The 70543-nt window shown below is 43.2% G+C and overlaps 4 protein-coding genes across 7 annotated transcripts; 1 reads left to right on the top strand and 3 right to left on the bottom strand.

The window, feature by feature from the left end:
* Nucleotides 1-16835: 16835 nt before the first annotated feature.
* Nucleotides 16836-20399, bottom strand: LOC139386796 (uncharacterized). Its single transcript, XM_071132602.1, has 4 exons — nucleotides 20387-20399; nucleotides 18374-18529; nucleotides 17116-18279; nucleotides 16836-17014 (listed from the first exon to the last, which is right to left on the bottom strand). Exons 1-4 carry the CDS (start codon nucleotides 20397-20399, stop codon nucleotides 16836-16838), a joined length of 1512 nt encoding a protein of 503 aa, XP_070988703.1.
* Nucleotides 20400-21868: 1469 nt separating this feature from the next.
* LOC139387418 (myosin heavy chain, fast skeletal muscle-like) lies at nucleotides 21869-40220 on the bottom strand. Of its 2 annotated transcripts, none has more exons than XM_071133570.1 (41): nucleotides 40099-40220; nucleotides 39580-39625; nucleotides 39220-39447; nucleotides 38716-38862; nucleotides 38358-38514; nucleotides 37946-37973; nucleotides 36563-36671; nucleotides 36344-36436; nucleotides 36133-36193; nucleotides 35936-36034; nucleotides 35025-35128; nucleotides 34514-34652; nucleotides 34147-34265; nucleotides 33825-33974; nucleotides 33560-33730; nucleotides 33055-33358; nucleotides 32504-32568; nucleotides 32322-32409; nucleotides 32093-32210; nucleotides 31753-31876; nucleotides 31189-31325; nucleotides 30653-30908; nucleotides 30190-30432; nucleotides 29683-29859; nucleotides 29443-29588; nucleotides 29177-29267; nucleotides 28518-28907; nucleotides 28269-28395; nucleotides 27940-28058; nucleotides 27600-27796; nucleotides 27320-27503; nucleotides 27017-27182; nucleotides 26242-26366; nucleotides 25762-26070; nucleotides 25336-25539; nucleotides 25097-25222; nucleotides 24785-24955; nucleotides 24410-24514; nucleotides 24111-24206; nucleotides 22280-22411; nucleotides 21869-22006 (listed from the first exon to the last, which is right to left on the bottom strand). In XM_071133570.1, the coding sequence occupies exons 3-41, from the start codon at nucleotides 39433-39435 to the stop codon at nucleotides 21986-21988; spliced, it is 5814 nt and encodes a 1937-aa protein (XP_070989671.1). In that variant the 5' UTR covers nucleotides 39436-39447; nucleotides 39580-39625; nucleotides 40099-40220; the 3' UTR covers nucleotides 21869-21985. The 2 variants fall into 2 exon arrangements, with proteins under 2 accessions (XP_070989671.1, XP_070989672.1); XM_071133571.1 differs by having other exon boundaries at nucleotides 40049-40125.
* A 9306-nt stretch (nucleotides 40221-49526) lies between these two features.
* LOC139386656 (eukaryotic translation initiation factor 2B, subunit 5 epsilon) lies at nucleotides 49527-65286 on the top strand. 2 transcript variants are annotated; one of them, XR_011629089.1, is made up of 17 exons: nucleotides 49568-49794; nucleotides 51591-51715; nucleotides 51829-52014; nucleotides 54159-54336; nucleotides 54937-55017; nucleotides 55414-55491; nucleotides 55644-55956; nucleotides 57328-57473; nucleotides 57789-57933; nucleotides 59349-59447; nucleotides 59561-59665; nucleotides 59758-59848; nucleotides 61510-61633; nucleotides 61865-61990; nucleotides 64322-64432; nucleotides 64598-64728; nucleotides 64760-64894. XR_011629089.1 is itself a non-coding variant. In XM_071132422.1 (16 exons), exons 1-16 carry the CDS (start codon nucleotides 49657-49659, stop codon nucleotides 64658-64660), a joined length of 2109 nt encoding a protein of 702 aa, XP_070988523.1. In that variant the 5' UTR covers nucleotides 49527-49656; the 3' UTR covers nucleotides 64661-65286. The 2 variants fall into 2 exon arrangements, 1 of the variants encoding a protein (XP_070988523.1); XM_071132422.1 differs by having other exon boundaries at nucleotides 49527-49794; nucleotides 64598-65286.
* A 3-nt stretch (nucleotides 65287-65289) lies between these two features.
* LOC139386655 (mitochondrial E3 ubiquitin protein ligase 3) lies at nucleotides 65290-69728 on the bottom strand. 2 transcript variants are annotated; one of them, XM_071132419.1, is made up of 5 exons: nucleotides 69612-69728; nucleotides 68209-68337; nucleotides 68025-68112; nucleotides 67801-67921; nucleotides 65290-66543 (listed from the first exon to the last, which is right to left on the bottom strand). In XM_071132419.1, exons 2-5 carry the CDS (start codon nucleotides 68326-68328, stop codon nucleotides 66048-66050), a joined length of 825 nt encoding a protein of 274 aa, XP_070988520.1. In that variant the 5' UTR covers nucleotides 68329-68337; nucleotides 69612-69728; the 3' UTR covers nucleotides 65290-66047. The 2 variants fall into 2 exon arrangements, with proteins under 2 accessions (XP_070988520.1, XP_070988522.1); XM_071132421.1 differs by having other exon boundaries at nucleotides 68209-69288; nucleotides 69612-69711.
* Nucleotides 69729-70543: the final 815 nt, after the last annotated feature.

The following is a 70543-nucleotide window of genomic DNA, read 5'->3' as shown; positions in this document are numbered from 1 at the left end:
CAAGTAAAAGTAGAGATACCTTACTAGACTCAAGTAAAAGTAGAGATACCTTACTAGACTCAAGTAAAAGTAGAGATACCTTACTAGACTCAAGTAAAAGTAGAGATACCTTACTAGACTCAAGTAAAAGTGAAAGTCACCCAGTTAAATACTACTTGAGTAAATGTCTAAAAGTATTTGGTTTTAAATATACTTAAATATCAAAAGTAAAAGTACAAATATGAATCATTAAAAATGCCTTGTATTATTCAAGCCAGACAGCACAATTTCTTTTTTTTTGTTGTAATTTACAGAGGCACACTACAACACTCTGACATTAATTTAAAAACAACGCATTTGTTTTTAGTGAGTCCTCCAGATCAGAGGCTAGAAGGGATGACCAGGGATGTTCTCTGTTTAGTGAGTCCTCCAGATCAGAGGCTAGAAGGGATGACCAGGGATGTTCTCTGTTTAGTGAGTCCTCCAGATCAGAGGCTAGAAGGGATGACCGGGGATGTTCTCTTGATAAGAGTGTGAATTGGACCATTTTTCTGTCAAAATGTAACAAGTACTTTTTGGTGTCAGAGAAAATGTATGGAGTAGAAAGTACATTATTTTATTTAGGTATGTAGTAAAGTAAAAGTTGTCATAAATATAAATAGTAAAGTACAGATACCCCAAAAAACTACTTAAGTAGTACTTTAAAGTATTTTTACATCACTGATATTAGGCATGATGTCTCATCATTATTTCTCACCTTTGTCTCTTGAGTGTTCATGCTGATAACTATTTTGGTTATGCTGGCCTATTGTAAATGATCAAATAAATTCTGAACATATTGTCATTCATTATGTTAATGCAGCGACACCAATCAATTCTCCAGTAGACTTATTGTATGCTGTTTACATGTACAGTCCCTTACGTCTAAGCTTCAAAAGTGACTTGGGCGTTACTAATTATTGTGAAGAAGAAGTGTATCAGCAAACTGTATTCTGTAATTATACTGAACAAAAATATAAACACAACATGTAACAAGTGTTGGTCCCAAGCTTCATGATATTAAATAAAATATCCCCAAAATGTCCAAAAACCTTATTTCACTCAAATGTTGTGCACACATTTGTTTACATCCCTGTTAGTAAGCATTTCTCCTTTGCCAAGATAGTCCATCTGACAGGTGTGGCATATCAAGAAGCTGATTAAACAGCATGATCATTACACAGGTGCACCTTGTGCTGTGGACAATGAAGGCCACTCTAAAATGTGCAGTTTTTTCACACAACACAATGCCACGGATGTCTGAAGTTTTGATGGAGCATGCAATTGGCATGCTGACTGCAGGATTTTCCACCAGAGCCGTTGCCAGATAACTGCATGTTCATTTCTCTACCATAAGCCGCCTCCAACGTAATTTTAGAGAATTTGACAGTACTTGCAACTGGCCTCAACCGTGTGTCGTGTGGGTGAGCGGTTTGCTGACGTCAACGTTGTGAACAGATTGCCCCATGGTGGCGGTGGGCTTATGGTATGGGCAGGCATAAGCTACGGACAACAAACACAATTGCATTTTATCGATGGCAATTTGAATGCAGAGATTCATCTGCCACCATTACCTCATGTTTCAGCATGATAATGCGCGCCCCCATGTCGTATTGATCTGTACACAATTCCTGGAAGCTGAAAATGTCCCAGTTCTTCCATGGCCTGCATACCTACAAGATATTTCACCCATTGTTTGGGATGCTCTGGATTGACATGTACGACAGCGGGTTCCAGTTCCAACCAAAATATCCAGCAACTTCACACAGCCATTGAAGAGGAGTGAGACAACATTCCACAGGCCACAAGCAACAGACCAATCAACTCTATGCGAAGGAGATGTGTCGCGCTGCATGAGGCAATTGGTGGTCACACCAGATACTGACTAGTTTTCTGATCCACGCCCCTAATTTTAAAAAAAAGGTATCTGTGACCATCCCAGTCGTGATATCCATAGATTAGGGCCTAATGAATTAATTTAAATCAACTGATTTCCTTATGAACTGTAACTCAGTAAACTCTTTGAAATGGTTGCATGTTGCGTTTATGTTTTTGTTCAGTATAGTTACAAAACAATAGAAAATTAAGTTTTGTATTGCTGCTGTTTGTCTGATATCCAACAGTTCATGATCAACTCTGTTGACCATGAGAGCATTTTGCAGACAAAATTGGCTCGAGGCATAATATTTAGGCTCAGAATAACATGTGGCCCATTGTTTACCTTGTCATCAATGACAAGTGGCCAATTGTTTACTTTGTTACCTGGCAAAGGCCACACAGCATATTCTTTCAAGCTTTCTGATAGATAGAGATGAGAGAAAAAGGTACCATTTCTTAAACTCTGAGCATTTTACATGAATAGCGTAAAAATATTATGAGTCATTCATTGGTCATTCAAAGGCTATTTTTACTTAGGAAATAGGATGACTGTGTGGGACCGTTAAGTAATGTCTTACTGACTACACTTCTAATTCATAATAGTAATGTCTTACTGACTACACTTCTAATTCATATTAGACCAATTCCTTTTCAACATGACTTTTTTATTTTTTTAACCATTTAACTAGGCAAGTAAGTTAAGAACAAATTCTTATTTACAATGACGGCCTAGGAACAGTGAGTTAACTGCCTTGTTCAGGGGCAGAACAATAGATTTTATACCTTGTCAGCTTGGGGATTCGATCTAGCAACCTTTCGGTTACTGGTCCCTTAATCAGAACCTTCTCAAATCCTCTGATCTCCAGGATCATTATTTGTGGAGTTTACAGGTGTATCTAAGAACCCGTTTTTTATTTTACCTTTATTTAACTAGGCAAGTCAGTTAAGAACAAATTCTTATTTTCAATGACGGCTTAGCAACAGTGGGTTAACTGCCTGTTCAGGGGGCAGAACGACAGATTTGTACCTTGTCAGCTCGGGGGTTTGAACTCGCAACCTTTCGGTTACTAGCCCAACGCTCTAACCACTAGGCTACCCTGCCGCCCCTGAGAACCATTGTTCTCACACAAACAATCTAAACTAACTAACTAAATTAACTATAAAACAACAACCTTCAAACACCATAGCTGTGTTATTTAAATGTAACTGTCTGCTTGGCCTTGAAGCCAACCTTTTCCCGCCAAACTGGATTCTATGTTTAGCTGTCCCATAAATGCCTGAGGCCTGCACTATGTATGTGGCATGATAGATATAGTGGAGATCTAAGATCAGACAATTTTGATGTAATACCTGCTTACAAAGATCTACAAGACTCGGCTTATTGCAACTTGAAGCCCCTGGTATGTGGATAAGTGTAACATTACTGAATACCTAACTTGCTTTTATCTTGGTCTTAAACAGGTTGGTTCAGCTTGGTTCAAGTAAACCCTGACAGCATTAACCATCATTTTATCATTTACAATATCGAGGAGAGTGGAAGGAAAGTTGATGAATACATTTGATGGGATAATTGAGAGTAAGATTTATTGTACTATCACAAACCAATTGTGTTGATACTAGATTGCACTGGTCATGCTGTTCCTAAAGAGTGCATCCACGCAGGCACATTCTCTCTCCCACAGCCAGGCACACACACTGGTAGACCAAGAATGTAAAGTATCAGGCAAAGCCATGCCAGCATGCTGACTACTTCAGTGATCCCTTGTTTCCTAAAGAGCGCACACACACTCTGGCTGAAAAAGATGCTGGCAGGTCTGGTAAAGGAGCCACCTGGGACTCTGTCTAAAATGTTTGCTTGGGCCTCAGGTCCAGGCCAAGCATGCCTGTGAGGGAAGCAAGCAATGTTGGGACCTGTTCCGGCCTTGGCGTGTGAAGAGATGCATCGGTTTTGGTGGCAGCGCTGGCTCCAACTCTGCTGGCTTTTGTGCGGGCTGGCGCTCTAGGGGGGCAGATTAAGTACTCTATTATTAAGTGCTTGTTAAATTGTGAATGAGAGACTGATGAAGTGTGTGCAGCCTGCCCAAGATAGCATAGTGCATGCCTTTCATGCAACTTTTTTCATATCATCATTAGAGACACATCATGTAGCCTTTGTAAGGATCGACACTGGAGACAAGAAGCAGGTACAGGGAGTGAACATTTAATGAAACACAGACATTAAACAGAACAGGAACAGCGTCTGGACAGGGGAAAATTAAGGAAATTAATGCTGACACAGGGAACAAAGTGAGGAGCAGACAGAAATGGGGAAGTCAATCAACAAAGTGAGTCCAGGTGAGTCCCATATTGAGTCCAGGTGAGTCCCATATTGCACAGCTGCACATAATGATGGTGACAGGTATGCTTAATAAAGGGTAGCCTGGCGCCCTCGCGTGCCAGAGAGCGGGAACAGATGTGACAGCCTTAGAATGTATTAGAAATCAGAACACAGTGCCTTCAGATAGTATTCAGAACACCTGGACGTTTTCCACATGTTACGTTACAGCCTTACTCTAAAAGGGATCAAATTGTTATTTTCCTCATCAATCTACATACAATACCCCATAATGACAAGACAAAAATAGGTTTTTAGAAATGTTTGCAAATGTTTAAAAATTAAAATAAACGGAAATATCACATTTACATAAGTATTCAGACTCTTTACTTTGTACTTTGTTGAAGAACCTTAAGCAGCGATTACAGCCTTCAGTCTTCTTGGGTATGACGCTACAAGCTCGGCACACCTGTGTTTGGGGAGTTTCTCCCATTCTTCTCTGCAGATCCTCTCAAGCTCTGTCAGGTTGGATGGGGAGCGTCGCTGCACAGCTATTTTCAGGTCTGTCCAGAGATGTTCGATTGTGTTCAAGTCCGGGCTCTGCCTGGGCCACTCAAGGTCAGTCAGAGACTTGTCCCGAAGCCATTCCTGCGTTGTCTTGGCTGTGTGCTTAGGGTCGTTGTCCTGTTGGAAGGTGAACTTTAGCCCCAGTCTGAGGTTCTGAGCGCTCTGGAGCAGGCTTTCATCAAGGATCTCTCTGTACTTTGCTCTGCTCATCTTTCCCTCAATCCTGACTAGTCTTCCAGTCCCTGCCACTGAAAAACATCCCCACAGCATGATGCTGCCACCACCAGGCTTCACCGTAGGGATGGTGCCAGGTTTCCTCCAAACGTGACGCTTGGCATTCAGGCCATAGAGTTCAATCTTGGTTTCATCAGACCAGAGAATCTTGTTTTCTCATGGTCTGAGAGTCTTTTTGGTGCCTCTTGGCAAACTCCAAGTGGACTTTCATGTGCTTTTTACTTAGAAGTTGCTTCCATCTGGCCACTCTACCATAAAGGCCTGATTGGTGGACTGCTTCAGAGATTACCAAAATCTGGAATTTTCTCCCATCTCTGGAGGTCTGCCAGTGACCATCGGGTTCTTGGTCACCTCCCTGACCAAGGCCCTTACTCTAGGAAGAGTCTTGGTGGTTCCAAACTTCTATTTTTTAGAATGATGGAGACCACTGTATTCTTGTGGACCTCCAATGCTACAGATATTTTTTGGTAACCTTCTCTTCACTTGTGCCTCGACACAATCCTGTCTCAGAGCTCTAGGGACAATTCCTTCGACCTCATGGCTTAGATTTTGCTCTGACATGCACTGTCAACTGTGGGACCTAATATAGACAGGTATGTCCCTTTCCAAATCATGTCAAATCAATTTAATTTACAACAGGTGGACTCCAATCAAGTTGTAGAAACGTCTCAAGAATGATCAATGGAAACAGGATGCACCTGAGCTCAATTTCAAGTCTCATAGCAAAGGGACTGATTACTTATGTAAATAATGTTGTTGCTGTTTTTTATGTTTAATAAATTGTATTGTGATGTCATTATGGGGTATTGTGATGTCATTGTGGGGTATTGTGTGTAAATTGATGAGGAAAATGTTTTATTTCATCCATTTTAGAATAAGGCGTTAACTTAACAAAATGTGGAAAAGGGGAAGGGGTCGGAATACTTTCCGAATGCACTGTATAGCCTAAGATTTGTATCACAACTAAAGTTGCATAAATAACTCTAAATTAAGCATATAGGATATGTTTCAATCATCACTTTGCTAACCCCTCCACACAGAATAGCGAACTCCATTGGAAATCATTTGGGGAAAATGATCCTTTCTATTTTATTCAGTTTTATTGTTTTTTATTCTTCTTCTTACTATAAAATAATATAAAATAATGGCAAATATAAGCAAATCTTCTCTGCTAAATGATCTAGTTTAGCCACAGCCATAAGCATTAGACGATCAGGGCCTGACTTAAGGACGACTCTTTAATACCTTGTAAGTGAATTTGTCAAAATACTTATGAGTTTTACACATCTAATAACAGTGGCATCAGTGCCAGAATAAGGCTGTTTGGAAAATGTTGGCAGATATACCAAACAATAAACCTTGGCTGCCTTGAACACGAGAGCAACAGTCCAAGAAATGCAAAGGCCTCGATGGGGTCCTTCCAGATGGTCAGCCCAGCATCCTTCCAGATGGTCAGCCCAGCATCCTTCCAGATGGTCAGCCCAGCATCCTTCCAGATGGTCAGCCCAGCATCCTTCCAGATGGTCAGCCCAGCCTCCTTCCAGATGGTCAGCCCAGCATCCTTCCAGATGGTCAGCCCAGCATCCTTCCAGATGGTCAGCCCAGCCTCCTTCCAGATGGTCAGCCCAGCATCCTTCCAGATGGTCAGCCCAGCCTCCTTCCAGATGGTCAGCCCAGCCTCCTTCCAGATGGTCAGCCCAGCATCCTTCCAGATGGTCAGCCCAGCCTCCTTCCAGATGGTCAGCCCAGCCTCCTGCTCAACTAGTGCATCCAGCAGTAACTCCTGCATTCAATTACATGCGTCAATATTTCAACAAATGTCTCTACTGATGGTGGCTCCTACACAAGTTGCTAGAGCTGTCTTTTAGAAAGACATAACACCTGTAATGTAAAGGATTAAATGACATGTAATGTAAAGGGAAATGTACTTGTATTGTAACTATTCACTATTAATTTTATATTTTTTAAGCCAGCTCAGCTGAAAAGCGATTTACTTCAGAGTGTAATAAACAGCTATATCGAGGTAAGCAATATAGAACGGCAGGTAGGCTAGTGTTTTAGAGCGTTGGGCCAGTAACCAAAAGGTTGCTGGATCGAATCCCCGAGCTAACTAGGTAAAAATCTGTCGTTCTGCCCCTGAACAAGGCAGTTAACCCATTGCTACGCTCTCTCAGAGAAAGTGGCCGTCGTCCAGAACAACAGCATAGGTGTTAACCGTTAGTATCTCCACCAAGCAATCTGTCTTAGCCTTACTTCTGATTCTGTGTGTTGTTGCGGTAGTGGTGCTGATTGTGGACAAACAGAGCATCTAGTAGCAGAAGGATTCTGATGAGGACTAGGCAGCATCTATCTCCCTGTGGTGAGGTGTTGGTGGGGGTCAGACCTCACTATGATCTCAGACAGGCTATAACAGAGACGTGGTTGGGATACCTCAGGGAATGTACACCCTAACTACACTGGGTGCAGGTGAAGTTTATTATTGGGAAACATGGCTGTTACATTCCAGAGAGGATCCCTAATCATGTTCCCTCCTGAACCTCACAGACCCACATCCCGCAGCTCAGTTGCTGTGAACGCTACTATCTGTCCTGGGATCCTGCCAGATTCCATGTAAAGAGAGAGACACGGAAACTCAGCTAGCCGAGCTGGGTCGGCAGTCTCAAATGGAGGTCGCTATTGAACGTTTTCAATGCTGCAGGAGCTGTGTATATTTTGCACTATTCCGGGGACAATGTGGACCGCCCGGACTTTCAATGTAGCAACTGTTTGCTTGCAGAGGACGACATGGGTGAAGCGGCTACTCTTAGCAAACAAGTGGCGAACCTACACAAGCTACTGGGGAATCCACGGCCACCTACTTTTTCATTTTCTTCTACCCCAGTAGTCGGACGCCACTCTGGTCTGTTGGAAGTGTTTTGCCGCCGTGTCAGCTCACCACAGCCAACTGGCCGGCACTCTGCAGGGATTCTTCCCCGAAGGGATCTCCCCCTTCCCTGGAGAAACGGAGCTAGTAGGATGCTCCTGGATGACTTAGGGGATGCTCCTGTTCTCGACCCAACCAACCAGCCATGGAGATATGACATTCGCCGTGGAAGTCAAAGAAAGCGTCCTCTGGCAACGTGGACCTCCTTGGGGTCGTTAAGCCCGGATCGGACACAGAACGGCTTTGCCGCCCTGGATCCAGAAATTCTGGCGCCTTCTTCCCTAGGGGCTTCCGATTCGAGATCGGATCCGGAGTACATTACAAAGCTGCTTCTGACTGTTCTACGACAGCTGCCGGTAGCTGACACTGTCGTAGTCCATGTGGGGTCAAACGACATCAGGAGGGTTAGCTCGGAACTTCTGAAAATGTATTTTAAAGAACTGATTCTATCACTGAAAGATTACAAAAAAAATTGGCCAATGATTTCAGGTCCGGTACCATCGTTGGGCCGCGGATGTGAAAGATTCAGCTACTATAGCTCTGTTGGAATCACTTTTATAGATAACTTGGCAATCTTCTGGAAACAGACGATACCCTACAGGAATGATGGAGTCCATCCAAATCATCTTGGCTCCTGCATTTCAAGGCTGCGTTGAGACAATGACTTATCAAGGACCCAAGATCAGTTAATCCCTACCATTATGTCACTGAGTTGTCATAATACTGAATCAAATGTACATTATCCCCGGGGCGTTGGCAGACACAATGTAAGTCACTTAATTTATGTCTCCCTAACTGCCCTGAAAACCTCTGTTGATCCTGCAGCTATTCTATGCAGTCATCATGTGCCTATGAACCAGTGTTACACTGTGCCCTAGTTGGAAGTTGGAATGCCACTGTGTGCAGCTCAACATGCACTATTAGCTCCAATATAAATAACATGAAAATCAAATCAAATTTTATTTGTCACATACACATGGTTAGCAGATGTTAATGCGAGTGTAGCGAAATGCTTGTGCTTCTAGTTCCGACAATGCAGTAATAACAAGTAATCTAACTAACAATTCCAAAACTACTGTCTTGTACACAGTGTAAGGGGATAAAGAATATGTACATAAGGATATATGAATGAGTGATGGTACAGAGCAGCATAGGCAAGATACAGTAGATGGTATCGAGTACAGTATATACATATGAGATGAGTATGTAAACAAAGTGGCATAGTTAAAGTGGCTAGTGATACATGTATTACATAAGAATACAGTCGATGATATAGAGTACAGTATATACGTATGCATATGAGATGAATAATGTAGGGTAAGTAACATTATATAAGGTAGCATTGTTTAAAGTGGCTAGTGATATATTTACATCATTTCCCATCAATTCCCATTATTAAAGTGGCTGGAGTTGAGTCAGTGTCAGTGTGTTGGCAGCAGCCACTCAATGTTAGTGGTGGCTGTTTAACAGTCTGATGGCCTTGAGATAGAAGCTGTTTTTCAGTCTCTCGGTCCCAGCTTTGATGCACCTGTACTGACCTCGCCTTCTGGATGATAGCGGGGTGAACAGGCAGTGGGTCGGGTGGTTGATGTCCTTGATGATCTTTATGGCCTTCCTGTGACATCGGGTGGTGTAGGTGTCCTGGAGGGCAGGTAGTTTGCCCCCGGTGATGCGTTGTGCAGACCTCACTACCCTCTGGAGAGCCTTACGGTTGAGGGCGGAGCAGTTGCCGTACCAGGCGGTGATACAGCCCGACAGGATGCTCTCGATTGTGCATCTGTAGAAGTTTGTGAGTGCTTTTAGTGACAAGCCAAATTTCTTCAGCCTCCTGAGGTTGAAGAGGCGCTGCTGCGCCTTCTTCACAATGCTGTCTGTGTGAGTGGACCAATTCAGTTTGTCTGTGATGTGTATGCCGAGGAACTTAAAACTTGCTACCCTCTCCACTACTGTTCCATCGATGTGGATAGGGGGGTGTTCCCTCTGCTGTTTCCTGAAGTCCACAATCATCTCCTTAGTTTTGTTGACGTTGAGTGTGAGGTTATTTTCCTGACACCACACTCCGAGGGCCCTCACCTCCTCCCTGTAGGCCGTCTCGTCGTTGTTGGTAATCAAGCCTACCACTGTTGTGTCGTCCGCAAACTTGATGATTGAGTTGGAGGCGTGCGTGGCCACGCAGTCGTGGGTGAACAGGGAGTACAGGAGAGGGCTCAGAACGCACCCTTGTGGGGCCCCAGTGTTGAGGATCAGCGGGGAGGAGATGTTGTTGCCTACCGTCACCACCTGGGGGCGGCCCGTCAGGAAGTCCAGTACCCAGTTGCACAGGGCGGGGTCGAGACCCAGGGTCTCGAGCTTGATGACGAGCTTGGAGGGTACTATGGTGTTGAATGCCGAGCTGTAGTCGATGAATAGCATTCTCACATAGGTATTCCTCTTGTCCAGATGGGTTAGGGCAGTGTGCAGTGTGGTTGAGATTGCATCGTCTGTGGACCTATTTGGGCGGTAAGCAAATTGGAGTGGGTCTAGGGTGTCAGGTAAGGTGGAGGTGATATGGTCCTTGACTAGTCTCTCAAAGCACTTCATGATGACGGAAGTGAGTGCTACGGGGCGGTAGTCGTTTAGCTCAGTTACCTTAGCTTTCTTGGGAACAGGAACAATGGTGGCCCTCTTGAAGCATGTGGGAACAGCAGACTGGTATAGGGATTGATTGAATATGTCCGTAAACACACCGGCCAGCTGGTCTGCGCATGCTCTGAGGGCGCGGCTGGGGATGCCGTCTGGGCCTGCAGCCTTGCGAGGGTTAACACGTTTAAATGTCTTACTCACCTCGGCTGCAGTGAAGGAGAGACCGCATGTTTTTGTTGCAGGCCGTGTCAGTGGCACTGTATTGTCCTCAAAGCGGGCAAAAAAGTTATTTAGTCTGCCTGGGAGCAGGACATCCTGGTCCGTGACTGGGCTGGATTTCTTCCTGTAGTCCGTGATTGACTGTAGACCCTGCCACATGCCTCTTGTGTCTGAGCCGTTGAATTGAGATTCTACTTTGTCTCTGTACTGACGCTTAGCTTGTTTGATAGCCTTGCGGAGGGAATAGCTGCACTGTTTGTACACCTTGCCCTGATTAAAAGCAGTGGTTCGCGCTTTCAGTTTCACACGAATGCTGCCATCAATCCACGGTTTCTGGTTAGGGAATGTTTTAATCGTTGCTATGGGAACGACATCTTCAACGCACGTTCTAATGAACTCGCACACCGAATCAGCGTATTCGTCAATGTTGTTGTCTGACGCAATACGAAACATGTCTCAGTCCACGTGATGGAAGCAGTCTTGGAGTGTGGAGTCAGCTTGGTCGGACCAGCGTTGGACAGACCTCAGCGTGGGAGCCTCTTGTTTTAGTTTCTGTCTGTAGGCAGGGATCAACAAAATGGAATCGTGGTCAGCTTTTCCGAAAGGGGGGCGGGGCAGGGCCTTATATGCGTCGCGGAAGTTAGAGTAACAATGATCCAAGGTCTTTCCACCCCTGGTTGCGCAATCGATATGCTGATAAAATTTAGGGAGTCTTGTTTTCAGATTAGCTTTGTTAAAATCACCAGCTACAATGAATGCAGCCTCCGGATAAATGGTTTCCAGTTTGCAAAGAGTCAAATAAAGTTCATTCAGAGCCATCCGTCTGCTTGGGGGGGATATATACGGCTGTGATTATAATCGAAGAGAATTCTCTTGGTAGATAATGCGGTCTACATTTGATTGTGAGGAATTCTAAATCAGGTGAACAGAAGGATTTGAGTTCCTGTATGTTTCTTTCATCACACCATGTCACGTTAGCCATAAGGCATACGCCCCCGCCCCTCTTCTTACCAGAAAGATGTTTGTTTCTGTCTGCGCGATGCGTGGAGAAACCCGTTGGCTGCACCGCCTCGGATAGCGTCTCTCCAGTGAGCCACGTTTCCGTGAAGCAAAGAACGTTACAGTCTCTGATGTCCCTCTGGAATGCTACCCTTGCTCGGATTTCATCAACCTTGTTGTCAAGAGACTGGACATTGGCAAGAAGAATGCTAGGGAGTGGTGCACGGTGTGCCCGTCTCCGGAGTCTGACCAGAAGACCGCCTCGTTTCCCTCTTTTTCGGAGTCGTTTTTTTGGTTCGCTACATGGGATCCGCTCCGTTGTTCTGTTTGTAAGGCAGAACACAGGATCCGCATCGCGAAAAACATATTCTTGGTCGTACTGATGGTGAGTTGACGCTGATCTTATATTCAGTAGTTCTTCTCGACTGTATGTAATGAAACCTAAGATGACCTGGGGTACTAATGTAAGAAATAACACGTAAAAAAACAAAAAACTGCATAGTTTCCTAGGAACGCGTTTCCTAGGAACGCGAAGCGAGGCGGCCATCTCTGTGAGCAAGTCTACTTATGATAAGCTTCCCAGTAAAGCATTAAAAACAATTAAGCATCCCAGAAAAGTACTAAAAATAACCCATGTTAACATATGTAGCCTAAGAATCAATGTTCATGAAGTCAATAACTTCCATTCATATGCTGACTATCTTGTGGGGGCTGTTTTGTTAGACTTCAATGCGTCTTTTGAAATTATCGATCATAGTCTGCTGCTGGTAAAATGTATGTGTTATGGATTTCCACCTGCTGCTATATTGTGGATGAAAAGTTACACGTGGGGGTATTCTTTAATGGAAGTCTCTCCAACATAATCCAGGTAGAATCAGGAATTCCCCAGGGCAGTTGTTTAGGCCCCTGTCTTTATCAATCTTTACTAATGACATGCCACTTGCTTTGACTAAAGCCAGTGTGTCTATGTATGCGGATGACTCAACACTATACAGTCAGCTACTACAACAACTGAAATTCTGCAACGCTTAACAAAGAGCTTCAGAATGGGTGGCAAGGAACAAGTTAGTCATAAATATTTCAACATTTTTAAATCATTGTTTTTGGGACACATCATTCACCAAACCCTAAACCTCAACTAAATTTTGTAATGAATAATGTGGAAATTGAGCACGTTGAGGTGACTAAACTGCTTGGAGTAACCCTGGATCGTAAATTGCCATGGTCAAAACATATTGGAATGGGGATGGGGAGAAGTCTTTACATAATAAAGTGTAGCTCTGCCTTCTTAACAACACTATCAGCAAGGCAGGTCCAACAGACCCTAGTTTTGTTGCACCTGGACTACCGTTCAATCATGTGGTCAGGTGCCACAAAGAGGGACTTTGGGCAGCACGGCTGGCTTAGGTAACATTAATGATATGCATGTCAATCTCTTATGGCTCAATGTGGAACAGAGATTGACTATCATCACTACTTGTTTTTGTTAGAAGTGTTGACATGCTGAATGTGCCAAGCTGTCTGTTTGAACTACAAGCACACAGCTAGGACACCCATGCATACCCCACAAGACATGCCACCAGAGGTCTTTTCACAAACCGCAAGTCCAGAACAAACCATGGGAGGCGCACAGTACTACATAGAGCCATGACTACATGGAACTCTATTCCACAGGACTGCATAGAGCCATGACTACATGGAACTCTATTCCACAGTACTACATAGAGCCATGACTACATGGAACTCTATTCCACAGGACTACATAGAGCCATGACTACATGGAACTCTATTCCACAGGACTACATGGAACTCTATAGAGCCATGACTACATGGAACTCTATTCCACAGTACTACATAGAGCCATCCACAGTACTACTACATGGAACTCTATTCCACAGTACCACATAGAGCCATGACTACATGGATCTCTATTCCACAGTACTACATAGAGCCATGACTACATGGAACTCTATTCCACAGTACTACATAGATCCATGACTACATGGAACTCTATTCCACAGTACTACATAGAGCCATGACTACATGGAACTCTATTCCACAGTACTACATAGAGCCATGACTACATGGAACTCTATTCCACAGTACTACATAGAGCCATGACTACATGGAACTCTATTCCACAGTACTACATAGAGCCATGACTACATGGAACTCTATTCCACAGTACCACATAGAGCCATGACTACATGGAACTCTATTCCACAGTACTACATAGAGCCATGACTACATGGAACTCTATTCCACAGTACTACATAGAGCCATGACTACATGGAACTATATTCCACATCAGTAGAATCAGATTTTTAAAAAGCAGGTAAAAATACACCTTATGGAACAATGGGGACTGTGAAGAGACGCACACAAAGGTACATACACACGCATATGCACACAATTGCTAGCACTCTACACACACCTACATTGTAATAGTGTTGTACTGTGGTGTTAGAAATGTTGTATTGTAGAAATGTAGTGGTGTAATAATGTTATATGATGTACTGTTTTATATTTTGTTTTATATGTAATGTAAGTGCCTTAATGTATTTGGACCCCAGAATGAGTAGCTGCTGCCTTGGCAGGAATAAATGGGAATCCATAATAAACCCCAGGAAGAGTAGCTGCTGCCTTGGCAGGAACTAATGAGGATCCATAATAAACACCAGGAAGAGTAGCTGCTGCCTTGGCAGGAACTAATGGGGATCCATAATAAACCCCAGGAAGAGTAGCTGCTGCCTTGGCTGGAAAGGAAAGAATGAATGGGGCCATGTATCGTGAGATTTTGAGTGAAAACCTCCTTCCATCAGCAAGGGCATTGAATGGCTGGGTCTTTCAGCATGACAATGATCCCAAACACACCGCCCGGGCAACGAAGGAGTGGCTTCGTAAGAAGCATTTCAAGGTCCTGGAGTGGCCTAGCCAGTCTCCAGATCTCAACCCCATAGAAAATCTTTGGAGGGAGTTGAAAGTCCGTGTTTCCCAGCAACAGCCCCAAAACATCACTGCTCTAGAGGAGATCTGCATGGAGGAATGGGCCAAAAAAACAGCAACAGTGTGTGAAAACCTTGTGAAGACTTACAGAAAACGTTTGACCTCTGTCATTGCCAACAAAGGGTATATAACAAAGTATTGAGATAAACTTTTGTTATTGACCAAATACTTATTTTCCACCATAATTTGCAAATAAATTCATTAAAAATCCTAACATGTGATTTTCTGGATTTCTTTCTTCTAATTTTGTCTGTCATAGTTGAAGTGTACCTATGATGAAAATTACAGGCCTCTCTCATCTATTTAAGTGGGAGAACTTGCACAATTGGTGGCTGACTAAATACTTTTTTGCCCCACTGTATATTCTGAAGTAAAATCACAATGATCATACTTTACAAACATACCATTTTTGTTCTGCAGGTCTCAAAATATGTAAATAGTACACAAAGCAGTTTAAAATGTATAGGTTTACCAAACTGTTAAGTGATTATCAATTAAGAGAAGTAGGATTAAGTAATAGTAAATATGTATTTTAACAAATCAGATGACAATCACATCAAAAGTAAAGTGAACATTGCAGTGTGAAACATGTATTTCTAGATTAAACACCGATTAAGTACGGTGAAAAGGTGACTGTGTGATTATGTGTGAGTCAATTGAAAATGTGCTTAGAGTTTTGAAACAACAGCCTTTTTTGATGATCTGTTTTGAGTTTTGTACTAAGAGTTGTGAAAATATACCACAGACTTGTGAAAATTACACCAAAGCCTTGAAAAAAAACGGTAACTTTAAATATTAACCACTCTACAACGCAGGTCTTCTGCTCTACGGATTGAATCGAGCCCTTAGTCTGTGCTCGCAGAGAAGTTTTATCACCACAGACAAGAGTTTGCCTGAGACACCCCAACCCCTTGGCTCTCGTCAGCATTTTTTTTTTTTTTAACATGATTCAATCCATTAAAATGTCACAGGTATGTAAAAATCTAAATCTGGATGTGAAATGTCACATGCTGTGGCATGGATCCACAAAACAACTGAGCTGGTTGTTTTTTACCCCCTGACAGTGACCTTCTCCGCAGCCAATGGCCATGTTCTGAAACTGAGTGTCAGAAATACATGCAGCCTAAAGTTGTTTAGGATTGTTCTGTGACCCTCCGTCATAGAGATGGTATCAAACCACAGCTGCTGAGCTGTTCTTCAAACTCCATTTTGATCCCATACAGTCGATGGCAGAGATACAGGAAGTACACCAAAGCAAAAGATCATTTACAAGCGCAATATGGCCATGTGTCAGAAATACATCCAGCTTCCACAGCAATTTATATCGAAAGTCATTTGGCGTTGCTTTATTGTCATTTGAGCCGTGCACCAGAAGATATGACCATATACAAAGCAGACTTATACTTGACATGGCCATTATACGGACCAGTCAAATACCTGCTTCTTTTTGGACAGATTTTATTTTTAGATGCTCAAATGTCAAGACAAGACAGATTGTAGGAAGACACAGTCAAGGACAAGAAAAGTAAAGTCCATAACTAAGAACATCAATAAAACTGGGAATCCCACACCCTCCTTTCAGCTGCAGCTGTTGGAAGAAAAGCGTCTGGTGGGAGCAGGGGGACTCATCCTAGCCAAGATTTTGGAAGAGCCAAGACAAGTGGCAGCCCAATCCACTAGATGGCCCAACCAATGATCAATGTTAAGAGGTGTAACACATCACATCCAGTTACACTATTGAAAGACATTTAAATCATGGGGGAAATGTTGAATAGAAAGTGTTAACAATGACTCAATAACCCATGCCTTCTGGGAATGTTATACAGTCTAAAAGTTACAAGTGGTGTTATAGAAAGCTGGTTGTCAGAAGTATTACAATGTAAACATACTTTGAATCTGTGTCTGCATATTTCAAGACATGTCATATGAGGTGCAGTGAGAAACCTGATGGGTTGGAAGATACTTTTCTCATCAATCATCTTGAAAAAACATATACTTAACTGGAAATCTACCAATTCTCCATCGTTAACATGGAAAGGTCAAACTCTTTATTATCTAAATTTTGAAAGTGCGCTGGAGGTGGGATGGGGGCGCTGGAGATGGGATGGGGGCGCTGGTGATGGGATGGGGAACTGGAGATGGGATGGGGGCGCTGGAGATGTGGATGGGGGCGCTGAAGATGTGGATAGGGCTGCTGGAGATGGGATGGGGCTGCTGGAGATGGGATGGGGGAGCTGGAGATGGGATGGGGGAACTGGAGATAGGATGGGGGAGCTGGAGATGGGATGGGGGAACTGGAGATAGGATTGGGGTGGTGGAGATGGGATGGGGGAACTGGAGATGGGATGGGGGAACTGGAGATGGGATGGGGGAGCTGGAGATGGGATGGGGGTGGTGGAGATGTGGATGGGGTGGTGGAGATGTGGATGGGGGCGCTGGAGATGGGATGGAGGCGCTGGAGATGGGATGGGGGAACTGGAGATGGGATGGGGGAACTGGAGATGGGATGGGGGAACTGGAGATAGGATGGGGGGGCTGGAGATGGGATGGGGTTTCTGGAGATGGAAGGGGGGAACTGGAGATGGGATGGGGGTGGTGGAGATGTGGATGGGGGCGCTGGAGATGGGATGGGGGAACTGGAGATGGGATGGGGTTTCTGGAGATGGGATGGGGCTGCTGGAGATGGGATGGGGGCGCTGGAGATGGGATGGGGGAACTGGAGATGGGATGGGGGCGCTGGAGATGGGATGGGGGCACTGGAGATGGGATGGGGGAACTGGAGATGGGATGGGGGAGCTGGAGATAGGATGGGGGAACTGGAGATGGGATGGGGGAACTGGAGATGGGATGGGGGCGCTGGAGATGGGATGGGGGAACTGGAGATAGGATGCTGGAGATGGGATGGGGGAACTGGAGATGGGATGGGGGCGCTGGAGATGGGATGGGGGAACTGGAGATAGGATGGGGGAACTGGAGATATGATGGGGGTGGTGGAGATGGGATGGGGCTGCTAGAGATGGGATGGTGGAGATGGGATGGGGGAGCTGGAGATGGGATGGGGGAACTGGAGATAGGATGGGGGAGCTGGAGATGGGATGGGGGAACTGGAGATGGGATGGAGGCGCTGGAGATGGGATGGGGGAACTGGAGATGGGGGCGCTGGAGATGGGATGGGGCTGCTGGAGATGGGATGGGGGCGCTGGAGATGGGATGGGGGCGCTGGAGATGGGATGGGGGAACTGGAGATGGGATGGGGGCGCTGGAGATGGGATGGGAGAACTGGAGATGGGATGGGGGAACTGGAGATGGGATGGGGGAGCTGGAGATGGGATTGAGGCGCTGGAAATGGGATGGGGGAACTGGAGATAGGATGGGGGAACTGGAGATGGGAAGGGGGCGCTGGAGATGGGATGGGGGAACTGGAGATGGGATGAGGGCGCTGGAGATGGGATGGGGGAACTGGAGATAGGAGGGGGGTGGTGGAGATGGGATGGGGGAACTGGAGATGGGATGGGGGAACTGGAGATAGGATTGTTAATTAGGGCGTGGCCCACACTGCCTTGTTGTGTATTTCAAGGGGTCCATCTCTTTACTCAGTGCTGGTCGGCGTGCCTTAGGAGCAGTGGTGGATTTAGGTATAGGCGACATGGGCAGCCGCCCTCCGACGAGGTCAATTAACCGCGTCGGAGTGGGCGCCCTGATTCTAGTCTGTGAGGGGGTCGGGGGTAGGTTGACCTCAGGTCTCACAACTGGAAGCCCGAGGTAGTGGGAGCAGGAGAATCTATCAAATATCACACCTCTAACTTTGTACAGTACTAATGAATTGGTCAATTCAGTCACACTACGAAATGCTACCAAATGAACCGCAATTCATTCATAATACTGTAAATAAATAGTTTCAGACATATTGTTGCATTTTTTTTCTGCTTTGTTTGTAATCATTAAGAATAATATAAAACCAGTCTGCCCACCACCAAGGTGAACTGGTTTAGTCTCGACTCTTGGGTAATGTAGTCTCGACTCTTGGTTGACAGTGTTGGGGGATGGGTAATGTAGTCTTGACTCTTGGTTGACGGTGTTGGGGGATGGGTAATGTAGTCTCGACTCTTGGGTGACAGTGTTGGGGGATGGGTAATGTAGTCTTGACTCTTGGTTGACAGTGTTGGGGGATGGGTAATGTAGTCTCGACTCTTGGTTGACGGTGTTGGGGGATGGGTAATGTAGTCTCGACTCTTGGTTGACAGTGTTGGGGGATGGGTAATGTAGTCTCGACTCTTGGTTGACAGTGTTGGGGGATGGGTAATGTAGTCTCGACTCTTGGGTGACAGTGTTGGGGGATGGGTAATGTAGTCTTGACTCTTGGGTGACAGTGTTGGGGGATGGGTAATGTATTGATGCTCGAGTGCCAAATCAACACAAATGTGTTTATTTTTTGTCTTTGATATTAATGAATCTTAGTTTTGTATGTTTATATAGTTTCAAAAGTTAGGATTATTTATGTGTTGTTCCAAATGTCTGAATACAAATGACAGTTAGTGCAGAATGGTGTGTGTTTTTGTATGTTGGGGTGTGCCAAGGGGGGGGGGGGGGGGGGGGGGGTTCACCCAGGGAGCCAAACAAACTACAACCCAGGGAGCCAAACAAACTACAACCACCACTGCTTAGAACCCCTGGTTCAGTGATGGTGGTTTTAACTGTATGATCATCGGTTTTCTTTCTCCACTGTTTTAATCCAAACTGTAGTTCCTCAACATAAAATGACAACTCTTAATAACTACAATGGACTCTGTTGCATTACTTAGGATTGCATCCACAGCATCCACAGAGTCTGACATGGAACCAACCAATACTACCTGATGACTGATAACAAAAGAGGGCTATATAAAGGGTAGGTAATCAAGGAAGTAATGAAGTCCAGGTGTGACTGATGATGAGCTGCAGGTGTGCATATTGATGGTTGCCAGGTGTGTGTAAAGATGGGTTGCCAGGACCGTAGAGGGAGTGACAGTACCGGCCAGGAGGACGGCCCTGAGTGATTCCACCAAGTATTATCCCTGGGTTGTGAAGACAAACACAATCAAGACGTCTTCATTTCTTATTTTGTCTTCATTTGGAAATGTTTCGTTCACTTTGAAAATATGGAGGAGGTTGTGTAGATCAGTAGGAATTATTAGTTTTTAAATTAATTTAATCATTTTTATATTTAATTAAGGCAGCTTTATTTAAACTGTGCTGTGTGCACATTTTGGCGTGTTCATCTCTTCTTTGACTGCAAGACTTTTTGGGGAAGTACCGCAGCTCACATATAGCTTCATCTACATTTGTTTAGCTTGGTTTAGGGACATTGACCTCCATATTGAGTCTTGTCTATCTGAATGTTTGACACACGTTTCTCTTTCCTCCTCCCACTGTTTCTGTTTTGAGGAGCAGCGGTTGAACCCTGAAGTGGACGTACCTTTTGTTCTTCTACATCGACCCCGAGTTTGACAAGGACACAAGCCAAGGAAGGACAGTGTCCCTTTCCAGAAGTGTATATCTGCCCAAACACTATTGGAAATGCAAATTGATTAATGATAAATCATTATCATGTTTGTAATTTCTTTTACCATTTGTGGGCATTATCTCGGTTAACCCAGAACTAAAATCTCACATAATTTGGTCAGATGTTCATTAGCCATTTATTCAGTGGTATAAAGTAACTAAATAAACATGTTTTTTTTTGGGGGGGGGGGTGGTGGTATCTGTTCTTTACTAGTTATATTTCTGACAACTTTTCCTTTTACTCCAATATATTCCTAAAGAAAATATATACATTTTACTCAAACATTTTCCTTGACACCCAATTCATGACATTTGATTTCTTAGCAGGACAGGAAAATGGTCCAATACATCTATAGAACACATGGTCCTCCCTTCTGCCTCTGATAAGGCAGACGCAATAAACACAACAGCCTTGTTTGTAAATGATGCCTGAGTGTTGGAATGTGACCGTGGCTATCGGTAAATGAAACTGAAAAAACAAGAAAAATGTACCGTCTGGTTAGCGTTATATAAGGAATTTGAAATTATTTATTATATTGAAACCAGAGAAGTTGACTTTTACTGAAGTTGTAATTTACTGGGCGACTTTTATTTGAGTCATTTTTTATGAAGTGTGGTGTACCGCAGTTTAGCCACCCATTGGAGACTCATCGAGGCCTCGTGACAGAAGGAGTCGACAGCACGCGGTGATGTCTCCCTCTGCTGAACGTGCCAGGTCTCGACGGGCTCTCCGGAGAGGAATAATTGAGGATGATTATGGTTGGTGAGTAATCAAGGGGCTAATCGCTCACCAGCTGGACGAGTCCCATAAAGCTGCCAGAACGGCAGCACATGGGGGTGGTAACTAGGGAAGAGAGGTTACTCCTGTATAGTTGTGGACAGTACCAGAGATAACGGAGGGAGTTGGGTTTTGTTCTCCACTGGAGACAGCAGGAGCCCAGAGAACAGTTTCCCAGAGAAGTCCTTTTTGTTTCTTATTTAAATAAACACCCTTGAAACTGAGCTAATGCAATTCTGTCTATCTGATATGTGTAAACGTCTCGACCAAACCCCCTGGTCTTCCACAGAAGGTATCTTCATTTTTTTTGTCAAGTAAGACAATTGGGTTATTGTTCCACCACCACATTTACAGCATGTTTACGTAGTCTGATCACCAGAGATGATGTGTAATCCAGTCTGTTTCCTGACAACTTTGTTCTGAGAATTTCACCTTAATCTTCAGTGTTCCCTTTCAGTTGCTACCACGGTTATGCGTAAACTTCTCTCTTTATTTATTTTATGAAATGTTCCAATTTGGGTCTTTCCATATACTGTAGGTCAATATATCCCCTCCAAGTTTAAAGGGTTAATTTTAGATTTTAGGCATCCATAGCTCAGTCTATGCATTTCAGATTGGTTGCATTTCTCCAGCCCCATCACTCATCTGTTTACCAAAATACGTGACATTTGTTGTTGGAATCCCAGAATACAATATGGTACAAATTACAATATTTTTATGGTATGAACAAACTGTTTGCTGAGTAATAAGTCCACCGTCACAAGGGCTATGTAGGCCTACATGTTTTTAATCAACAATCATTTTCACCATGAAAATCATATTTTATGCAACACAGGAAAATGATATAAGATGTTTGTCTTGTTTATTCAGCAACTTCTTCTCTTGTTTATTCAGCAACTTCTTTGCCCTGTCAAAAACAAAACAACGAAAATGACAAATCTGTATTCATGAGTGTGTTTACACTTGGAAAGAGTATAATGGATCCAGCATTTAAGGCTCAGCCTTAATCTAGTTTTTTTTTTTGCGCTACATGAAATGTGCTTATTAGCAGTCTGAAATACCTACATGATAGTGAGTGTTAAAGGTCAATATTGATTTCTGTGAAGACTGAATCATAGGTGGTGTTGATGTGGTCATATCTGAGCATGAGTCAGATGTATAATTAGTAGCAGCTCTGTACCTTTCCAGTGCTGCGAGATTTGGCTCTGAGCTTGTTGACTTGAGTCTCAGCGATGTCAGCACGCTCTTCAGCCTCCTCCAGTTCATGCTGAACCTTCCGGAACTTAGACATGTGGCCGTTGGCTTGTTCCTCCTGTGTGAGGAACAGAGAGGGAGAGCACAACATCAGCATTCAAAGTTTGAAGCTTCAGGTAGCAAATTAATATTATTGTTTTATGAGTATTTTAAGTTTTTATTTTTATATGACAGATTTAGGATTACAAAGTATGTAGGGAGATATATGATACAGTAGAGAAAGTGATTGGTGGGATGGGGGATCAAACCACTCCCTCCAGGGACGGAAAGTGCCTAACCTTTGTTTACGTCACATTTTATAGTCTTACAAATTAGGATTTAAATGTATTGAAATGTTATTTTTTGTCAACGATCTACACAAACAGCTCTGGAATGACAAACTGGATTCCAAAAAATAAAAAAAATAATGAAAAATAGAACAATGTCTTTGTCTATGGTGATTGCATGACTGTGTGCTCAATTTTATACACCTATCAGCAACGGATGTGGCTGAAATATTTGAAAGGGTGTCCACATACTTTTGAATGTGTATACATGTATATATATATATATATAAAAAATATATATATATATATATATATATATATATATATATATATATATATATATGTAGCCCCCGAGTCAATATAAATATTTTTGGGTCAGTCTGAGAGCTTAACAAACCTGGACCATTCAATATTAGCCCATTATTACTTTCAAAATTCTTCATGCACTGTCGATTTGGATGATAATCACTGCTATATAGGCATATTTAAGTCTCACCATAGACTTTCAAGCAGATTTAAGTCAAAACTGTAACTTGGCCAATCAGGAACATTCCTTGTCTCCCTGGTAAGCAAATCCAGTGTAGACTTGGCCTTGTGTTATGGGTTATTGTCTTGCTGAAAGGTGAATTAATATCCTAGTGTCTGGTGAAAAGCAGACTGAACCAAGTTTTTCCTCTAGGATTTTGTCTTTGTTGAGCTCATGCTGTTTTTTTTGTACTGAAAAACTCCCCAGTACTTGCCGATGACAAGCATACCCATAACATGATGCAGCCATCACCATGCTTGAAAATATTATGCTTTTTTTGCGGTATTACTTTAGTGCCTTCCTGAGGGGCAAAAAAATGGTTGAATCAACATTGTTTATACAACCAAAAAAGAGTGATGATGTTGACTCAACATGGAAACTGATTTGATTTGCAACAAGTAATCAACCTAAAGGCTTTTTGTCTTTTTTTTTCAACCAAGAGAATTTACCTCAATTCATAGAAGTGGTGACATTTGTTGTTGATTTCACGTTGAATTCAGTTAGTTGACAACTCAACCAAATTCAAAAACTAGACCAAGAAATGTCTGTGCAAAAATATTTAGGAATATTTTTATACAGGCTTCCTTTTCACTCTGTCATTTAGGTTAGTAAAGTAACTACAATGTTCCTGATCCTTCCTCAGTTTTCTCCTATCACAGCCATTAAACTCTGTAACCGTTTTAAACTCGCCAATGCCCTCAGGATAAAATGACTGATCGGTTTCCTTCCTCCCCGGCTACTCTGTTAGGAAGGATGTCTGTATCTTCGTAGTGACTGGGTATATTGATGCAACATTGAAAGCCTTATTAAAAACTTCACCATGCTCGAAAGGATACTCAGCGTCAGCTTTCTTCATTTTGCCAGTCAGTGCCCTTCTTTGCGAGGCATTTGAAAAGCGTAAACTAAAACTGTCTCCTAGGGAAGAAATATGTTTTCAGAGTATTTGACTAATGAAGGGTGCTCACCGCTTCCTCAGCCTGTCTCTTGTAGGCCTTCACTTTCATCTGCAGCTTATCTACCAGGTCCTGAAGTCTGCCAACGTTCTTCTTGTCCTCCTCAGTCTGTGGGAGAAGATCAAAGAATCAAAGCCCAGTAGTTTTATACACAAACCTGTCTGTGTTTGTGTCTACCCACTGGGCAAAGGCATCAAATCAACATTTATTTCACATTGGTTCAACGTATTTGCAATGAAATGACGTGGAAACGATGTTGATTTAACCAGTGTGCCCAGTGGGAAGTGTTTGAAGAAGGTGCTTTCTCTTACCTGGTAAGTGAGCTCCTTGACTCTGCGCTCATACTTGCGGACTCCCTTGACTGCGTCTGCACCTCTTCTCTGCTCAGCCTCCACCTCAGTCTCGAGCTCACGAACCTTGTTTGGAAGAAATTAATGAAGGCATTTGTTTGAGGGGGTGAAATCAGACATAACAAATCTTTGTAAAACAGAGGTATATTGTTCTACTCAGTCAAGGAGGCAAAATTGTTGTCTAATTGAAGGGTCTGTAATGATAACAGCTGTTCATTATCTAGGTGGGTTATTGAGAGAAAAAAGTCATTACACAATGGTCCTGAGTATGTTATCAAATACATTTCCAGAAATGAGTCTTTCAATATGTCCTAATCCACCCTGCTGTTAACTCACCCTGGACTCCAGTTTCTGGAGCTGCTTCTTGCCTCCCTTCATGGCCAGATTCTCAGCCTCATCCAGTCGGTGCTGCAGGTCCTTGACTGTGATCTCCAGGTTCTTCTTCATCCTCTCCAGGTGAGAGCTGGTGTCCTGCTCCTTCTTCAGCTCCTCAGCCATCATGGCCGCCTGGAATGGTAGTTTGTTTAATTTATGCACCAATTGGCAACAATCATAACACCCAACTGAGATCTTTGTTGTGGTAAACCAGCCCAGCAACCATTGGTGACAAATCAAGTGGATGTAATTCAATAGATCATAAGGACTCACGTCAGTGATGGCCTTCTTGGCCTTCTCCTCTGCGTTCCTGGCCTCCTGGACGATGTCGTCCACCTCTCCCTGCACCTGCACCAGGTCAGTCTCCAGCTTCTTCTTGGTGTTCAGAAGGCTGGTGTTCTGGAAGATGAAACAAGACCATGTGTTTGAATCTCAAGAGAACTTACAAGTAAGTCACAAAGCAGGAAAGGTATGCTTGGTTGAGTTGAATGAGAAATGGCTTAGAGCCGCACCTGGGAGTGCAGGAGTCCAACGCGCTCGCTGGCATCTACCAGCTCAGTCTCAGCCACTTTGCGGCCTCTCTCAGTCTGCTCCAGAGCAACTCTCAGCTCCTCAATTTCAGCCACCATCAGACCGTTCCTGCGCTCCACCATGGCTACCTGCTCCTTCATGTCCTCTGAGGCACGGACAGCGTCATCAAGGTGCAATTGGGCATCCTGGGGTTCAAAATGACATACGTTCATTAGGACTTGTGGAAGTAGAGGCGATAGGATTGGTGATAGAACTGTTCATTGGTAAGAATTCCCCCTATATCCCTACCTTTCTACAGTATATTAGTCAACACTATTCAATTCCTCTGTTCTATTCTTTTCTACAGATTCACAAACAAATCCCTCCCCATGTTCAGATGTTTGAGCCTGATATCCCAGTCCCTTTACCTTGAGCAGTCCCTGGACGTTCCTCAGCTGTTTCTGGGCCTCAGCGGCCTGCCTGTTGGAGTGGCTCAGCTGGACCTCCATCTCGTTCAGGTCTCCCTCCATCTTCTTCTTCACCCTCAGGGCGTCATTCCTGCTCCTGACCTCAGAGTCCAGGGTGCTCTGCATGGAGTCAATCATCCTCTGGCTGTTCCTCTTGATCTGCTCCATCTCCTCGTCCTTCTCAGCCAGCTTCCTGTCCACCTCACCCTTGATTTGGTTCAGCTCCAGCTGCACACGCAGAATCTTGGATTCCTCGTGCTCCAGTGTTGCCTGGACAAGGAGAAGCAGTCGGGTAAATTGTGTTCAACGCATTTGGATGTGAATAACACAAGGAATTAAATATATATAACTACAATAAACACAAATACGGGGAGCATTGAACTGTAGCTGGCACTGGCTATTGTTACACTGCTTTTCCCATCAAACAGCTGCAGTTAGTACCTCAGCCTCCTCCAGAGCGGTCTGGATCTCAGACTTCTCTGTCTCCACGGTCTTCTTGGCCTTCTCCAACTCATGGATGCTCTTGCTCGTCTCTCCGATCTGCTCAGTCAGGTCAGAGATCTCCTCTGCACACACAAACACAGGAGCAGTTCAGACTTGGGAGATTTTCAGTGGATATCTCCAATGCGCTGAAGTTGACATTGAGGGTGCGTTCGTAAATTCACTCTGGCTACCTACTCCAATTTCAGAGCACTCTCGTCTGCGTGTGCCAGGGCACAGAATAATTTATGAATTTATGAATTCAACACCCTTTGAATATGGTCGATGTCAGTAAACGTCGGCAATAAAGCATATTTAAATAGTTGCCAACAGCACAGATACAGTCACCAATGCTCTGGATAACATGAAAACAGCCTAACCAGCTCTGCTAGGGTGAGTAACATGGTCAGAGTGAGGTCTTCTCTCATTTGTGTCTGAAAGTAGCTAGCCAACGTTAGCCAGTTAGCTTGGGTGCTTGACTGCTGTTGTGAGGTCAGAACGCTCGGATTAAACCTACTCGTAGGCCAGTGTCCAATTTACAAACGGACAATCTGACAACGCTCTGAATTTACGAACGCCCAGAGCACAATCTGGCACTCCAGATGGAATTTACGATTACAAGTTAAGTTTTTATTTTATTTCATACCTTTCTAAAATGGTGTAATATAAATTGTGATGGTTACAGTTTCCCCATTTTCAAAACCCTAGTCAAACATGAGCCAAGTCAAATGCTCACGTTGCAGGTTCTTGTTCTCTCTCTTCAGAGTCTCCAGATGATCCAGAGCCTCCTCGTAGGAGTTCTTCAACTTGAAGAGTTCTGTGCTCATAGAGCGAGCCTCCTTCTGAGCTCCTTCCAGCTCAGCCTGACCCTCCTCATACTTCTGCTTCCACTCTGCCAGGACCTAGGGCGAATCCATGGGATATTCATTTCAAGCAATTGATGAAGAGTTTTAAATCAGAAAAATGCTACAATTATACCACAATTGATCATATAGCAGACAGAAAATGTCAACCTAGCGTGAGGTTTATTTATTTTCACCTTGTCAAAGTTACGCTGCTTCTTGTCTAGGTTGGCGGCCATGGCGTTGGCTCTCTCAACGTCAATCATGAGGTCCTCCACCTCTCCCTGCAGCCTCTGCTTGGTCTTCTCCAGGGAGGAGCACTTGGAGTTGGTCGCCTCAATGGTCTCCTCAGCGTCCTGCAGACGCTGGGCCAGCTTCTTCCTGTTTGACGACAGAGGGTATAGGAATGTTACAATACATATGGAACCTCACCATCCACACCCTATAGTTGAGTTGTTGCTGTTGCATGTGACTCACTTGGCCTCCTCCAGCTCCTCTGTGCGCTGGATGGCATCAGTTTCATACTTAGTCCTCCACTGAGCCACCTCACTGTTGGCCTTGGACATGCCGCGCTGCAGCTCTGCCTTGGCCTCCTGCTCCTCCTCAAACTGCTCTCTCAGGAGGTCACAGTCATGGCGGGCAGACTGGACACCGTGGGCCAGGGAGTTTTTAGCCTGTGAAAGAGAACGACAAAGAGATATTAGCGAGATAGTACAGCAAATGACAGTAGAAGTCTCTGAGGGTGGCGTAGGCACCATCTATATGAAGATATGGCTGTTAACTCTGTGATCGGTAGTGTCCATTTTATGTCCCTTACCTTGACCTCCTCCTCAATCTGCCTCTTCAGCTCCTCCACCTGCTGGGTGAAGGCCTGTTTTCCTCTGGTCAGCTGAGACACCAGGGCTTCCTTCTCCTCCAACTGGCGTCCAAACTCACCTGCAGGGATAGAGGGATACCATTATTAATGGGGTCTCTGACCTCCTAAGATTGAAAATGTATTTTTAGGTATCGTAGGGCATTGTGATGTGGTGAATAGTACACTAGAAACTATTGTGGACTGGACTATCAGGATATATCCTACAATACATGTTATTGTCTTTTACTGAAGGAAACTATTTGCTTGTTGTTCATTGTTGATGATGGTACCATTTTCTGTCAGGAGTCTGGCCCTCTGTCCGCTGATGTCGTTGACCTGGCGAACATTCTCATCATTCTTAGTCTTGAGCTCACTCAGCTGGTCCTCAAGAGTACGGCACATCTTCTCCAGATTGCCCTGTTAGTGAAACATGTTCCATCATTACTTTATATATGGGACTCCTGTCAGCTGCAGTTCTCTTGAATGGTAATGTATTTTGACCCTCCTCAACGCTGCTTGATCAAAATATCACTACTCACCTTAGCCTTGGCGACGGCCTCCATGTTGCTGGAGAGGTCATCAATCTCCATCTTGTACTCGCTCTTCTCCTTCTCTAGCTTCTGCTTGACGCGTTGCAGGTTGTCGATCTGCTCCCCGAGCTCAGCCACACTGTCGGCCTGCTTCTTGCGCAGAGCGGCGGCTGTAGCCTCATGCTGCAAAGTGGACTCTTCAAGATCACGACGCAGCTTCTGGAACTCAGCCTCACGCTTCTTGTTCATATCAATCTGAGCAGCAGTGGCGCCTCCAGCCTCCTCCAGCCTCTCGCTGATCTCCTCAAGTTCCCTGGAGAGATCGGCCCTCTGCTTCTCAACCTTAGCCCTGGCAGCACGCTCAGCCTCAATTTCCTCCTCCAGCTCCTCAATACGGGCCTAGAACAGGGGGCAGGACCAGGAGGAATGAACACTACAATGCAGTTGAAACAATTACATTTGTGCAAACTAAGCCAGTTCCACTAATATATTCCGTATTAACTTGCCCACGCAGGAACCAAAACCACAATGGTAAAAAGCACCATCTTTACAATGGTAAGAAGGACCAGTAAGAAGCACCATCTTCCATCCTACTGAGCCATCAGAAGCCACCAGGAAAAATGTGTGCTGCCAGATTAATTGTTTTCAGCTGAGATCCTGTACTGTACCTGGAGTTCCTTGATCTTCTTCTGCAACTGAGCTCCCAGAGACTGTTCATCCTCAACCTTGCTGAGGAGCTGGCTGGTCTCAAACTCCTTTCTAAGAAACACGAACACATAGATTGCAGAGTTTTGGTTCGATATTGTAAAGAGAGAGTATCATACCATTCAGTTTTCTTTCAAGAATCACGTGCAAATGGTCATTCATAATTACAAGAATTAGTCAAGAACAACTATTGTTTTGATCAATATGTCAGGTAAGACTGTGTGTTTACTTCTTGATTTTCTCATCGGCTTGCTGCTTGTCATTCTCCAGGTCCATTATGGACTCCTGGGCCAGTTTCAGATCTCCCTCCAGCTTTCTCTTGGCTCTCTCAAGGTCCATACGGAGCTTCTTCTCTTGCTCCAGAGAACCCTCAAGCTATAAGATAAAAACACATATTGTTCAAATCTTAACAACTGAAGATAATATCATCTCACATATTATCATGGCCAAAATGTCAAACTCCTCTCACGTCGTCCACTTGCTGTTCCAGCTTGGTCTTGGCCTTGGTCAGAGTGTTGACTTTGTCCTCCTCTGCCTGCAGGTCGTCCAGTGTCTGCTGGTGGGCCTCTTGGAGGGCTTTCTTCTCCTTGGTCAGCTTGGCAACACTCTCATCCATAGACGCCATCTCCTCTGTCAGGTTTTTAACCTGAAAACCGCCACAACAAAATTAGTCTTTAAAGGAGAGATTTAGTTTGATATATATTGCATTCATTTAAATTATATTAGAAATGGGTCACCAAGTACAGTACCATATAGTCAACACTAGATGGAAGTGTACACCATGCCGGTGTACTGAATGGAATTCATAAACGAGGGGGGAACGTGCAATGAGTGTGGGGAGTACTCCGCAACTGAAAATCAACTATTTTTCATTTTTCCTGCACCCACAATACGACTTGAATTCCATTTCTGTTAAGCTATGTTTTCAGTTGATTATTGTTGGGTGGTTAAACTGTCTCTGGTAAAAACACGAGACCTTGTTTTCAGTGGCGTGCTTCTCCTTCTCCACTTTGGCTAGGGTGAGCTCCAGGTCATCAATGTCCTTCTTCAGCTCAGAGCACTCATCCTCAAGCTTCCTCTTCTTGGCAGTCAACTCAGCATTCATCTCCTCCTCATCCTCCAGCCTCTCAGTCGTCTCTTTGAGTTTGGCCTCCAGCTGGATCTTGCTCTTGATGAGCCCCTCGCACCTTTCCTCAGCATCGTTCAGACTCTCACCTTCCTGGTTTCAGAACAGGAGAACAAACTCAGAGGCCTCACATTGTGTATCAAAATATAGACTTAATTTAGTCAGAGATCAGAGCAAATCAATATAAATTCATGAAATATATTTTTAACATGGGCTATACAAATGTGGGAGTTAGCCACATACTTCACAGTGTGCGTGTGTGTGTATTGATGTGTGTGTCAATATGCCTTTATGAGGGTCGTTGGTCACTCACAGATGCGACTTGGAGAGCCAGGTCTGCCCTCTCCTGCACCAGGGCCACTAACTTCTCCTCCAAATGCTTCTTGGTGGCCAGAGCCTTGGCCAGGTCTGTCTTCATCTTCTCATAGTTCTCCTTCATGTTGGCCAGCTCCTTCTCAGTCTCAGCGCTCTGCAGCAGGGGCTTGATCTTAAAGTACAACTTCATCCATGGCCAGGTTTTCACATTCATGAATGAGCGGATATTGTACTGGATGGAGAAGATGGACTCTCTGGTCGACAGAAAGGATAGAGTGGCATGCTTATTTAAAAACAAATCTTTATTCAACTAGGCAAGTCAGTTAAGAACAATTTCATATTTCCAATGATGACCTAGGAACAGTGGGTTAACTGCCTTGTTCAGGGGCAGAACGACAGATTTTAACATTGTCAGCTCGGGGATTTTATCTTGCTACCTTTCGGTTGCTAGTCCAATGCTCTAACCACTAATAATAATGCATTACATACAGGGGGTTGACAGAACGCTTTGCCAAGATGTCTACTCTTTCTCACCTCCTCTCCATCATCTTGGAGAACTCTCTCCTCATGAGGAATCCACGGCTGAGAGCCTGGACCATGCCGACCAGAGCTGCTAGCTTCTCATCTCTCATCTCCTCCAGGACACCCAGCAGACCGGCTTTGAAGAACACCTGAAACAGGTTAACGTTGTCAATGGAACCACAGTCAGATGGGGACAGATATAAATGTTTGACTCCAAAGAGGGGAACAACACCACTAGACTGAATTGAACAACATAAACATAGGATAGGTTGTTTATAAGTTGTTAGTTATTGTACAGTTGTAGATGAACAATGTCTACTGATATAACTGCAGCCATACCACTCTAACACAATGCACATGATAATGAGTTGAGTTTCTCTGTTCTATACTTGTGACGTTTGAATATGATGGAGAAATAAAAGGTACAATGTTTATCCACCTTTTCCATTAGTTAAATGAAGAAGAAAGAACAATATCATGGAAATATCAACTGGAGAGATGTTGAATGGTTGAGGTTTATATTATCATTGTCGTTGTGTTTTGTTGTCAGCCATGGCTGGGTTGTATTTGACTGACCTTGGTGTGTCCAAACTTATAATCCTCGTGATTTACATCAATGGACCCAAGCAGCTTCTCAGAAGCCTTCTTGTTGTCCATGAACTGGCCCTCTGGGATGACACTGGCATTCAGTACTTTATACCTGAATGAGGAGACATTTTTAACATGTGTCAAGTTGTAACAGGTTGGTCAAATTACGTAAAAGGTAAGCCTATTCTGATGCTGGGAAAACACTTGACGTGTGTGTGTGTGTGTGTGTGTGTGTGTGTGTGTGTGTGTGTGTGTGTGTGTGTGTGTGTGTGTGTGTGTGTGTGTGTGTGTGCGGTGAGTGTGTGCATTAGTATTTGTCTGAATGTACCTCTGCTTGAAGTCAGCATAGATGATTCTGCTGGGGAAGCCCTTTCTGCAGATCCTGATCCCCTCCAGAACACCATTACACCTGAGCTGGTGGATAACCAGGAAGTTCTCCATCAGACCTGGAAACACAAACCAAGTCTCGTTTAATACTCATAAACAGGTTAAAGATTCAGATGGTTAAGTTTAGTGATACTGTACTGATAAGATGTCCTATTTAACTCAATATACACCTGGAGTCTTTGACTCGTTTGGGATCAGGCAGCGCACAAAGTGAGGATGAGTGCTCCTCAAGTTGGTCATCAGCTTGTGTAAGTTCTCCTGTAAGAGGGTTTACAAACCATTTTCTCAGAAATCATTCATGATTATCATTGCACCTTTTGAAGGTCTGAATAGATACATTTCAAAAGCTCACCCTGAACTGGGACGACACAGTCTGCATGGAACCACCCTTCTTCTTGCCTCCTTTCTTGGCTTTATCTGTTAAAATGAGGGGAAAGTCAAGAGATAATTAGAAGTACATTTCCTAGAGCAGAATAAATAGAATAATAATAAGATGTACGATATCTATAGGGGTGGTGTCTTCAGCAAGCACGCTAATTATAAACTAGATCATGTCGGGATATCTTCACACTTATCTCAATGCAATTGGTATCGATGAGATGGTGTAAATGAACACATATTGTAGGAGGAAATTAACCCAGTGAATAACCCTGAGAAATTGTAATATGTTCAATGACAAGAACCATTTAAATTGTCACGTGCTTCGTAAACAACAGTTGTAGATCAACAGTGAAATTCTGACTTACGGGCCCGTCCCTACAATTTAGAGTGAAATATATAGATGAAAAATAATAACGTGGAAAAATACACAAGGAGTAACAATATCTTGGCTATAGATACACAGGGTACCAGTACGAGTCGATGTACCAGGTCATTGAGGTAGATATGTGATGCTAGTCTTACCCTCAGGTGGGGCAGCAGGGTACAGGGTAGCCAACAGTTTGACTGAGGCCTTCCCGTACATCAGAAGAACTGATTCGTTCAGGGGGTCCTTGTTCTTATCCAGCCAGCCAGTGATGTTGTAGTCCACAGTGCCGGCGTAGTGTACCAGAGAGAAATGGGCCTCTGGCTTGCCTTTGGCAGGCTTGGGCTTCTCAAACGCCTTGGTTTTGCCAAGATGCTGGTCGTTCAACTTGTTCTTGAAGGTAGTGTCTGAAGCCTTGGGGAACATGCACTCCTCTTCAAGGATGGAGAAGATGCCCAATGGCTTTAAGAAAAGAGATTTAAGAAACATTTATTCCTTTAGTAAACATGCTATTATAGGATTCTATTCCTTTAGGGTCACATATATGGAGACATATTGAGTTCTCAACCGTCAGATACATTGTACCTCTGTGATAATATATCACACATTACTCTCTATGAGCTTTGCTGTTGTGGTCCAGTATAATCCTCACAGACAGTTTACCTTCTCAATAAGCTCAATGCAGGCAGCCAAGTCCATGCCGAAGTCAATGAATTCCCAGACAATTCCCTCCTTCTTGTACTCCTCTTGCTCCAGGACGAACATTGTGTGGTTGAAAAACTGTTGCAGTTTCTCATTGGTGAAGTTGATGCACAGTTGCTCCATGCTGTTGTACTGTTGAAGGAATTTCAAAAGGGATCATTTCATCGTGCAAGGCTGTAATCCCTCTCAATCACAACTAATTGTCTTGTTCTGGTCTCATACTCACATCAAAGATCTCAAACCCGGCAATGTCGAGCACACCGATATAGAACTGCCTTGGATTCTTGGTGTCCAACATCTCGTTGATACGGATGACCATCCACAAGAACATCCTCTCATAGATGGACTTGGCCAGAGCCATGACTGCATTATAAACCTGCAAAGATAATACCTCAAATGAATACAGGAGATATTGACCATATCTAGCCAGAAGGTGATAAGCGCTTGGAAAAACAACATTAGACTGACTATTGAAAAAAAAGGCAATGTTCTCATCCCCAAAAGAATCCCGGTGCTCAGAAAATGGTAGATGCTGTGTTTCACTTTACCTGAGCCACAGTCTGTCCCTTGGTCACATACTCGTTGCCGACCTTCACTCTGGGGTAGCACAAACATTTCAGCAACTCCGCTGAGTTCAGGCCCAGCAGGTAGCCGATTTTATCAGCCACTGGAGAGAGAACCAACATAAACAGACTCAGGCACTCAAGATCGCTTGTTTCTGATGTTACACTGGACAGGTTTTGATTTTCATCCTCATCCTCTTGTTTCAAATCATTTGTGGAGGTTGGAATTTAGTCTCCATCATGTATCTCCTACCTGACCTTGATGTGGTACTGTCTGTCTTACCGTTTCTATTTCTATGTTGGGGAATGGGACTAACGCTTTACATGTTGTATATCTATGAGTGGGACTCACCCTCTGTGCCGTCTGGCTCGGCCTGCTCCTCACGCTGCTTCTGCTTGAATTTCAAGTTGCCATGGTGCGTTACAGCTCCTGTCAGCTTGTAGATGGCCATCTTCTCATCATTAGTGAAGCCCAGGATCGTAATGGCATCCTGGCATTAGAGAGGAAGCACAACAGTGATGAACTCAACAGTAGGCTGCTCTGTTACGGAACACTACAGTTCTGTGCTCACTCCAGAACAAACGGGATGGATAGAATTGACTTGGCTTCTCTGTTCCACATGATTACTTTTGGCCAACACTATTATGTGGCAGCACAAGAGCAGTTTTTACACAGTTCCACAGGACATTTAGTGGCACTCTCTTGTCTTACATGTACTTAAAGGTGAAGTGTGGAGGCATGACAAGGGGTTTGAGACACATGTCAACTAACACAAAGGTGCCCATCTGACACCAAGTTGGAATTGCACAATGTTCCTACCCGTTCCATGTCTAGAGTTTGGTTAGCCCTTTGTATAACTCACGTCTGTGGCATCCAGCTCTTCCTTGTCGTTGATGCTGGGCACAGCGATATGACCCTGGCTGATCATGGGGAAGTCGTAGGGGTTTGTGGTGAGGAGCGTCATTTCTGTGGACAACGGAGAATGGCTTCTCAGTTAAATCCAGTAGAATTCCCCTGTCCCACCTTTACAGTATCTCACCCTCCTTTACTCAGTAGATGGACTCAAGGATAAACTCAGCAAAAAAAGAAATGTCCCATTTTCAGGACCTTCATGCACCTGTGGAACGGTCATTAAGACACTAACATTTTACAGACGGTAGGCATTAAAGGTCGGAGTTATGAAAACTGTCCTCACCAGACATCACCGGCACAAACCCACCGTCCCTGGACCAGACATGACCGGCAAAAATTGTTCTTCACTGACGAGTCGCGGTTTTGTCTCTCCAGGGGTGATGGTCGGATTTGCGTTTATTGTCGAAGGAATGAGCGTTACACCGAGGCCTGAGCTTGTTGTCATTGCAGGCAATCTCAATGCTGTGTGTTACAGGGCAGACATCTTCCTCCCTCATGTGGTACCCTTCCCGCAGGCTCATCCTGACATGACCCTCCAGCATGACAATGCCACCGGCCATACTGCTCATACAAATATTTACACATAATAAACGCAGTTGACAGTCAGAGGACGTTTCTTTTTTTTGCTGAGTTTATATATAGTATATAATAAATAGAATCAAAAGACTGGACTGAAGCTTCTAGAATATCACAGTCTTTCCCATGAAAGAGCTATAAAGACCAGACACATGTCTAGATGCCTTGTTATCTTGGATGTACTCATTGTAATAGTATAAATAGATAAACTATGATTATTTTATTTTTTTAAGTTCCACAGATGGAGGTGTGAATAATTTCACATCAACCTCTACTTTTCCTTACCAACTAGTTCAGGTTTGTGGCCTGTCATTAACTGGTAGAAGATGTGGTAGCCTCTCTCATCGGGCAGCTGGAAGGCCACTCTGGACTTCTCCAGCAGGTCTGAGAGAGAGAGAGAGAATTACATGTGATGAATGTATCTCCTAAAATATTCTGTGTGAATTATGGAAAGCATTGAGAAACAATCAAATACAACTCACAGGTCTCAATGTCAGCTTTAGCCAGTTTGCCTGCTTGGAAGTGAATCCTGATGAATTTACCCTGTAGTAGAGCATGGGGGTTAGAAATAGGTATTTGATAGAACCCCTTGACATGTTAGTTTGTTGGACTGTTATAACTATAAGGAACTACTGAAATGTTGTTTTTTTTCAAAATATAATGTCACTTCCACAGTATGTCCTTCAAACTTACAAAGCGAGACGAGTTGTCGTTCCTCACTGTCTTGGCATTACCGTAAGACTCCAGCAGAGGGTTAGCTGCAATGATCTGATCCTCAAGAGACCCCTGATTGAGAAAAACACACAAGTTGCTTAGAAACTGGTAAACCCTTTCTTGAAACAAGATTCACCGCTGGAGAAAAACGTTTACACAGCCCACCAAACTGAAATGTGTTAAAAAGGCACAACCTACCTGCATTTTGCTGGGGTCTACTTCCTTCTTGGCACCAGATACCGCAATGGTGGCGAAGTACTGGATGACACGCTTGGTGTTGACAGTCTTTCCTGCACCGGATTCTCCACTGGTTAATATGACAGAGAAAGAGGGGCTTTAGTCACAGATTGCGTCAGATTGGCTTTCACTAAGAAATAGCATTAGAATATACACTGTTGACCTGTTTTCTAACAGAAGTAAATAATTAACAAATATTCCCACTCATTGATGTATTATTGCACATAGCCTAGTCCAAAACAATCCCAAATACATTAAAGCAGATGCTGTTTTGTTTCTGAGGAGGGGGCCGGAACATAATTGTAAATCATTTGTGCACTGCAAATTGACTGCAAGAAACCCAAACAGATTTAACAAAAACATCATAATTTCAAACCTGGATTACATTGGGATATGATCACATTTGTCTCTCTATTTATGTGTGGAAATACTTTGAGAACAGATTTCCTACATTATAATCACTTGGACCTGATTCCCATTTATACATTTTTTACAGTCTTTTATGTCCAACAATGATATCTCAATAAAATATATGTTGAGTGTACAACACAGTACGAACACGTTCTCTTTCCATGACATCGACTGACCAGGTGAATCCAGGTGAAAACTACGCTCCCTTATTAATGTCACCTGTTAAATCCATTTCAATCAGTGTAGATAAAGGTGAGGAGATGGGTTAAATAAGGATTTTTAAGCCTTGAGACAATTGAGACATGGACTATGTATGTGTGCTATTCAGAGGGTGAATGGGCAAGACAAAAGATAGCAGTGCCTTTGGAACAGGGTATGGTAGTAGGTGCCAGGCGCACCAGTTTGAGTGTGTTAACTACAATGACTATAATCCATTGTGCAGAGAGGGAGAGAAGAGACATAAGACGTGCGATGGAGAGTGATATAGAGAAGTTGCTTCACAAGGCATCTCTACCTGAAAATATATGATCTAAGTGATGGATAGTTGGTATTCAGCAGTCATAAAAGTATGCCTTATTTACTTTGAAGAACTACTTAAATAGTGATTATGTCAGACAACATAGGCAGCAGCTCTCTAGAAAATAGATGACTTGGAATTAAAAAATAAAGTCATCAAATTAAACAAATGCGAGGCCTCCCGGGTGGCGCAGTGGTTAAGGGCGCTGTACTGCAGTGCCACCAGAGACTCTGGGTTCTGCATACAACTTAAATATTTAATTAAAGTAAAGTAATGTGACTAAATGATGAAGCACTAAGGCCAGAGGGGGAATGGTATAATGCATTTAGTTGTGCAATTGACCAGGTATCCCCTTTCCCTAGTTATTAAAAAAAATAACAGACATTTTGGTTAATCGCTCAGCACAAACAACTTACGTAATCAGGATGGACTGGTTCTCCTTATCTGGAACCAAAAAACGTCATGTTTATTATACTCAAGCAACATTATGGGTATATCATTAATTTCATTTTGAAACATTTTCTATTCGAGGTTAATGAAATCCGATATTCCATGCAAAATGTTCAAACCTACATGAGAAACAGTAGATTCCCTCCCTCCATCCACCCACCCATCCCACCCACCCAACCATCCCATCCATCCATCCATCCATCCATCCATCCATCCATCCATCCATCCGTCTATTCATCCATCCATCCATCCATCCATCCATCCATCCATCCATCCATCCATCCATCCATCCATCCATCCATCCATCCATCCGTCTATTCATCCATCCATCCATCCATCCATCCATCCATCCATTCATCCATCCATTAGAGCTCGTACCAATCATCATGAACTGAAAGGCGTTGTCAGAGACGGAGAAGATATGGGGTGGAGCCTCCATCCTCTTCTTCCCTCTGTAGGCGTTGACAACCTCTTCGTCGTACACGGGGAGCCACTTGTAGGGGTTCACCGTGGCACAGAAGAGCCCAGAGTAGGTCTGGATGAAAGGGATTCAATCAAATTGGATAAATGTACTTGTTTTCTTGTTGGTCTACTGCAGTGGTATGTTTTGGTTTATACCTCTCATGTATGTGTAGTCCTGTATGTGTGTATTTCTTATGTTGATGTATGTGTAGTACTTTGTGTGTGTATTTCTTATGTTGATGTATGTGTGTGTATGTTTATGCAGGTTTCTTACATAGATCATCCATGCTGCATAACGCTCTTTGAGGTTATACAACACAGAGGCTTCATTCAGGTAGGTCATCATGGCCATGTCCTCAATCTTGTCGTACTTAGGGGGGTTCATCTGATAGATGTCTGCTTCTTTGAACTCTTTTCCTTCCTGAAACAGTCAGAAATCTACATTACACACAGATCAAACTGGACATGACTCAATGCGTTTTGCTCATTATTTAGTTAAATCTTTTTTTTAAATGCATACCCCAGTTGAATCCAACTACTCTGTTATCACCCAGTGACACATACATTGATATTCTTGACTACTCAATTTAAATAATTCATGCCATTGTTAAAGATTATATTCTGCTTACAAAATAACTAAGAAATATTTCTACCTCTATCTTTTGTTCCTGATTTCATATGGCCTTATAGGCATTTTGTTTCATTCATTTTGATGATTTTTCAAGAAAAAGAGTAATTGCACAAACTTGAACTTGAATACTTTTCAGATCAGACTTACCTCCTTACTGCCGTCAGGTTTGGTGACTGTCACAGTACACTTGCCATCGGCCCTGGCAGTGACCAAACCCTTTAGGTACAGCTCCACCTTGTCTGTCACATAGCAGGCGTTCTTTGAATCAAAAGGTGCTGCCTGTGCCTCCATCCTCTCCCTCTCAGGCTTACGAAGGTACAAGGCAGCCTTGCCGTAGATTTGCATCTCCGCGTCCGTACTCATGGTGACGGATTACTAGGAAAGAGATGAAAAAGGAAACTAGAGTGACTCTGTGGTGCTTCCTCCACATTCAGCAGAGTTAGATGAGCGATATCCCTCACAGTATATTTTCATCGTTTTAATATGAAGACTTAAACAATGTCTCACCTTCGTTATCCCCTCCTACAGATGAAGTTGTACTTCTTGGATGAGCCTGTGAAACATTAGGGTGTTGTGAATTCTGAAGCCTTATCATTTAGTCCCCTGAAAGGCTAGAAAACAATTTGAATGCCAACATTCAACCCAAATCATTACAGCCATGTCCATTTCAACTACAGGTGCAACTGGAAACTTTAATTTTACTGGTGGCAACTTAGATGACTAGACATTCGGTCAAGAATTTAAATAAATACCTCTGAAAACCCAGTTACATTTGAGAGCACCCCCTCAATTTACAAACAAGTGCAGGAGCACCACTTTTGACTGTGAATTAAAGTTATAGATTTTAATGATAACACCTTTAATGTTAAAATAATAATAATAAAAATTGTTTTAATCAATGCCACTTGATTGCATATTGTAAAATCATATAAGAGAAAATGCAGAACTCAATTCAAATGTTGCATTTAGCTACTACCTCAGATGCTGAGTGATTGTAAAAATCCAAGGAGGTGGAGAGAGTCTTACCACAGAGGAAGAAGGTATCTGACTTATGAATGCTGGGGCCTCAGCCTCCTTATATCTGGTTGAAAGTGCCAACCAAGCAAAAGTTAATTATGGACCACCCTGGTGAAGGAAATGGATTGGATGAGAGACCTCTGTATTTCTGTGTCTCACTATCCCCACCCACTCCAGGGAGCATCCCACACACTCCCGTTACATGACTTTGTAATATCATATTTGTCTCTCAACGGAATTTCACAGAATATACGTACATTAGATGTATTTTAATAATTAGGACAACGTCATCATTTTTTAAATCACTGATGAATGATCTTGAGACTGATTCCCCTGACCTGTCAATGTTTTTATTTTGCTGTTTTTGATTTTGTTTTACTCTTGTGAATTCTATGGTTTTTACTAGTTTACTTGTAGTTTTTCATGTTGTTTGTCTGTAAATGTTGTCATGACTTGGTGCTGCCTATCTTGGCCAGGAGGACGCTCTTGAAAAAGAGATTTTAAAACTCAATGAGCCCTTCCTGGTTAAATAGAGGTTAAAATAAAAATGACTCATTTATTTATCAAATGTATTCCAATATTACAACCACGGCCCCTCAAGTACTGAAATGGAGTCAGTCCATGTTGCCCCAATACCATTAAAATAGATTTCATAAAATATAATCTGAGAATATTTAGTTACATTTTTGTGGTATTATTCCTTCATCAACAACTTTATATATATTTTCACAATTGTTTTTGTGTCATTTTGTATTTGGTTTTCAATAATCGCTCATTAAACTGTTGAATGAAATGTGTATTTATTCATCTAGAATATGATATTTTGAAGATGCTGGAGGCACTTTAATTTGTCTCACATTTCAGTTGTCTAAAACGGTCCAGCACACTATTTCAATGTTCGGTATAACACTTTCAAATACCACATTGTTTAAACACTGTTTATTTGGCCACAAAGAGCTCAACTGTCTTTACAGCCGTGGATCTTCTCACAATGTACTGAGCACTGTACTGAGATCAGGGCTGGGGTCATTTCAAATCATTTCAAGTCAATTCAGGAAGTGAACTTTTATTTCTCTTTTTTTTTTTAAAAGTCATTGTGCACAGTTTACTTCCTGAATGAACTGATTTTGTATTTCTTCCACTGCAGCACTAACGTACTGAACCTGATTTCAGTACTAAATTGAAGATTATGATCAGACGATTTAGCTGAAGGCGTTGTGTTAATGCTGGGGTGGAATAAAAGTTTGAACACCATGTGGATGGCTGTCCAGAACAGAAGTTGAATACCCCTGATACACTATTAATAACTGGCATTAGTAAACTGGCATAATAAAACTGGCATTGTACATATTTGACGTATTTTGGCAGGGCCGGGAGGATTCGGAATGGAAGTCTTGGCCCAATACATTTTAAGGGCGTGACTCAGGGCTCCATTCAATCCGTAGCGTGGAAGATCTGCATTGTAGTGCGGATTACATTTTAAAGGCAATGTCGCCGGAGACTGAATTCACGGTAAACGCCGCATACGTCGGCTCAATAGGAAATGTCCCTTTAGATGTCAACCCGTGGTACAACGCAGATCTTGTGGTCTATGGATTGAATCGAGCCCCTAGTCTGTAGTTTCATCACCACAGACATGAGTTTGCCTGAGACACCCCAACACCTTGGCTCATGTCAGCATTTTTTTTACATGATTTCATCCATTAAAATGTCACAGCCAGTAAAAATCTATATCTGGAAATGAAATGTCACAAGCTGTGGCATGGATCCACAAGACAACTGAGCTGGGCTCGGTTCACTCACATCTTATTTTCCAGGGCCCATATTTTGCTCTAAATTTATTACAGTGGCCAATAAAGGCAACGTGAGGACCTCATGATGGACTAATATGGTGAAAATAATGTGCTGGTCTGCATCGGATCTCTGTGTGTTCCACAGTATAGGTCAGGGGTACTCAAATTATATTTTAAATGGTCCAGTCATACAAATGCCCCCCCCCCCCCCCCCCCCCCCCCCACCACATAAGATCCCACATAAGACGTGACATTTAGTCGCGTCGTGTGTTTTTTCATGTGATATCTGAGAGACTCAACAACAAAATCAATGGGATTTAAAACATTAGCTGACATGGGCTTTCTGATCAACTGTCATAAATATCTCTCTTTAATCAACTGTCATAAATACCTCCCTTTGACTGACACAACAAGAGGAAAAACTGCAAATTATGAAATTGCAGCTTGTGCATTCCACAATTAAAAACTTCAAGTTGAAAGCCTGACTGAGTTCCTTAAAAAACAAATGAATATATACTATAATTTGTTTTGTCGGGACCTGTTGTCCATAATGACCCCGTTCTGGGTGTGGATGGGGACCGCAGTCCACCTGTTGAGGATGGCTGGTATAAGTTATGAGGTTTTCACTTTTCAGCATGCAGTATGACGTCAATGGAGGGGCCAAATGTAATATTAATGTCATGCATACAAGAAGTAGTCAACCCAGTCTGTGACCTTCTCCGCAGCCAATGGCCATGTTCTGAAACTGAGTGTCAGAAATACATGTAGCCTAAAGTTGTTTAGGATTGTTCTATGACCCTCCGTCATAGAGATGGTATCAAACCACAGCTGCTGAGCTGTTCTTCAAACTCCATTTTGATCCCATACAGTCGATGGCAGAGATACAGGAAGTACACCAAAGCAGAGGATCGTTTAATCTGTAACCTTTGAAGTTAGTCTTGTAGCTGTTCAGAGCTGAAGATGTATGGAAATTGCATAGAGGAGATTCTTGTGATGCTGAAAACTAAAATAAATATATTGTGTCGTTGCATTTGGGACTCCCGAGTGGCACAGCGGACTAAGGCACTGCATCTCAGTGCTTGAGGTGTCACTGCTGACCCTGGTTCAATTCCTGGTTGTATCACAACTTGCTGTGATTGGGAGTCCCATAGGGCGGCTCACAAGTGTCGCCGGGGTAGGGCCGTCGTTGTAAATAATAAGTTGTTCTTATCTGACTTGCCTGGTTAAATAAATAAAACATTGCTGATATTGTTGTCTTTCCCATGCACTACTTTTAAAGAACCTGTATGTTTTAGTTCAGTCCCAAGGACCACACCTACAGGAGAGTTTATTTATTGTTAATTCCCCTGCGTTTACAAATAGCCTTGACCTCTACAGCAGCTGTTGTATCTGGGATGACTGAAGACCTGATGAAAATAGCCTCTACTTTATAATTTAGCTATTTATCCCATGAACCGGGCCATGGGGTAAGGGAATTGCATTTAACTTTAACTGCACAATTATCTGAATGTTTTACTCAATTTGTTTGATCGGAATCGGGTTTATGTTCATTAGGTACACCCCATTAGGTAAAACATGAAATAAATAAGACTAGTAAGTGTTATTAAGGGAACAGGGTTGACCGTAACATTTGAGGTTTTAATCTTATAACGGCCGTAAATCCCCGTCTGACAGGGGGAATGGAAGCTTGTTGTGTACAGCAGGGAAGGGCAATTGAATGCAGTGGCTTGTATTCATGGATGCTAAAAAAAATGTACAATTCGAAAAACATTCAAAATAACGTATTTTTCATCTCTGTGTTTCATAAATTTCCTTCAATTCACAAGGGGCTGAATGTATCTCACCGGAGAAGGCATCCGAGCGAAGAAAAAATTGACCCCTCTGTCTCAGTATGTGTAGCCTAACTATCTGATGTGGTCTGGTCAAAAAGAGTATGATATTGTTGCCGCTGTTGCACTGAACGCAAGGGAAGCCAGCGAGCATTTGTCCTCCCTTGATAAAGAAAATTTTTATAAAATAATAGAGAATCAGCGTTGAGCTAAACTGAGTGAGCTCAGCTATGAATGGACCTGGCGCACCAAAAAGCAATTGTCAAGAGAAGCCGGTTTGGATTTGGCTTCAAACCAATCACATTACCAGCATTCAGAAATGTAATTGACAGAAAAACATTTAATTGTTACATCTCGTTGTGTTGTTGTCCTCTGGTGGCTAATATTGTCACTTTCCTAAATTAGCCATGGTTGGAGATGGGGATTTGGACTTGTGGTTTTACTTAATTCTCCGTGCTGGCCAATGATTATAATGGCAATTCTGATCCAAACATTAATTCATACATTGTGTTCCTCCTTGTGAAATTTTTAGGTAAGATTACTCGTTGGTTACTCGTCTTTGCTGCTTTCTCTTCCTTAACTCCGTCTAATCCAGACGTTCTGTGCGTCCATGAATCCAGCACACACTACCCAGTAAATATACCACTTTATGGTTAAAGGACTTCCTGCCTCAGTCTCATCCATTCCTCACCTGACCCGTGACCACCTGTTCACCTTCACTGTCAGTCATCCTACCTCTCCAGCTATCCAAAACAGATTCCACTAATCTTTCAGGTGTGGTTGAATTGATTCTGCCACTGTGTCTTCTTATTGTCTCTGCCTTTAGGCCTATATACAGGTTCACGGGGTCAAGGCATGTGAACTAACAGGTTATAGAGCACCGCTACTGACTGAAGGCAAGACTATCTATGGGTTAACAGCGTTGACGTGTAAATGCTTGACCTGCTCAGTTTTCCACCACAAAACACCAGAAAATGGCCAAAGACTAGAACCAGCTCGTCTGCTTATACACTGATTCAGATGTTCAATGTTTCTTCCAGAAATCATTTAAAAATAATAGTTTCACCATATTAAAAAAACGAGTTCAGTTCACGTAACGGGGGTTGACCTTAATGTGGGACAGACGTAAATTAATCACGTGAATTGAATAATCTTCAGAAATGACTTTTGTTGACGCAATAACAATAGCGAGGCATTTACAATGATAGTGAAATGTTGGTTAAGTGGGTTAATATCAAGTTGGAAAAACATGACAAAGGGACAAATTAAGATTGCTAGAATTTTCCGTGTGCTCTATATTTAAGGCACTTCGTTTACGATAAGGGGCTTTTAAATTCAATATCGGTGCACAATTTCTACTTAAAATGTCAAAGGGCTGCAAAATGTACTCTATTTGCGGAACGACCCAGGTAATGACATGGCAAGAGATGGGACCGTTTTGGGAAGGAGTTCAGCTTGGTTGCTCATGCAGCCAGCAGTACACCTAACGTTGCTTCAAATCAAATCAACATTTTACAGGGTAAAAGCTGGGGTAAAAGCTGGTGAGGAAGAAGTAGATCCAGTAGATATTGTAAGTGAACGTTTAAGAACACTACTGTGCTTTCGTGAATACACTGAGAGAACAGCGGTCTAAAGTGGCGAGAGGCGCAGCAGTCTAAGGTTCTGCATCTCAGTGCATGAGGTGTAACTATAGTACCTGGTTCGAAGCCTGGCTGTATCACATCTGGGCGGTGATTGGGCGGCGCACAATAGGCCCAGCGTCATCCGGGTTTGGCTGGAGTAGGTCGTTGTTGTAAATAATAATTTGTTCTTAACTGGCTTGCCTAGTTAAATAAAAAAAATAAAAAAACACTTTCTCTTTCCATGACACAGACTGACCAGGTGAATCCAGGTGAAAGATATGATCCCTTATTGATGTCACGTGTTAAATCCACTTCAATCAGTGTCGATGAAGGGGAGGAGACAGGTTAAAGAAGCCTTGAGATGTGTATGAGACATGGACTATGTATGTGTGCCATTCAGAGGGTGACAGGGCAAGACAAAATATTGAAGTGCCTTTGAACGGGGTATGGTAGTAGGTGCCAGGCACACTGGTTTGTGTCTTTGAACGGGGTATGGTAGTAGGTGCCAGGCACACTGGTTTGGGTGTACATGGACACCTTGTAGAGTCCATGCCCTGAAGAATTGAGGGTTAAAGAGGGTGCAATGCAATTATAGGAAGGTGTTCCTAATGTTTGGTACACTCAATGTATATTCACTGATGCATCTAAGGGCCCTAAACAGGAAGGACAGGCACTGCCTTTAGAGTCCTTGAGTTCAAATCAAATTGTATTTGTCACATGCGCTGAATACAACAGGTGTAGACCTAAAAGTGAAATGCTTACTTACAGGCCCTTAACCAACAATGCAGTTTCAAGAAAATAGCTTTAAAAAAAGTAAGAGATAAGAATAACAAATAATTAAAGGACCATAGGGGCCACAGGGACTATGGTGGTCTGCTTGAAACATGTTGGTATTACAGACTCAAACAGGGCGAGGTTGAAAATGTCAGTGAAGACACTTGCCATTTGGTCCACGCATGCTCAGAGTACACGTCCGGGTAATCCGTCTGACCCTGCAGCCTTGTGAATGTTGACCTGTTTAAACGTCTTACTCACATCGGCTGCGGAGAGCATGATCACACAGTCATCCGGAACAGCTGATGCTCTCATGCATGTTTCAGTGTTACTTACCTCAAAGCGAGGATATAAGTTATTTAGCTCATCTGGTAGGCTTGTGTCACTGGGCAGCTCTTGGCTGTGCTTCCCTTTGTAGTCTGTAATGGTTTGCAAGCCCTGCCACATCCGACGAGCGGTGGAGCCGGTGTAGTATGATGTAGTACGATCTTAGCCCTGTATTGATGCTTTGACTGTTTGATGGTTTGTCGGAGGGCATAGCGGGATTTCTTATTAGCTTCTGGGTTAGAGTCCCGCTCCTTGAAAGCGGCAGATCTACCCTTTAGCTCAGTGCGAATGTTGCCAGTAATCCATGGCTTCTGGTTGGAGTATGTACTGTACAGACAGTCACAATGGGGACGACGTCGTCGATGCACTTATTGATAAAGCCTGTGACTGATGTGATGTACTCCTTAATGGCATCGGAAGAATCCCGGAACATATTCTGTGCAAGCAAAACAGTCCTGTAGTTTAGCATCTGCTTCATCTGACCACTTTTTTATAGACGGAGTCACTTGTGCTTCCTGCTTTAATTTTTGCTTGTAAGCAGGAATCAGGAGGGTAGAATTATGGTCGCCAAATGGAGGGCGAGGGAGTGCTTTGTATGTATCTCTGTTTGTGGAATAAAGGTGATCTAGAGTTTTGTTTCCCTCTGGTTGCACATTTAACATGCTGATAGAAATGAGGTAAAACTGATTTTTTTTTATTTTTTAATTTTTTACCTTTATTTAGCCAGGCAAGTCAGTTAAGAACAAATTCTTATTTTCAATGACGGCCTGGGAACAGTGGGTTAACTGCCTGTTCAGGGGCAGAACGACAGATTTGTACCTTGTCAGCTCGGGGGTTTGAACTCGCAACCTTCCGGTTACTAGTCCAACGCTCTAACCACTAGGCTACCCTATTTAAGTTTCCCTGCATTAAAGTCCCCGGCCACTAGGAGCGCCGCTTCTGGATGAGCATTTTCCTGTTTGCTTATGGCGGAATACAGCTCAGTGAGTGCGGTTTTAGTGCCAGTATCAGTCTGCTGTGGTCTGTAGACAGCTACGAAAAATACAGGTGAAAAATTTCTAGGTAGATAGTTTGGTCTACAGCTTATCATGAGATACTCTACCTCAGGCGAGCAAAGCCTCATGACTTCCTTAGATATCTTGCACCAGATGTTGTTTACATATATGCATAGGCCCCCCGCCCGTGTCTTTCCAGAGGCTGCTGTTCTCTCCTGCCGATAGAGTGTATAACAGCTGTATGTTCTTAATGTCGCCGTTCAACCACAACTCTGTGAAACAGATTTGAATGTCCCGTCGGTAGGATATACTGTACGTGCTTTCAGTTCGTCTAATTTATTTCCCAGCGATTGAACGTTAGCTAGCAGGACGGAAGGCAAAGGCAGATTAGCCACTCGTCGCCTGATCCTCACAAGGCACCCAGATCTTTTTCCAAGAAATCTCAGTTTCCTTCTCCAGCGAATGACGGGGATCTGGGCCTGTGTCGAGTGTCCTTGGTATATCCCTACCCTCCGACTCTTTGAAGAAAAACATTTTGTCTCATCTGAGGTGAGAGATCGCAGTTCTGATGTCCAGAAGCTCTTTTTGGGTCATAAGAGACGGTAGCAGCAACATTGTGTACAAAACAAGTTATGAACAATGCGAAAAAACCATCAAAATAGCATGGTTGGTTAAGAGCCGATAAGACGGCAGCCCCATGGCAATTACAATCAATAAGGCAAAAAGATAAGGGGTTAATAAGAACAGTGGTTAAAAAAAATACAAGAGCTGCTGGACGATGGCGGTGAAGGGACAACAGCTGTATAATTTTATTATTATCTTTATTTAACTAGATAAGTCAGTTATCAACAAATTCTTATTCACAATGATTGCCTAGGAACAGTGGGTTTAACTGCCTTGTTCAAAACAACATATTTCTACCAGCTCAGGGATTTGATCTTGCAACTTTTCAGTTACTGGCCCAATGCTCTAACCACTAGGCTACCTGCCACCCCGAGGCCCAGGAGAAGAGAGGAAAGTGTAATCACAAGGCTGATACTGGGACTAACAAGGCTCAACAGCACTTTGAAAATACAGCAGTAGGAAAAACATCAAAATGGGAAGTGTGCATTGATGTAGTCATAAAAAAAAACACAAAAAAACAGAAGATAAGGGGGTTAAAAAAGGTTTGAAATGGGGTCGTGGTGAAAAAAGTAACGCTTCCTATACTTTCATTCTTTGAAATCGCACAAGTTTGGTAAACTGTTGGGCACTGTTTTAAAACATGCATATTAAGTACTTAAAAAACAAACATTTTCTCTACTCGCAGTGTGATCACTGCCAGGACGAGATACAGACTTTGGAACACATCCTATTTCAGTGTCAGCAGTATGGGAGGTTTAAGAAAGAATGGTATTGAGGAGCCAAGTTTAACTGAGTTGTTAATAAGTAAACCTTCAGGCGATGTTGCATTTAGTTTAAGACCGGTTTAATAAGGGTCTGGAGGAAGAACTGAGTTATCAATCTCATAGCCCACACCCCAGTACATGAGGTGGCGGCATTGGCACCATTGACGTTGGATGCCAACCGCTGATAAATCCCACAAAATAGGATGACCTGTCCCAACGCAGACGCCGTAGTTGTACCAAAGATTTTTATAATTAACTCAAGATAGACCACAACCTTAATCATGGTGGGCAGAACAAGCAAGAAGTTGGGCAGAGCCAAGCACGATCTAGCGAGATCTTATTTGCGCGTTCTAGCATGTATTTGTATTTCCCTTAGGGAACATATAGATTTTAGGTGGGGGAAGAGGTTTTAGATTTCAGTTTGGGGCTGGTAGCCTCGTGGTTAGAGAGTTGGAACAGTAACCAAAAGGTTGCTGGATCAAACCCCCAAAGTAGAAATGTGTTCTTCCCCAGAATAAGGCAGTTAACTGACTGTTCCCCGGTAGGCTGTCATTGTAAATAAGAATTTGTTCTTAACTGCCTTGCCTGGTTAAAAGAAGAACTGTATTAAGATCAAATGTTTCATCAATTCGAAAATGAGCAGAATGTCGTTCGGCCACTGGGATTCCTCTTGTCACCATATTTGGTGGTGAGTGGAAATGCCAACCGGATGCTTCAGATTTATACATCCGGTGCAACATCTGGCTCATTGTTCTATCTGTGGTTGTTACTATCTGACGAAAGGTTGTTGAAATTTTGCTAGTAACGTTAACTAGCTACCTAGTTATCAGACAAACACCATGTCTAGCAGAGGAGGAAAACAGAAGAAAGGTAATGTCACCAGTGAACAGGAGGAAGAGGAGCAGCCGCTTCAAGCTGTGCTAGTCGCCGATAGCTTCAACCGGAGGTTTTTCCCCATCTCCAAAGACCAACCCAGGGTATGCGATGGTGCCATGGCTTAATAGTGCATGCTAGCGCTCGAAAACTCTAGGTGGCAGATGGAACTGAGAGTCATGATCTAGGGCTAAGTACATGCATGCTATTGTCAATGGATGACAGCGCTAGCATAGCATAGCTAGCTACAGTTCTTGCATGCAACCTCGTGTTCTTGAAATGCAACATTTCATAACAGCTATGGCCAATATGTTTTCCTCCTAACTAGTTAGTAATATTCGTGGTATAAAATCTGTAGGAGCCACATGTCAACAGATCTCGTCTGTAGTTTTGCCAGGTAGCGAACCAGCAATTGTATCACTGTTCCAGATGGCATTATATATGATTATCTCTTTTAAGCGGGACACCATCAGATCCATGTAGCTAGGCTAATCGTGACAAAAGCACAATAACAACAACAATGTTAATGTATTAATCCTGCTAGTAAATGGACATTGGTAATAAAACATGTTTTTTGTATTAGCTTGTCCAACAAGTGTTCTCTACCCTTAACCTTGTTCTGAACACCCCCGAAACAAAGGTAATGTGGTTTGGTAAGAGGAATGCCCATTCTCCCCACGGGTGTTATTACTACCTCTGAGGGTTTAGAGCTTGAGGTAGTCACCTCACACAAGTAAGGTGTACTGTCCTTCTCTCAGCACATATTAAAGCTTCAGGCTAAAGTTAAATCTAGACTTGGGCTCCTCTTTCACCCCAGCTGCCAAACTAACCCTGATTCCGATGACCATCCTACCCATGCTAGATTACAGAGACATAATTTATAGATTGTCAGGTAAGGGTGCTCTCGAGCGGCTAGATGTTCTTTAACATTCGGCCATCAGATTTGCCACCAATGCTCCTGATAGGACACCTCAGTGCACTCTATACTCCTCTGTAAACTGGTCATCTCTGTATACCCGTCGCAAGACCCACTGGTTGATGCTTATTTATAAAACCCTCTTAGGCCTCTCTCCCCCCTATCTGAGAGATCTACTGCAGACCTCATCCTCCATATACAACACCTGTTCTGCCAGTCACATTCTGTTAAAGGTCCCCAAAGCACACATCCCTGGGTCGCTCCTCTTTTCAGTTCGCTGCAGCTAGCGACTGGAACGAGCTGCAACAAACGCTCAAACTGGACAATTTTATCTCAATCTCTTCATTCAAAGACTCAATCGTGGACACTCTTACTGACAGTTGTGGCTGCGTAGTGTGATGTATTGTTGTCTCTACCTTCTTGCCCTTTGTGCTGTTGTCTGTGACCAATAATGTTTGTACCATGTTTTGTGCTGCTACCACGCTATGTTGTCATGTGTTGCTGCCTTGCTATGTTGTTTTAGGTCTCTCTTTATGTAGTGTTGTCTCTCTTGTTGTGATGTGTGTTGTGTCCTATATTTATATTGTATTTATTATTTATTTTTAATCTCAGGCCCCACAGGAGGCCTTTTGGTAGGCCGTCATTGATAATAAGAATTTGTTTTTAACTGAATTTGTTCTTAGCCTAGTTACATAAAATAAATAACTAAAAATAAAGTTGCCATCATTCTGGTCATCAGTCTAATCCAAAACCAAATATCACGTGAGTGCTAGCCAGCGTCACTCAGAACTTCAGATTTCCCGACACCATCCTATGCTTTTATAAGTGAGACTCCAAACCTGATGGTCATTGTTGCACTCATCTCTGCACTTATCACGTCATCTCTGCACTTATCACATCATCTCTGCACTCATCACATCATCTCTGCACTCCTCACATCTCTGCACTCCTCACATCATCTCTGCTGTGTTTTGTGCCATCCAGGCCCTCTTACCATTGGGCAATGTGGCCATGATAGACTACACCCTGGAGTTCCTAACATCCACTGGTGTTCAGGAGACATTTGTCTTCTGCTGCTGGATGTCCAACAAGATCAAGGACCACCTGCTGTAAGAACACACACACACACACTCTGACCAAGAAAAAGTAGTCATTGTCACTATTTAGGGCCCAAATACACAGGGTTTTCTCAATATAAATGTTCCCTCAATTCTTCCAACAGTAAGTCCAAGTGGTGTCGTCCCACCTCTCCAAACGTGGTCCACATCATCACCTCTGATCTGTACCGTTCCCTCGGCGACGTGCTGCGGGATGTGGACGCCAAGAATCTGGTGAGGAACGACTTCATCCTGGTCTACGGAGATGTGGTGTCCAACATCGATGTCAGCCAGGCCCTACAGGAGCACCGGTCAGTCACCTTTGACCCTTGACCTTAGTAGACAACAGGGCTGGAGGAAAAGCCAGCACACCCAGCATCTCTCCAGGAGGAGGGTTTGGGTGGCCAAACCTCATCCTGGAGAGCTACAGATACCTATGGAACACCGTTTGGGTCTTTAAATGTCAAAAAAAGATACATGTGAAATAACACTATTTGACATGTCAAATATGCTTGTTGACCAATCAGGACCTGAATATGACTGCACTTCACATAATAATTTAACGTGTTCATACGTAGTTATTACACATTGATTACACTATCACTCGTATTTTAATATGTCACAACGATTCATTGATACGTATGCAATGATGCTGGTAAAGTTGTCTCACGCACCTACAGTGCTGGTCATTAAAAAAAAAAGCTGGCTAGCTGAGGGATGCAAACAAGGTTCTTCCCTAAAAACATAACAAAACGACAATCTGTTTCAGTAGCTATAGTAGCTAATTATCTAGCTAGCTGTCATCATCTAAAATAACCCTGATTTATAGGACAGTTCTTATTTGATTAATGGTGGTCGGACCCATCTATGTGAAGCTAGCCACAACAAGGATTAGCCACAATAATGACTAGCCACAATAATGACTAGCCACAATAATGATTAGCCACAATAATGACTAGCCACAATAATGACTAGCCACAATAATGACTAGCCACAATAATGATTAGCCACAATAATGACTAGTCAGTCTACTCCGTGACACCCAGAGAACATTACTGTTGTAGCTCTTATTGCGGGACTCTGAAACAACTGTGAATTGAGCCACATTTATTGTCAATCTATGTGTATTGAACAGTATTCCAGAGGAAAACCAATACTGCGTGGATGTTTTGGAGTCTGATAACTCTGAGGAGGACGTTGGGAAAAAATATATTGGGTATTGAGTAGACTGATACCCCATTTAATTGATCCCCAATCCTTAGGGAAAGCTGTACAGTGCAATATGAATGTCAATACACACAATAGGCTGACTGGGGAGGTGATTTCACACAGTCACAACGCTAATATTTGCGTAAACTCTTCAGTTGTGTTCTGTGGGTGTCACCGACTAGACTGATACCCCATTTCATTGCTTCACATTCCAACCTTGTTTAACATTATCTCGTCTAAATATGGCACGATTCCACCAATTGTAACCTTCTGCATCACTTTCAAAAGAGGTACTTTTATTTTGAAGGCAAACCGCCAATTCCAAAATGGTGCCTAATCCTTATTGTGGCTAACTTCACAACACACAACCCGGTCCGGTCGAGACTCACTGGCCAGATGAACCTATCTGGCTGCTTATAACGTTAGCTTTGGGCAACCGTGTAGCTGGCTAACTATTTATTTTCATGAACTGAAGTTCAATTTCAATTGGCGAACAACAAGTGGCAACCTAGCTAATACTTACTCACAAGGATTCCTAAATCATTGCTGAGAATAATGAAAATGACTGCAGTTACTACTGGTCCTAGTTTTCAGGCTGGTTGTATTGGTGCAAGCTAGGTCCCAAGCTAAAGCTAGCTAGGTACCAAGCTACCCCAGAAGTTGCGGTCGAACAAATGATGCTTTATTACCAACGCGGTATTGTAAACACATCGTTCGTGGACGGTGTTTGTTTGTTTGCAGACTTTTTTTGTGTGTGTGCAGCTTTGACAGTTCTCCTGATAGTGGTGGCGCATGGATTACACCTGCAAATTCAGAACACACAACCTACTATGATAAAACTGTGTTATATTTTTTGACACGCAAAGACCCAAACGGCGTTCCATAGATACCGGGTTTTGCGCCAGCCCTGCTTTAATGTAGCACATTTAATCAAGTTATTCAAGATTGTGATGAGCACTTGACTAGGAATCAGCTGTAGACTTAAGCAATAAGGACTGAGGGGGATGTGGTATATGGCCAATATACCACAGCTAAGGTTACCAATGTAATTAGAGCAGTAAAAATAAATGTTTTATCATACCCGTGGTATACAATCTGATATACTACAGCTGTCAGCCAATCAGCATTCAGGGCTCGAACCACCCAGTTTATAAAATGTAATACACCAATGGGGCAGCTAGGCCTATTTGTATACCTTTTTCATATTGATCACGTAGTAACACTAGGATTTATGTTGTTCATGAAGGCATCGGCGTAAGGTGGACAAGAACATCTCTGTGATGACCATGGTGTTCAAAGAGTCATCTCCGGGCCACAAGACTCGCTGCGAGGAGGATGACGTGATCGTTGCCATGGACAGCAAGAGCAAGCGGGTCCTCCACTACCAGAAGACACAGGGCCTTAAGAAGCTACAGTTCCCCATGGTAACGTAACAGTTCTCCATGGTAACGTTACAGTTCATCATGGGAACGTAATAGTTCATCATGGGAACGTTACAGTTCATCATGGGAACGTAACAGTTCATCATGGGAACGTAACAGTTCTCCATGGTAACGTAACAGTTCTCCATGGGAACGTAACAGTTCATCATGGGAACGTAACAGTTCATCATGGGAACGTAACAGTTCATCATGGGAACGTAACAGTTCTCCATGGGAACGTAACAGTTCTCCATGGGAACGTAACAGTTCTCCATGGGAACGTAACAGTTCTCCATGGGAATGTAACAGTTCTCCATGGGAACGTAACAGTTCTCCATGGGAACGTAACAGTTCTCCATGGGAACGTAACAGTTCATCATGGAAACGTAACAGTTCTCCATGGTAACGTAACAGTTCATCATGGGAACGTAACAGTTCTCCATGGGATCCCCAAAAGGTACATTTACTGCAAAGCAAGTAGTAGCGATACCAACACAAAGTTTATAAGCAAAGATAAACATTTAGATATTAAGTCCTGAACCTCTTTTCAGAATGTGCGGATGTTCAGGAGTGGTGGACTGACTATTGTATTTTGTCTTGCAGAACATTTTCCAACATGGAAGTGATGAGTTTGAAATCAGACATGATCTGCTGGACTGCCACATCAGTATCTGTTCCCCACAGGTAATCATCTACTGTCTGGGCAATTCCATGGTAACGGAATTACGCAGAGACTCAGGCTTTTCACTTTAAAATGTACACCAAACAAAATCCATTGATTTCAAAGAGTAACAAACCATATTTCCACAAAGTTGGCATCTGCACCGTTTTTCCAGGAAATGTATTTATATATTTTTTGCTTTACTGTATAAATTGTTCAAAGTAGTCATTGTGCATAGAGTTGTATTATATGTTCAACTTTTAAATTCAATGGTTTTTGTTTGGAATACATTCTAAAGTGAGAAAGTTTGATTCTCAGCGTAATTCCTTTACTGTGGAATTGCCCGTCTTTAACCAGGGGGGGACTGAGTGAGCTGCAAGTCTGTTGTATGGAAGACATGACACTGGCTTTGTTTACAGGTAGCTGAACTCTTCACAGACAACTTTGACTACCAGACCAGGAATGACTTTGTCAGAGGGATTCTGGTCAATGAAGAGGTATGAGAAAACTAATTCAGTGATTATGATACTGTATATAAAGATACAACTGTATGTTGTATTGAAACCAGAACATCCCAAGCAATAACCCCGACCAAAGCTTAAACACGTCCTTACCGAGAAAACAAGTCTACTATGTCCTCCCGCTCTAGATTCTGGGCAACCAGATCCACCTGTATGTAACACAGGATGGCTATGGAGCACGCGTGTCCAACCTGCAGATGTACGACTCCGTCTCCTCGGACATGGTACGTCGCTGGGTCTATCCCCTCACCCCCGAGGCGAACTTCACAGACCAGCAGGGGCAGGGGTGTACCCACTCCCGCCATAACGTCTATCGGGGCGCCGAGGTCAGCCTGGGGCACGGCAGCCAGATGGAGGAGAACGTTCTGATTGGTCGAGACACCAGCATCGGGGCCAACTGTCACATATCAAACAGCGTCATCGGCAACAACTGCACCATAGGTATACAAAGTTGATTGACTTTTTTAAACAATTGATATGATTCATTTCAACAATTTTTTTGTTGTTGTTGACAAAACTAACGATTCACTTCGACATTGTATTAGGTTCAATAACGGTCAACCAAATCATGTGAATGAAAATAACAATTAGAAAACTGTGAACATGATTTTTAGGAAACAATATTACGTGTAGCCTTTGGGATTATGTGGCTTGAACTTGTTTTGTAGATACAGTACTGCCAGTTGATTTGATAGAATGTAGATACGGTACTGCCAGTTGATTTGATAGAATGTAGATACGGTACTGCCAGTTGATTTGATAGAATGTAGATACGGTACTGCCAGTTGATTTGATAGAATGTAGATACGGTACTGCCAGTTGATTTGATAGAATGTAGATACGGTACTGCCAGTTGATTTGATAGAATGTAGATACGGTACTGCCAGTTGATTTGATAGAATGTAGATATACTGCCAGTTGATTTGATAGAATGTAGTACTGCCAGTTGATTTGATAGAATGTAGATACGGTACTGACAGTTGATTTGATAGAATGTAGATACGGTACTGACAGTTGATTTGATAGAATGTAGATACGGTACTGACAGTTGATTTGATAGAATGTAGATACGGTACTGCCAGTTGATTTGATAGAATGTAGATACGGTACTGCCAGTTGATTTGATAGAATGTAGATACGGTACTGCCAGTTGATTTGATAGAATGTAGATACGGTACTGCCAGTTGATTTGATAGAATGTAGATACGGTACTGCCAGTTGATTTGATAGAATGTAGATACGGTACTGCCAGTTGATTTGATAGAATGTAGATACGGTACTGCCAGTTGATTTGATAGAATGTAGATACGGTACTGCCAGTTGATTTGATAGAATGTAGATACGGTACTGCCAGTTGATTTGATAGAATGTAGATACGGTACTGCCAGTTGATTTGATAGAATGTAGATACGGTACTGCCAGTTGATTTGATAGAATGTAGATACGGTACTGCCAGTTGATTTGATAGAATGTAGATACGGTACTGCCAGTTGATTTGATAGAATGTAGATAAATAAAATAATTAAATAAACATTGAGTGAATCCAAGGTGCAGTTTTCCTTCAATTTGCTCTGTTATTTACTAGCGGTACTGCCAGTTGATTTGATAGAATGGTACGGTACTGCCATAGTACTGCCAGTTGATTTGATAGAATGTAGATAAATAAAATAATTAAATAAACATTGAGTGAATCCAAGGTGCAGTTTTCCTTCAATTTGCTCTGTTATTTACTAGCCTGCCAGGTTCTCCAAGATGCCAGTGATCCTGGAGAAGCTTGGCAGTCTGACGCCTCTCTCTGATGTCTCTCTGTAGGGGACAACGTGGTGTTAGACCGGGCCCACATGTGGAACAACGTACACGTCTCCAGCAACGTAGAGATTCACCAGTCAGTGGTGTGTGATGGGGCTGTGGTCAAAGAGGCTGTACGCCTCAACAAACAGTGTGTCCTCGCGTACAACGTAAGGCAACAAAGTGTTTACAACCAAATAACACTGTTTTAATGAAAACATGTTACCCTCTTCAATATGCATAATGGACTGTGTTTCTATAGTGCTTTTCAGTACCTCTCTAAGTACTTTACAATGTAGCTGCTAATGTAAATATTTTGTAAACATACGCTACATATTGTAAATGCCAGCATGAAACATGTTGATAACTGTTTACCTTTCACTCTTTCCTAATATCAAACATTTTATTAGCTGCAGTAAGCTTATAAAACTAGTAATTTTTTTGAGTACTTTAGGAGTATTTTTTCCATGTTGTCTGTTTCCCAGGTGGTGATTGGTCCGAACCTGTCCCTCCCAGAAGGGACTGTGGTGTCTATGCATCACCCTGAGGAAGAGGAGGAAGATGATGATGATGAATTCCTCAGTGATGACCAGGAAGTGGGACACAGCAAAGACAAGACCAGGCAGAAAGGTGTGTATTAGACCCCCTCGCTACACAGCGGATTCAAATAACCAACTCCTCATCAAGCTTTGACTATTTGAGTCTGCTGTAGTGCTGGGGCAAAAACCAAAACAGACCCCCCAGGACTGAATTTAGCAAACTCAGCTCTATACCAGAGGTAGACTGGGGTGCTGCAAGTCTTGCAGGATTTTGTTCTAACGAGGCACCACACCTGACCGACCATCTGAACTAATTGATCAGTTCAGTGATTGGCCTAAATTCAACACACCGGGTATTCCAGGATCAGGGTGGCCAACCTCTTCTCTCTACATTGTACACATTCTCAGTATTTATTACTGTCGTGGGTTTATTTATTACTGTCGTGGGTTTATTTATTACTGTCGTGGGTTTATTTATTACTGTCGTGGGTTTATTTATTACTGTCGTGGGTTTATTTATTACTGTCGTGGGTTTATTTATTACTGTTGTGGGTTTATTTATTACTGTCGTGTGGATTTATTTATTACTGTCGTGGGTTTATTTATTACTGTCATGGGTTTATTTATTACTGTTTGCTGTAGTGGGTTTATTTATTACTGTTGTGGGTTTATTTATTACTGTAGTGGGTTTATTTATTACTGTCATGGGTTTATTTATTACTGTTTGCTGTAGTGGGTTTATTTATTACTGTCATGGGTTTATTTATTACTGTCGTGGGTTTATTTATTACTGTCATGGGTTTATTTATTACTGTTTGCTGTAGTGGGTTTATTTATTACTGTCATGGGTTTATTTATTACTGTCGTGGGTTTATTTATTACTGTCATGGGTTTATTTATTACTGTTGTGGGTTTATTTATTACTGTTGTGGGTTTATTTATTACTGTCGTGGGTTTATTTATTACTGTAGTGGGTTTATTTATTACTGTCATGGGTTTATTTATTACTGTTTGCTGTAGTGGGTTTATTTATTACTGTCATGGGTTTATTTATTACTGTTGTGGGTTTATTTATTACTGTAGTGGGTTTATTTATTACTGTTATGGGTTTATTTATTACTGTTGTGGGTTTATTTATTACTGTAGTGGGTTTATTTATTACTGTCATGGGTTTATTTATTACTGTTGTGGGTTTATTTATTACTGTAGTGGGTTTATTTATTACTGTTATGGGTTTATTTATTACTGTCGTGGGTTTATTTATTACCGTCGTGGGTTCATGTGATTCTTCAACCATTGATAATTCCACAAACAACGTTTTGAAATGAAAATGAAATCTTGATCTTGTTTCCCGAAGTTATATTGTTATTCAATGTTACGGAAATCTGTTTTTGGAAATAATATGTCAAAGGTATCTGAGGACATATCTGTGATATTCATGTCAGTGACAGTGAGCAAAACCTTGTTGTCTGTACTGTAACAGTATCCCCTGTTTCATCTGTCCAGTGTTTAATCCAGCCGAGGTAGGAGCTGAGGGAAAAGGTTATATCTGGAAGGCCAGTATGAACGACACTGAGGATGAAGAGCTGGCACAGTGTCTATGGGGTAGGCCACTGTCAAAACAAAACTTATGCAAAGTAGTCTGTTGAGGGCGAAGAGACTGGGTGAGGCCAGTTGTCCATGCCCTCAGTCATAAAATATATACCCGGTCTCTCTAGGCCTGGTGCTTAACCCTGATCCAGAGAGTGACAGTGAGAGTGAGGCCAGCGAGGAATCTCAGGATCGCAGTCGCAGTGTCTCACCAGAGATTGATGACGTCAATGGTGAGGGGATACCGATTGATTTATTAATTGATTCGTTGAATTGATGATACTAATCCAAAATGACATGCCATGGCAATAATGTGTTTGTGTAGCTTTCCAGTTGGAAGTGTTGGGGACACTACAGAGAGGTTTGGAGGAGAACATCGTCTGTGACAACCTGGTCCTCGAGATCAACTCTCTCAAGTGAGTAGTAGTCAGCTCCTGATTAGTGAGCAGTAGTCAGCTCCTGATTAGTGAGCAGTAGTCAGCTCCTGTTTAGTGAGCAGTAGTCAGCTCCTGATTAGTGAGCAGTAGTCAGCTCCTGTTTAGTGAGCAGTAGTCAGCTCCTGATTAGTGAGCAGTAGTCAGCTCCTGTTTAGTGAGCAGTAGTCAGCTCCTGATTAGTGAGCAGTAGTCAGCTCCTGATTAGTGAGCAGTAGTCAGCTCCTGATTAGTGAGCAGTAGTCAGCTCCTGATTAGTGAGCAGTAGTCAGCTCCTGATTAGTGAGCAGTAGTCAGCTCCTGATTAGTGAGCAGTAGTCAGCTCCTGATTAGTGAGCAGTAGTCAGCTCCTGATTAGTGAGCAGTAGTCAGCTCCTGATTAGTGAGCAGTAGTCAGCTCCTGATTAGTGAGCAGTAGTCAGCTCCTGATTAGTGAGCAGTAGTCAGCTCCTGATTAGTGAGCAGTAGTCAGCTCCTGATTAGTGAGCAGTAGTCAGCTCCTGATTAGTGAGCAGTAGTCAGCTCCTGTAGTTAGTGAGCAGTAGTCAGCTCCTGATTAGTGAGCAGTAGTCAGCTCCTGATTAGTGAGCAGTAGTCAGCTCCTGATTAGTGAGCAGTAGTCAGCTCCTGATTAGTGAGCAGTAGTCAGCTCCTGATTAGTGAGCTGTAGTCAGCTCCTGTTTAGTGAGCAGTAGTCAGCTCCTGTTTAGTGAGCAGTAGTCAGCTCCTGATTAGTGAGCAGTAGTCAGCTCCTGTTTAGTGAGCAGTAGTCAGCTCCTGATAAGTGAGCAGTAGTCAGCTCCTGTTTAGTGAGCAGTAGTCAGCTCCTGATTAGTGAGCAGTAGTCAGCTCCTGTTTAGTGAGCAGTAGTCAGCTCCTGATTAGTGAGCAGTAGTCAGCTCCTGATTAGTGAGCAGTAGTCAGCTCCTGATTAGTGAGCAGTAGTCAGCTCCTGATTAGTGAGCAGTAGTCAGCTCCTGATAAGTGAGCAGTAGTCCGCTCCTGATTAGTGAGCAGCAGTCGGCTCCTGATAAGAGTATGCTCCTGCTCCTGATTTTTAAAAATTGAGCTAGGCAAGTCAGTTAAGAACAAATTCGTATTGAAAATGACGACCTACCGGGGAACAGTGGGTTAACTGCCTTGTTCAGGGGTAGAGTGACAGATTTTTACCTTGTCAGCTCGGGGATTCGATCTTGCAACCTTTCGGTTACTAGTCCAACGCTCTAACCACTAGGCTGCCTGCCGCCCCTACACTCTAACCACTAGGCTACCTTCCACCTCTACACTCTAACCATTAGACTACCTGCCGCCTCCACACTCTAACCACTAGGCTACCTTCCACCTCTACACTCTAACCATTAGACTACCTGCCACCTCTACACTCTAACCACTAGGCTACCTGCCGCCTCTACACTCTAACCACTAGGCTACCTGCCACCTCACATAACCCTGATAAGTGTGTGTCATACTTTGCTCCTGATATGAGTAACTAGTACTCTGCTCCTGATAAGTGCACTTCAGATAAGTGCAAACTCTGTTTGAAGTGCACTAGTTTTTCAGTCCCTTTTATAACAGATCCAGCTAAATGTTGTCCACGCTACCATCTTCAGAGTATAGATCTGGTACTTCCCCTCTCCCACCAGGTATGCCTATAACATCACTCTCAAGGAGGTAATGCAGATTCTGACCAGAGTTGTTCTGGAGTACCCCTTCCAACAGCAGGGGACGCAGCTCACCACCCTACAGTACACCGGTTCACTACTGCCTGTAAGTACTCACAACCACCACACCCCAATTGATTGTTCTACAATCAATAATATAATATATTTATTTATTTATTTATCTCTTCATTTTTACAGACAAATCACTTACAAAAATGACCAGCTCTTATCTCTACCCCCCCAAAAAAACAGTTAGAGGTGTAAGGAGGGACAGAGAGAGCGAGATGGTTTAAAGAATAGCCTATTTTCTCTTCTCCCCCCCCCCCATGCCTCTCAGCTGCTGAAGACGTGGTCTCCGGTGTTTAAGAACTACATCAAGAGAGCTCAGGATCACCTGGACTGCCTGTCTGCTGTGGAGGAGCTGTTCCTGGAGCAGGACACTCATCAGACTGCTATGGTCAAGGTGGGTTGTCTGTCTGGACTGTCTGTGTTCTTAGAGCAGGAGACTCCCAAACTGCTATTGTGAAGGTGGGTAGAGTGTGTAGTATGTAGACCTGCAATAGATAGAGTCCCGTCCAGGGAGTGTTCCTACTACTTGTATAGATAGACTAGAGTCCCATCCAGGGAGTGTTCCTGCAACTTGTATAGATAGACTAGAGTCCCATCCAGGGAGTGTTCCTACTACTTGTATAGATAGACTAGAGTCCCATCCAGGGAGTGTTCCTACTACTTGTATAGATAGACTAGAGTCCCATCCAGGGAGTGTTCCTGCTACTTGTATAGATAGACTAGAGTCCTGTCCAGGGAGTGTTCCTACTACTTGTATAGATAGACTAGAGTCCCATCCAGGGAGTGTTCCTACTACTTGTATAGATAGACTAGAGTCCCATCCAGGGAGTGTTCCTACTACTTGTACATTAAGCTGCCTCATGCTACAGAAACAGGAGATGGGCTCCTGCCCTATGAGCCGTTCTGGCTCGGATAAATAATTTCATAATTTTCCAATTGTTTTGTTCTGAACAGAATCATTATTTTATTTTTTGTTCCCTTCCACTGTTGCGGCCAGCGAAATCTAGCTCTGAACCAGTTGGAACCAAAATGAAGTAACAGTTTATATTGTTCCTTTCTGTTTCTATCATTTTTTTGCAGAGCAGCACCAGGTTTAGAATAAAAACACATCTTACCTTTTTTTGTTTGTTAATAAATCCAATGCGAAATGTGATAACTATATTATCCTTAGCTAGCATTGAAAAGTTGAATCCATTCTTCTGTAATTAAACATCTCTCCATAATTTCGGAATCAGGCCAGTATTGTGCTGGACTATTCTCCTGAGGGGGAGGGGCAGGTTGTAATGTCCAGTAAGGTGCTAGACTATTCTCCTGAGGGGGAGGGGCAGGTTGTAATGTCCAGTAAGGTGCTAGACTATTCTCCTGAGGGGGAGGGGCAGGTTGTAATGTCCAGTAGGGTGCTGGACTATTCTTCTGAGGGGGGAGGGGCAGGTTGTAATGTCCAGTAAGGTGCTAGACTATTCTCCTGAGGGGGAGGGGCAGGTTGTAATGTCCAGTAAGGTGCTAGACTATTCTCCTGAGGGGGAGGGGCAGGTTGTAATGTCCAGTAGGGTGCTAGACTATTCTCCTTAACTTGAAAGAGAATAAATAAAATTGCAGTTGGCCAACTTGTCCGGGAGAGGCTGTCTATCATAGCCTGCACTTCAGCACCATTCTCATACTCCTTGCTCACCCGTGCGCCTGCTGTGGAGAGAGTGAGAGACGAGCCTTGGCCACTGTTGATTAAAGATGGACGCCTTTATGCATTGAAGTTAGAGAAAGCAGAGTAGGTCTGTCTACAGTGAGTAGGGTACATGTCGAGGAGAGGTTTAAATGTCATGGATTAAGATGAGAACTTTACACGGCCAATTGCAGGCTACTGTCTTTGTAATTTGTTATAGCCTGCTTTTACAGACACTTAAATGTGTCTCATTTGGCCAATATTCCTTGTTTTATTGAAGGCCAGGTCGGACCTGAATACATATGGATGTTCGTTAAATTTAAATGTTCCTAACTGAAACCCTGGCACCACATGTTCCTAACTGAAACCCTGGCACCACATGTTCCTAACTGAAACCCTGGCACCACATGTTCCTAACTGAAACCCTGGCACCACATGTTCCTAACTGAAACCCTGGCACCACATGTTCCTAACTGAAACCCTGGCACCACATGTTCCTAACTGAAACCCTGGCACCACATGTTCCTAACTGAAACCCTGGCACCACATGTTCCTAACTGAAACCCTGGCACCACATGTTCCTAACTGAAACCCTGGCACCACATGTTCCTAACTGAAACCCTGGCACCACATGTTCCTAACTGAAACCCTGGCACCACATGTTCCTAACTGAAACCCTGGCACCACATGTTCCTAACTGAAACCCTGGCACCACATGTTCCTAACTGAAACCCTGGCACCACATGTTCCTAACTGAAACCCTGGCACACACTCTGGCAGGCAGGCAGACACTAGAAGAACTTTCTGAGTGAGTGTGAGGGATTTGCATATATGTAAAATAATATTAATAACCGTTTCCCCATCATTGTTTAAATAACAGTTATGTCCCGAAGCAGTATAAATCTCTTTCGTTTGCCTTTCTGATTCTGTTCCTCAAAAAAAAACTAAAAAAACATTTTCAGTTCTGTTCCCAAAAACCGGTTCCAACCCCCTGCTTCTTACTTCTTTTTATGTATTTATTTTACTTGATGTTGGACGTTAACATGTCTGTTGTCTTCCCTGTAGGTGCTGATGAAAATGTACCAGCTGGAGATCCTGGAAGAGGAGGCCATCCTAAAATGGTTCTCTACCGGAGCCACCAATGACAAGAGCAGACAGCTACGCAAGAACCAGGGAGTGAGTACCACTTACAGAGCTTATACATAACAGCAAGAAAGGCATTGTGTGGGGAAAGGGATTGTTTTCCAATGGAGGGGGCAGTTAGACGTACCTCAGTGTGTGGCACTGTGCGTCCTGTACAGACCCCAGGCCTAAACACAGAGGTCTTCCTGTCTTCCTCAGCTCCAGAAGTTTATCCAGTGGTTGAAAGAAGCAGAGGATGAGTCTTCGGAGGAAGGAGAGTGAGGAGGATGAGTCTTCGGAGGAAGGAGAGTGAGGAGGATGAGTCTTCGGAGGAAGGAGAGTGCGGAAGATGAGTCTTCGGAGGAAGGAGAGTGCGGAAGAAGAGGAATAAAGACTGAAGACTTGAGAACCGTGTGAATAGAATTCCATGGTTTCCATGGCGGTTCACTTTAAATCTGCACTTAAAGGACCGGTTCCCCAGACAGATTAAGAGCTGGGTTCAATCCGTATCGCTTGAAGATCCACATTCAAATTTAAAGGTCATTTCCGATTTGAGCCGACATTGCCTTTAAATTGAGCTATAACGTAGATCTTCCACGATTACGAAGCGAATACAGCCCTGAACCTAGTCCTGGAGTAAAAATCTATTTTAGTGGACTTTCTCCATTGAGGATTATTTTTAATTCCAGGATTAGGCCAAATCTGTGTCTGGGGAAAACCGTCCCAGAATGTCAAAGGTTATCAGTTTGGACACTGTGGCAGCTTGATATTGCTTTTCCAAAAGGAAACGACGTTGTTGATATTTAGTCATTGTGTACAGCGCAAGCAGACACCTTGCTCACAATGTCACAAGAAGGAAAGCTGTGGTATGGTTTAACACCCTAATAAAAGAAAGATTTAAAAACACACACTTTTTTTTAATGTTTTAATATACTCCCAACATAGACCATCACCCAATGAATAGAGAATGTCACAGATCTGCTTTAGTGTTCAGTATGAGACAGGTTTTTCCTGTCTCATTGTCAGTTCAGAACTATTTAAAAACTGATTTCCCTGGTAACCACAGTGGTTTAATGCTGTATAGAGGTAGTTGTGTTCTATACTAGCAAAGCCACCTGCTGATGTCAGTCACACATACGTCTATCACATAATACAACCCCATCTCAAAGACATTACTTCAACTGAACCGCAGCGACCGGCAAGGAATGATTTTAAAACAAGTATGATTAAAACTAGATATTTGGAAAATGATCGATTCAGAACATATCGGGGTTTTTTTTTTTTTAAGAAAAGAAAATGGCTGGGTTTACGTTCCAGTATAAGTACTCCGTTGTTAATTCATCGACTTAAACACTGTTTCTTATGTGCCACTGATACCCTGTGGACGGGATTTGTCAAGACACGGTCTTGCAATACCTGTGGGTCCTCCATAATCCTATAAATTGAGTGGTTTAATAATATTCACCACAGACATTTACCATTCACCTAGGACATAATCCGTCATTAACAAAATATATTTGTATCTACAAAGAAATAGGATAAGTTTAAGCTATACTTCACCTTCTGATAGGCTGGGTTGAATTTTCAACATAATGCTTAAAACCTATCCAATAATTTTAGATGTGCAGGAGGGCTCGGTAGAAGGTAGTCGATTTGGGCATCATCACTACTAATCCCTTCTGTCCTTTTTCCCCATCGTACTATAAACCGCCCCGGCCAGCAGCGATGCTCCCGTAATCCCAAACAGAGCCGTCAGCCTCATCCACAGATTGGCCGTACCCTCATGTCTCTCTATAAACCCCTTGTAGTCAGTGGGGACCAGGATGTAGCGGCGGCCATCTTGTGGCGCCTGCAGCCTCATGGTCGTCCCTGTCCCTCCCTCCAGCACCACCTCCCCGAAGCCTGTCATAGTGGTTCCAACACGGAGCAGCTCCTCCGTCTCCTTCTGCGCCATGGGCCGCTCGCCGCTGAGGCCCTCCAACAACACGTCCACCAGGCCCCCCTGGGCGTGTTTGACACTGCAGTGAACTCTCTCCAGGAACCAGCCGGAAGCCTCCAGAGGGGAATGGACCTTGACGGTGATGTCGGTGATGTAGGCGCCCGGTTCAACCAGACTGAAGGGGACGGCGTTGTTAGTCTCCTTCCTGTTGGTCGTTCTGGAGTTCCTGAGAAAAGAGGAGTGGTGGGGGGGGGGGGGGGGGAACATGGTGTTGACCTTAGTGTGTACTGAATTGTGTTGGATTGCATTACCTTTAGGTGACTCTTAACTTTTAGATGATTCTTAAAGAGCTACATGATTCCAAGTTCCACTTTGAGCTGGATCACAGGGTATAGCCATGATACACTATATATTACACACTCATATGTGGACACTCCTTCAAATGAGTGGGATTCGGCTATTTCAGACGCACCCGTTGCTGACCGGTGTATAGAATCGAGCACAAGCCCATGCAATCTCCATATACAAACATACTGAAGAGCTCAGTGACTGGAAATGTCTAGGAGCAACAATGGCTCAGCCACGAAGTGGTAGGCCACACAAGCTCACAGAGCGGGACCGCTGAGTGCTGAAGCGTGTAAAATAACTGTCAGTACAATAACTGTTCGTCGGGAGCTTCATGAAATGGGTTTCTATTGGCTGAGCAGATCGCAATGCCAAGCGTCGGCTGGAGTGGTTTAAAGCTTGCTGCCATTAGACTCTGGAGCAGTGGAAGCGCGTTCTCTGGAGTGATGAATCACGCTTCACCATCTGGCAGTCCGAACGGATGAATCTGGCAGATGCCAGGAGAACGCTACCTGCCCCCATGCATAGTGCCAACTGTAAAGTTTGGTGTAGGAGGAATAATGGTCTGGTGATTCCAACTTTGTGGCAACAGTTTGGGGGAAGGCCCTTTTCCTGTTTCAGCATGACGATGCCCCCGTGCACAAAGCGAGGTCCATACAGAAATGGTTTGTTGAGATTGGTGTGGAGGAACTTGACTGGCCTGCACAGAGCCCTGACCTCAACCCCATAGAACACCTAATCGCCCAACATCGGTGCCCGACCTCACTAACACTCGTGGCTGAATGGGAGCAAGTCCCCGCAACAATGTTCCAACATTTTTATTTTATGTAACTAGTCAGTTAAGAACAAATTCTTATTTTTCTTATCTTAGCTCGGGGATTCGATCTAGCAACCTTTCAGTTACTGGCCCAAAGCTCTAACCAATAGGCTACTTGCAGCCCCAATATCTAGTGGAAAGCCTTCCCAGAAGAGTAGAGGATGTTATAGCAGCAGGGGGGAGGGGGGACCAACACCATATTAATGCCCATGATTTTGAAATTAGATGTTGGAGGAGCAGGTGTCCACATATTTTTTGGGTCGTGTAGTGCATGTGTACATAACGCTGTATTATGGCTAATGTATAGAACTGTGTACTAACCATGTTCTAGTGATGTTGTTCCACACTTTCCAGTGTTCCTCTACAGCTATTTTCTGGATCACCCCAAAGCATCTTGGGACAAACTGACTGGTCAGAGTCTCACCGTCCGCCTGGACCAAACCTGGAACAAGAACACTTCACACGTCTCAAATATATACTGGTAATAAACACATTATTTTAATCTAATGCGGTTTAATCTGTTTCAGAGGGGGGCTAACACTTACCTTCTACTGCGACGTACTGCAGTTTTCTGTGGGGCGATGCCTTGAGGATCCTTACTAAGTGTTGATCCGGGATGAATTTGGGTATTTCCTATTCGAGAGAGAAATGAAACAGAAACTGTACTGCATTTCTGCATTTGTGTGTGTGGGGTTTGTGGGTGTGTGTGGGGTTTGTGTGTGTGTGTACCTTCAGCTTGACCATTTCATCTTTCTTCTCTTTGTATAAGTGGTAAAACAAGCCAGAGAAGGCAAAGCTGGAGCCCACGCCGATCAGGACCAATGGGTTGAAGATGGGAAGGTCACTCATCCTGTCAATCTGTGATAGAAAATAAGATCAACATTTCAGCAGATTAAAGTCCTTATCCAGAACCAAATCTTGAGTGAGTGCTGGCCAACTTCTTGTGTCTGATTCATCGGGGGGAATTGGGCTGCCTGTGTAAATGCAGCCTTAGTGTGCAGTAGTAAATTTCTACCCTGGGAAATGTTTTGAGTCAACACAGTGATTTACATTGTACACACACACTGGCTGTGTTGACAAAGGCAGGCCAATTCTAATATTTTTGCCACTAATTGGTCTTTTGACCAATCGGATCAGATTTCGCCAAATAATTGGGCAAATTATCAGAATTGGCTTGCCTGTGTAAACACAGCCACTGTTTGTTGACTTGGATGTGGAGCACAGGAGGTTGATGATGTCTTAATTGTGGAGAATGGGCTCGTGGTAATGACTGGAGCGGAATCAGTGGAATGGCATCAAATACATCCAACAACATGGTTTCCATTGTTTAATGCCATTCTGGCCATTATGATGAGGACAAGTCAAGCCCCTGATGACACACACACGCGTGTGTGTGTGGCTCAAGAGGACAGCCACATGACAAGATGAGTATACAGGGTTTGCTTTTGTTGTTCATCCAGAAAGTTTTTGGCATAGGACATTACAAGTATTTCGCTACACCCGCAATAACATCTGCTAAATATGTGTATGTGACTAATAAAAGATACACTACTAGGTTTCTTAGTGTGTCTAAACACGGGGAAGATCTGTTCCATGTATACTGAAAATACAATGTTTGTGGTTGTTGAAAATATATTTCACGGAGGTTTAGATGTTACACTGATTCTCTCGTACTTTCTTTTTTGTCACAAACTGAAATTAGGCAAACTATTAGAATTTTAGCAACCAGGAAATCAGTGGAGCGATTTCTGCATACTTCCCCTTTAAACGTTGGTAATTCTTGACCGGAGACACTTTAATTCCCCGCTCCTGTTCAATGGATAAAACATGGGCGTATTCATTATGCCAATTCTGTTGAAAAACGTACGGAAGCAAACGAAACGGGGAGGGACCCTACCTGAATTTGTCCAATAGAAACACTGGTTGTCGTTGCAAAACGCAACTGTTTGGCTAATGATTACACCAAATATTTGTATAACTAACCCTAATTGTTCTGTGATAAAACCCCCGGTGACTGAAAAATGCAAGGTAGCCTGGTTGTTTACCTTGTACGAAGAACAAGACGATATATATTGGTAATGTTGGATTTAGTCAAATGGCTTTGATGTGAATTAATAAAACCCAGTACTCACCTATTCGAAAACATACAGTCAAACTAGGAACGAGTAACCTGAAACAATTCCAAAACTAAAGTCAAGGCGAGTCATGTAGGTTTCACTTCCTTTAGTCTACGCGTTGCTGACGTTGCACTTGCTGAGACAATGATATGTTGCTTTCGTACCCGCCCACTTGTAGTTTTACAAAATTAATTAGAAGACGTGACCTCCAGGTGGCAGCAAAGCCATGGGTTTCGTTAGTCTTTAATTTCAATAAAAGGCTCTGAGTTTAGGACGCTTGTCCACTAAATAATTGAGGCACTTAGTTACATTTTCAACTGATGTATAATGTATGGTACTGGAGAGACGCTATCCGAAGCGGTGCAGCCAACAGGTTTCTCCACGCATCGCGCAGACAGGAAAAAACATCTTTCTGGTAAAAAGAGGGGCGGGGGCGTATGCCTTATGACTAACGTGACATGGTGTGATGAAAGAAACATACAGGAACTCAAATCCTTCTGTTCACCTGATTTAGAATTCCTCACAATCAAATGTAGACCGCATTATCTACCAAGAGAATTCTCTTCGATTAAAATCACAGCCGTATATATCCCCCCCCAAGCAGACACATCGTTGGCTCTGAATGAACTTTATTTGACTCTTTGCAAACTGGAAACCATTTATCCGGAGGCTGCATTCATTGTAGCTGGGGATTTTAACAAGGCTAATCTGAAAACAAGACTCCCCAAATTTTATCAGCATATCGATTGCGCAACCAGGGGTGGAAAGACCTTGGATCATTGTTACTCTAACTTCCGCGACGCATATAAGGCCCTGCCCCGCCCCCCTTTCGGAAAAGCTGACCACGACTCCATTTTGTTGATCCCTGCCTACAGACAGAAACTAAAACAAGAGGCTCCCACGCTGAGGTCTGTCCAACGCTGGTCCGACCAAGCTGACTCCACACT

Source organism: Oncorhynchus clarkii, chromosome 28, assembly GCF_045791955.1.
Source record: "Oncorhynchus clarkii lewisi isolate Uvic-CL-2024 chromosome 28, UVic_Ocla_1.0, whole genome shotgun sequence".
Taxonomy (NCBI): domain Eukaryota; kingdom Metazoa; phylum Chordata; class Actinopteri; order Salmoniformes; family Salmonidae; genus Oncorhynchus; species Oncorhynchus clarkii.
This window is presented reverse-complemented; position numbering and strand designations above follow the sequence as displayed.

Coding starts and splice junctions, on each gene's coding strand:
- LOC139386656 (XM_071132422.1), top strand. CDS start 49,657: ATGTCTAGCAGAGGAGGAAAACAGAAGAAAGGTAATGTCACCAGTGAA. Junction 54,337..54,936: donor AGAAGCTACAGTTCCCCATG/GTAACGTAACAG, acceptor TTTGTCTTGCAG/AACATTTTCCAACATGGAAG. Junction 55,492..55,643: donor GGATTCTGGTCAATGAAGAG/GTATGAGAAAAC, acceptor CTCCCGCTCTAG/ATTCTGGGCAACCAGATCCA.
- LOC139387418 (XM_071133570.1), bottom strand. CDS start 39,435: ATGAGTACGGACGCGGAGATGCAAATCTACGGCAAGGCTGCCTTGTAC. Junction 38,863..39,219: donor AACCTGACGGCAGTAAGGAG/GTAAGTCTGATC, acceptor TGACTGTTTCAG/GAAGGAAAAGAGTTCAAAGA. Junction 34,266..34,513: donor CGAGCCAGACGGCACAGAGG/GTGAGTCCCACT, acceptor TTCTCTCTCCAG/TGGCTGATAAAATCGGCTAC.
- LOC139386796 (XM_071132602.1), bottom strand. Junction 18,280..18,373: donor GGCACGCCGACCAGCACTGA/GTAAAGAGATGG, acceptor TCCCATCTCCAG/TTCCCCCATCCCATCTCCAC. Junction 17,015..17,115: donor GTTCCCCCATCCCATCTCCA/GTTCCCCCATCC, acceptor TCCCATCTCCAG/CTCCCCCATCCCATCTCCAG.
- LOC139386655 (XM_071132419.1), bottom strand. CDS start 68,328: ATGAGTGACCTTCCCATCTTCAACCCATTGGTCCTGATCGGCGTGGGC. Junction 68,113..68,208: donor ATGAAATGGTCAAGCTGAAG/GTACACACACAC, acceptor TCTCTCGAATAG/GAAATACCCAAATTCATCCC. Junction 67,922..68,024: donor GCAGTACGTCGCAGTAGAAG/GTAAGTGTTAGC, acceptor TTCTTGTTCCAG/GTTTGGTCCAGGCGGACGGT.